Source organism: Elaeis guineensis, chromosome 7 (genome assembly GCF_000442705.2).
Source record: "Elaeis guineensis isolate ETL-2024a chromosome 7, EG11, whole genome shotgun sequence".
Classification (NCBI taxonomy): domain Eukaryota; kingdom Viridiplantae; phylum Streptophyta; class Magnoliopsida; order Arecales; family Arecaceae; genus Elaeis; species Elaeis guineensis.
In genome coordinates this window covers 90,065,415-90,131,365 of record NC_025999.2, presented here as the reverse complement: position 1 = coordinate 90,131,365, position 65,951 = coordinate 90,065,415, and the positions used below count along the sequence as shown (strand labels likewise).

At 37.7% G+C, this 65,951-nt stretch overlaps 3 protein-coding genes and 1 long non-coding RNA gene across 6 annotated transcripts; 2 read left to right on the top strand and 2 right to left on the bottom strand.

Annotated features, from left to right (window-relative positions):
- Positions 1 to 9,770: 9,770 nt before the first annotated feature.
- LOC105048435 (NAC domain-containing protein 100) lies at positions 9,771 to 11,519 on the bottom strand. Its single transcript, XM_010927737.4, has 3 exons — positions 11,188 to 11,519; positions 10,690 to 10,955; positions 9,771 to 10,589 (listed from the first exon to the last, which is right to left on the bottom strand). Exons 1-3 carry the CDS (start codon positions 11,339 to 11,341, stop codon positions 10,065 to 10,067), a joined length of 945 nt encoding a protein of 314 aa, XP_010926039.1. The 5' UTR covers positions 11,342 to 11,519; the 3' UTR covers positions 9,771 to 10,064.
- A 10,812-nt stretch (positions 11,520 to 22,331) lies between these two features.
- On the top strand, positions 22,332 to 24,781 carry LOC105048434 (uncharacterized). Of its 2 annotated transcripts, none has more exons than XM_073261481.1 (6): positions 22,332 to 22,681; positions 22,768 to 23,126; positions 23,202 to 23,558; positions 23,674 to 24,048; positions 24,163 to 24,359; positions 24,454 to 24,781. In XM_073261481.1, the coding sequence occupies exons 1-6, from the start codon at positions 22,434 to 22,436 to the stop codon at positions 24,697 to 24,699; spliced, it is 1,782 nt and encodes a 593-aa protein (XP_073117582.1). In that variant the 5' UTR covers positions 22,332 to 22,433; the 3' UTR covers positions 24,700 to 24,781. The 2 variants fall into 2 exon arrangements, with proteins under 2 accessions (XP_073117582.1, XP_010926038.1); XM_010927736.4 differs by having other exon boundaries at positions 22,350 to 22,681; positions 24,157 to 24,359.
- Positions 24,782 to 35,457: 10,676 nt separating this feature from the next.
- On the top strand, positions 35,458 to 41,838 carry LOC140859165 (uncharacterized). Of its 2 annotated transcripts, XR_012142639.1 has the most exons (3): positions 35,505 to 36,235; positions 40,007 to 40,203; positions 41,499 to 41,838. It is a non-coding gene; the product is annotated as an uncharacterized lncRNA (long non-coding RNA). The 2 variants fall into 2 exon arrangements; XR_012142638.1 differs by lacking the exon at positions 41,499 to 41,838 and having other exon boundaries at positions 35,458 to 36,235; positions 40,007 to 40,388.
- Positions 41,839 to 46,619: 4,781 nt separating this feature from the next.
- LOC105048557 (zinc finger protein STAMENLESS 1-like) lies at positions 46,620 to 48,791 on the bottom strand. Its single transcript, XM_019851782.3, has 5 exons — positions 48,644 to 48,791; positions 48,433 to 48,539; positions 48,128 to 48,250; positions 47,879 to 47,960; positions 46,620 to 47,517 (listed from the first exon to the last, which is right to left on the bottom strand). Coding segments are annotated over exons 1-5 (774 nt in total). The 5' UTR covers positions 48,646 to 48,791; the 3' UTR covers positions 46,620 to 47,057.
- Positions 48,792 to 65,951: the final 17,160 nt, after the last annotated feature.

The following is a 65,951-nucleotide window of genomic DNA, read 5'->3' as shown; positions in this document are numbered from 1 at the left end:
AAGAACTTATTTTATGTATAATATATAATAAAAATTAATATTTTTATAAAATATTTAGAAAAAAAAGATAATGAGCAGATAATATACCTGTGCCCTCTCGGAGAACCAATAATAAACCAACTCCATCCACTGATGAGGGGGTACATCAGGAGGACAATTCCTAGCAACCTCCTCCTCTGTCATACCCTGTCTCATATAGTCCTTCTTCAATTGTGCTCTATATTCTTTCCATTTGCGGTTGAGAGACTTCATTACAAAATCATGAGTGGATGAAGGGAGAACAAATTTGCTCTATAAAAAAAAAATTAAATGAAATAAATTATATAAGTGATTAACAATTAATATACAGTATGAACATCAATTCATTACCTCTATAACTCGGAGGAGCTCAACTTTATACGTTGGAAGCATTTCATTCCATTTTGCATAGCCCAACGGACATAGCTGAGGCCTCCGAGCAACAGTCCCCAAAAATGAAGTCAATAAGCAGGCAGCTTTCTTAATTGGCTGACCTAGCTGATTGCACTCCACAACAATTCTCTCGCCCTCACGCATCTGCCACACATCTCGTACTACTGTGGGTCCGCTCTGGGGCGTACTCTCCCGGATCCATCTGCAAAAAATACATAAAAGTAACTATATCATAAATATACATAAAATGAAATAAAAAAAATTACATGAAAGACAATATATACCCTGCACGTGTATCTCATCATCTGGCTGATGAACAGGAGGATCGTGCTGTGCTGATGATGAAGAACAGGGCTCAGAATGCTGTGCAGCTGAACTGGCCTCAGGCTGCTGTGCTAAAGAAGACGTACCGGCCTCTGTCTGTGAAAACTGAAACTACACACCAGCATATCATCCCCTGCGACGCATGATGTCACCTAGCATTTATATAAATAAAAGGTAGAATCAGTTAATATATGGAATAAAATAACACAATAATTAATGCAAAATATATATATCATAAATAATTATTACCAGTAACAATCAAGCAGTAGTGTTTCCTTCAAATTCTGTTCTAACCAACGTCGTCGTAGCATTTAAATCATCAGCTGGCACAAAATTGTAGGGCATACATTGTGTATAAGTGTCATCGTCATCATCCTCCACTTGGTTTTTCATATCATATAAGTCTCTAGGTTTTGTTTTAATGACAGTAAATCAATCCTTATCTTTTGCGTCTTGTACATAAAATACTTGACGAGCTTTAGATGAAAAAATGAATGGGTCATCCTTCAATAACACACCAGTGTGTATCAATCTTGAAAAATTTACAAGTGTAAATCTATTTGCATCTTGTTTCAAACCCCTTGGTGAGTTTATGTCTATCCAATCACATCTAAACAATACTACTTTAAATTTTTCATAATAATCCAACTCATAGATATTTTTAAGTGCACCATAATAGGATTTTCCATCCGCTTCTACCATAACACCGCTATTCTGTATTTTTTTAAATTTCTTCCGTTCTCTAGTATGAAATTTAAAGCTATTAATTATGAAACCGTTATATCTATTCACAATCTTGTTAGGTCCTCGAACAAGAGCTATTAGTTCATCTGAATTATTTGTCTCCATCATCTTTGATACCTAAAAAAAATGATATGATGAAGTACTGTTGAGTTATCTGATATTAAATATGTATCAAAAATTAATGTATCTCATAATTAAATATAAATCATACCTGATTCGAAAGCCACATAGGAAATAACTCGATCAACCATCGTTGTTCAATCCTTGCATTAGGACGAATGTTATGATTGGCTCGTCTCTGATAAATTAAAAATTCACTGCATAAAATATAAATATATCATTTAGAATATTAAATCTAATATAAAATTTAAATTTTGATGTCATACCTTAAATATACTAACCTGCGATGGTCAGATATTATGTCACTATGAAGTAACACATAACGATGTGCTTGTGCTAAGGATTTTTGATCAAGTACAATACTTTCAGCTCTTCCCAAGAATTTTTCAACAGTTAAGAACTTATACAGTTCTGCATTCTCTACAAAGTCATTATGCCGTTGAGGTCGACTAAAAATAGTCTCTACACCTTAAAGATATCTTGAACAAAATGTCAAACATTCATCCGCAATATATGCTTCAGCAATCGAGCCTTCGGGATAGGCTCTATTTCGCACATAATCTTTAAGACGCACAAGATACCTTCAAGAATTAAATATTTATTAAAATATCAGTATGCTGTTGTTTCTAATAAAATTATCAAAAGATTTAAGGTTTGCAATAATACCTCTCAATAGGATACATCCATCTATAATGTACCGGTCCACCAACTTTAACTTCTGAAGCTAGGTGAATGAGTAGATGTACCATAATAGTAAAAAATTCAGGAAGAAAAATCTTTTCCATCTGGCAAAGTGTAATTGCAATATCGGATTCTAACTGATCAAGTTCTCGAGGATCAATAACTTTTGAACATAATGCCTTAAAGAATGACGATAATCAAAGTACAATTGTAACAACTTATTTCGGCAATGACGATCTTAAAGCTATTGAAAAAATATCTTGCATCAATATGTGACCATCATGACTTTTAAGATTTGAAAGTTTTCGATCCTTTAGATGCACACATCGTGAAATATTTGATGCATATCTATCAGGTACCTTGATACTTTTCAGAACTCCCAAAAAATTATCCTTTTCTTGAGCAGACATTGTGTAACATGCAGGAGGCACATACATTCTATCATTAGCAAGCATTTTAGGATGAAGTTCCTGTCGGATACCCATTTCTTTTAAATCAAGACGTGCCTTCATGTTATCTTTGCTCTTTCCATCAAGGTTTAAAAATGTTCCAAGTAAATTATCGCAAACATTCTTCTCTATATGCATGACATCAAGATTGTGCCGAATAAGATTATGTTTCCAATAAGGTAAGTCAAAAAAGATACTTCATTTTTTCCATAAATGTTTACTGAGCTGTTGTGTAGATGCTATCTATGTGTCTTCCTCATTTTTATCCTCAAAATAATTGTCTGGATCTTGAAATACCTCTGCATCTATAGTACTGATACTGACTTCCTCTGGTAACCCTTCGTGCACTGAGCTTTCAACATCATCCGTTCCTCTTTTTTTAGAGGACTTTGAGTGCTTACCATAGCTGTAATTGATGCCATCCATTTGTCTATGAACATCAGTTCCAGAAGGTGGAATAGGAGCACATCCCAATTCTATAGTACCATCAAACAAATCTTTCTGAAATCGAAATGGATGATTTGCTTCCAACCATCAACGATGTCCCATGTAACAAAATTTACCTCCATGTTTTAACCAAATTGAATGTGTTGAATCTCCACAACAAGGACATGCGACCCGTCCCTTTGTACTCCAGCCAGATAAATTGGCATATGCTGGAAAATCATTAATAGTCCATAACAAAGCTGCCCGTAGTTTAAATGTTTGGCCGTTGAAAGCATCAAATGCATCAACACCCTCCCACAACTGTTTCAATTCCTCTATTAAAGGCTGTAGGAAAATATCAATATCATTGCCTGGACCCTTATCTCCTGGAATAACCATTGACAAGATAAGTGATGATTGTTTCATGCACATCCACGGTGGCAAATTGTAAGGTATCAAAACGACTGGCCAAGTGCTGTAGGTAGAACTCAGAGTCCGAAATAGATTGAAGCCATCAGAAGCTAAACCAAACCTAACACTGCGAACATCAGAGGCAAATTCAGGATGCCTATCATCAAATGCTTTCCATTGAAGACTATCTGCTGGATGTCTCAACATTCCATCCTTTGTACGTCCTTCATCATGCCATCTCATTGATGAAGCTGTTTTTGATGATGCATAAATCTTTTTCAATCTAGGTATAAGAGGAAAGTAACGCAATACCTTGGCCGATTTCTTTTTACTCCGCGTTGCATCCAATTCATTCAGTACATCATCTCGATCTTCTTTTTGTGTTATCCATCTTGAAGATCCACATACATTGCATGACTCTTGATTAGTATTTTCACTCCGATATAACATACAATCTTTTGGACAACTATGAATCTTTTCATATCCAAGATCCAATTCCTTTACTACTTTCTTGGCTTCATAATACGATGGTGGTAAACGAGTGCTTTCTGAAAATGCATCCTTTAATAACTTGAGCAGCATAGTAAAACTCTTTCCAGACCATCCATTCAAATATTTTATATGAAATAAATGTACAAGAAAAAAAATCTTAGAAAATTTCATACAACCCGGATATAATTCTTCATCTGCATCTTTCATTAAGGTGTGATAACGAGCTGTCTCATCATTAGATGTATGTATAGGCTCCTCAACATGCATACGTTCCGTATGCGTACATTCATCAAACATCCCAACTGTTTCTTGTATACTACTGAATTCTCCTAAATTTTGAACACCAAATCCAAAAGCATCTGTGATCAAACCCCTTATATCATCATCTCTTGCAGAATTGTCTTGTAGGCTAGTGGATCCAAAATGAGTCAGAGGTTGGTTACATGATGATGGCAACATACATTCTCTATGAAAAATCCAGTCGGTATAACCTCTTAAAAAATCATTACATACCAAATGTTCTTCAACAATTTGTGGATCTAAAGAAGAACTATTTACACATTTCCGACATGGACATAAAATCTTTCCATTCAAACTACTTTTCTCCATACCAAATTTAATGAAGTCATGAACTCCATCTAAATATTCTTTACTATTTCTTGATTTATTTATCTAACTTTTATCCATTGTAGGATAAAAATGATCGAACTTGCAATTTATCTAAAAATAAAAAAAATTATACAATCTATATTAATGCAATGAGTAAAAAATATCAGTCATTTCATAAAATCCAAAAAAATAACAGCTAGATAAAGTTTACATAGTAAATGCTTGCTATCATCAACTAATAGGTAAAGAAGGTCCTATCCCATTCAGAAAATACATTAATTCTATAGATCAATTACAGAAATCAAATGATATGCAACAAGAGCCGAAAAAAATTTCGATAGTATTTTTCCTTAGTTCTCCCGTATAGGGAGAACAAAAGAAAAATACCATCCGAAATTTTTTTCGAACCCTCAGCATACCATTTGATTATGGTAATGACCTATAGAATTACTCACATTTTTCAAACTGTCCATACTGGACAATCAATTGATCAATGTACATAATTCTTTTATCCGTACAAAAATAAATAAATGTACGGATACAATAGAATATGTACATTAATCAAAAGATGGGTCTATGTTTCTATGCAATGTAATTTTTTTTAAAATTAATTTATAATTAACTTGATTTAATACCTGATATTAACTTGGGGAGTAACGGATAAAGAAACTTGGCCCAGCTTAATCCAGATGCTTAGTCTTCATCAGCCACGAAGATAAGGATAACGTAGGCCACACGATATCAGGGTCTAGCCACATAATGAGCGCCACATGTCAGATAAGCAATCAATCAGGATTCATGAAACTATGAAATTATCCATTCATCAACCATGTATCACAACCTTAATTAATTGTACTATATATTTTCAGGTGAACCTCATAGAGAGATACTAAGAGGGTATGGTTGTAAATTGATCTAGCTCTATATCATTTATTTTATGCTATACATGTTTACCATATTTGATAATTTAGGAGAGGTGTGGATGAAGATGATCATAATATTATTCTGGTTATATGCTATCATGTGCTGGTTTTCTATTCTTTTTCACCCCTCTTTTTAGATCATGAAAAACTTATTACACCAACCAGATAGTGACCGACTCAGTGTTTTATGTAGTTAAGCCAGTTTTTATAATTAATTTTTCAAATCATGTTGAAACAATCTTTAAAGTAACTGTTGCATTAATCTTTAAAGAATCTTTAAAGAAATTGAAAATATAGAATATTAAGAAAAGTTTGGTACATTGATCTTTAAAGTAAGATCAACAAAACTAACACTACAAAACAAAGGTTAGGAAGGTCTGGTGCGTTTATCATAACACAATGCATGCTCAGCACACACCAATATAGAAAGGTACACAACATTGTTACAAGCTACACCACCAGAATGCCAAAAATGCTACTGAAAATATTTTTTTTTTCTTTGTGCACAGGCCACTTTTAATTGCTTCCTAAAAGGAAATACACAGGATCTGACTAACCAGGCATGATTCTTAAACCATCTAATTAATTTAATACATTAAACCATGCTAAGAACATGTGTTCAATACTTATAAATGGGGCATGCACATGCAGAATACACTACACAACAAAGCCTTCGATACAGATTAATATATTAGCAATGCATTGGAAATACCGCAGCAGGCTCTTCTCTTACTAAATTTTGCCGTAAGAATAGAATGTTGCATTGTAGGTTTTGTGATGCTTCTAGCTTAAAGAGCTTCAGTGACATAATACATGATATATTTGGGCTATTGCAAGAATTTAAAGACCGTCAATCCCAGAAAGGTATTATGAACGGTGTAATTAGACAATGTCACCTATCTACCCACATAGATTTAAGTTTTACACATTGCAAAAAATATATTGCTGGTAGTTGCATATGCTGCAGATGATGCTGATTTGTCGATGTGCTCTATAATAAGCATTGCTGCCCTTTATAAATTTAAGAAAATACATACATGTTAATGATAAAGAAATGATAATATAAACCATTCAATAAATAGATCAATATATATAATTAGATTCTTAGACTCTTCTAATACAAAGCTGCCGTCTCGATTGGTATGAGTCATCCTATATAACTCAACCTCACCAGACTGCCTCCCATGCTCTTCTATCTATAGAAAAAAGTGTATGTTACATGATATGTGGTCCATATATTATATATGATACAAGATATAACGTTATACAAGATCGACAGAAAAAAAATATATACATTGCAGCATATTAATGTATTATATTCTTATATTATTAATTATGTAAAAATATCATTCAGCTAATATCCTGCAAACACTATCTTCATGGAAATGTCCTTAAATAATTAATAGTTGAAAGCATAACTATAAAATAAGATATAAGAAAACTAGGTCTTTGTATTCTTTCTGACAGGTAATGTCATATAGTTCAGTTACATCCATGTTATTTGTTATACAACACTTATTAGATCATGTTCTCAAAAGTTAAAGAAGTAAAAGACAGATGCATATTAGATAGTTATTTCATATTACCGTATGCTAAGAAATTGCAAACCATACCGTAATACTAGGTGGTCAATCAGAATGGAGCTTTTTCAGACAAACAGAAATATGTTTAGACACTCAAGAGGATGAGAAGCTGGCTAAACTAGCTGGAAAGACTAAACATTTGGTACAGTCCTGGACAATAACTGATGCTATATAAGGTTCAAAAACAACATGACTAAAGGAGTGTGTGGGCAATGAAACTCCTTAAACAAACAAGACCAAGTTTGTGCTATATATGATTGAAACCAAAAGCATATTGTCACTGTCAGACTGCACACGTTTTCAGTTATCAAGACTTGTCAACAGCATTCTTCTCAGTCATGGCAATCTCCATCATATTCTAGACTACTGCAACCTCCATTTAGATTTTCCAAGTTGTCTCCTCTCTTTGAAAATGCTCAACTTAGATATAAAAAAAGAAGAAGTAAATTTCTTCACACATTCATGCTCCAATGTGATAAATGCAAATCCATGTATTTGGATTATCTCTTCTGAATATCATGAAATTGAATCCTTTTCTAGATCTCCAATCATGGTGTGAGAACCATTTATCAACCATATTTAGTCTATTAATTTTAAAAAGTTCTTCTCTGTAGGTATCCTCCAGAACAAATAACAATCGCAGCAGCACCCGGGCCAAGTGTGAATACTTACATGCCAGGATGGCTTGCATGCCATGGACTACATTGGAGAGGCCATGACCCAGCAGCGAGGCATGGGAGCTCATGGATGAAATGAACACAAGCTTGTCAGGGCACGGCTCTAAGATGAGAAGATCGAGACGCAGCCAATTAAATCAAGGTTTGGTACTTCACGTAGAGATAAGCCTAGGGGTTGAACTGGCCAGTGTCATGAGCCATGGTTTGGGGGATTACAGCGGAGCGGTGGCGGCAGCAGCTGTGCTAACGGACGGGAAGGGGCCGGGGGCGGAGATGATGGGGAAAGAAGGATGGCAGAGCGGTGTGAGTCCATAGTTCTAAAAGCTCCTAAGAAGAAGAGAAGAGGAGGAGGAAGAGATCTCACCTGACCACGGGAGCGAAGGAGACAAGGGCGAAAAGGCGGCTTGGGAGCGCACGGGAAGATTGGGGCGGTAGGGCTGCTCTGAACCAGTGAACCGGGCACTGAATCTGGAAGCCCGTTCGATCGCCGGGAGGGGGGAGGAGAGGAGGGCCGGTGCGGCGTGGACGGCGGGTGCGCTGCCGGCCGCGGAGACGGGGTCGACGGAGGAATGGATGGAAAGGGACGGCAGTAGATAGATTAGGGCACGGGAGATTGGAGCTATTAAACGAACCTAACGACGCTTTTTAGCGTCGTTAAATAATAACGTAAAAAAGCGTCGGTATTTCTTTTATTTAACGACGCTTTTGCTAAAAGCGTCGGCGTTGACAGTGCTCAAATTTTACGATGCTTTTAAGCGTCGTTAATAAACGACGCTTTTTAAAAGCGTCGGCAGGTCAGCGCAACCTGCCGACGCTTCCCAAAAGCGTCGGCAAAAAAAGGTCGGTAATATAAAGTTTTCTTGTAGTGACCGATTCATAAGCTTTTGCCAACCAGAGGGAGCTTAAATTTTTTTAAGGGCATGTTTTTTGAGGATAAAAATCTTATCCAAGAATTTATATTTTTCTGTGTAAATATTTTTTAGACAATATTTAGATAGAAAAATAGTTTATCAAATTTTTTTATGTATTAAAAAATGGATCAAGAATCTGATATTCATGTTCTTTTGCATTACTAATTTTCTAAATAAGTTGTTAAGATCTATCTATATTTTTTATAATATTTTAATTTTATCATATATAATAATACAGTATAATATTTTATATTTTATATATTATAATATATAATTATATCGTATTAAATAGTAAAATAATTATAATAATTATATTTTATTAAATAATAATAAATAATTATATTATATTATATTATATTATATTATATTATATTATATTATATTATATTATATTATATTATATAATAATTATATTATATATAAGATAGTATTATATATTATAATATTATTATGATGGGGTTAGGAGTACTATATTAGGAATGAAATAAAAATATTATTTTTCGATTGATAAGAAAATGATTTACCCACCTTCTAAGTGGACAAGACTTTACCCCAATTCTATAGATAATTGGATAAATATTATTTATAAAAAAATAATTTATTCATCTAGAGAAGCATGAAAATATAGATAAGTTGGTCAATGAAAAAGTTTATAAATTTTTCTTTGATATTTATATATAAAAGAATGAGTTCTAAAGAGAACGAGATTTCTATGCCTCGGCCTAATTAGTGGTGTCATCTTCAATATTAAAAATTTCTATTCTTCATTGTATTTTGCTCTGATTTTTTACATTGCACCCACGGTTATTATTTTTCTCAAGTGCAATAGATCCTGTTTAGATTGGGCTGGGCCAAATTTGATCCAGGTGCTGGTGCTTGCCCAACCTATTTGACTCCTCTACCCAATCTTTGGAAAGCATGTCACAGAGACCTAACATTGGCACTGTGACTGCCACCGTATAATATGCCACTTTGCATGCATTGGAAGAAGTTGAAAACGCAAATAATTCATTACCAAATTAAAAAACGGCACGGAATACAGAAACATTCTTTTCTCACGGGCCACGAAATTAACCAATGCAGCTTCATTTGATACATATTCATAACTTGGACAAACTTTGTTCCCAAGTATACATTTGCTTTCCAACAATACCTACTTAGCAATTGATGAACATTGTATTCTTAACCGGCTGTCTAATTTAATTCTGCACTTCAAGAGTTTGATCCCATTTAACCAAACTTAATAAATACCGAATACTAAGAGGAACTTAACAACTGATGAATAGTTTGTCTTTTCACACAATCAATACCCTCTCCAAATTGATTCTTGATCCAATGGCTGCTCTTGTTGTGTGATCTCCGTACCTTTAAAGGAAGAGGGAGGGAAGCTCAATTTTGATTCATTTCCAAGGATCGGATCTCCATGTACTGTGAAAGAACTTGAGCTTGTGAGATTGGTGGCTTCTTGTGGTTGATAACCATTGAATGGCATTGCCTTCAGTATTGCTGGACTTGGTGAGTAGCCCATGCTTAACAAGCCTGATGACCATGGAAGCGAGGGTTGGCTTGTGGCTTCTCTACCTAAGACCCAATTCATGTACATGTTCATATCCACTTTGTTGTTGATGTTGTCAGCAGTTAGCATTCCATCTGGACCGTTCGAGGTGTAGACGAGATTGCTTAAGGTTGGCACGTCAAGTTCTCCAAGCTCACTTAAGGAGGTTGCACTGCATGGAGACTCGAGCAACGGAGGCAATGGTGAGGTGTTCGGTTGCGTCTTCTTAATATCGGAGTTCTTTTTGAAAACCCTGCACACAACCCATTCCTCCTGTGGAACAGAAGCCAATGTTAAGCTAAATCCATTATTGTTGCAAAGGTCTTGGATAGAAAATAATAACGATGCTTTTTCACAGTTTCTTTCGTAAGACCTTTGTGGTTCTGTAGGGGAACTTGGTGTGGAGCCTGTACTCATGCATCACCCAGTTGGTCTTCTCCCCCTTGGGAGCTCTTCCTTTGTAGAACACCAAGGTTTTCTTCATCCCAACCAAGACTGCACAGTGGAAGATCTCCTTGTCTTTGCCTGTTGTCTTCCAGTAACCGGCGTCGGTTGCCCGGTTGGTACGCATCCCTGTGGGGTACTTGCGATCCCTCAAGCTGAAGAAGTACCACTCTTTCTCCCCCATGCTTGCCTTCCCTACATTAATCATTTAACCAATCCAGGTTCTCTTCAAGTAATATTGGCAAGATCAAGTAAGACTAGCCCTAGCAAAATACTTCGTGATCACGTCCTATAACTAATTCTTGGTTTTAAACAAGATATATATCTTCATGAATCGAATTAAAACTGTGATTCAATGCCATACAAAAGGACTGGTGTGGAGGCAAAGATTAACAGGTGACTGAAGTTGAACACGAAACTTGTGTACCTGGGAGGTCCCAAGGCTCGTACTTGTTGAGATCAACATCGGCAATGGCTTTAGCGGTGAATCTGAAGTCCGAGACCTTGCGGATTAGGTAGTAAGTGATGAGCTCTTCGTCCGTGGGGTGGAATCTAAAGCCAGGAGGAAGGTTCTCCTCCATTTTTAGGCTAAATGTGACTAACTCACATGGTCTCTGGATCTAGGAAGGAGTTCTCCTTTTGGCGTCTGTTTCAGAAGAACAAGAGCCGCACTAATAGCAGAGGAGCATGGAAAGATAGATATTTATAAGGTTGGAGTGTGTCCCCTCCTACTATAGAGATTGCTCCTCTAGATCTTTTTCAACTATCGTCCAACTCTGAAAAAGATAACAGGGCTAGTGTTACGTTTGGACTGCTAGAAATCACGTAGTGGGTACTTATTTCAATAGCGCCATTGAAGTACTTAGTAGGAAGAGAAGGCAGGATAGGTTCAAGTGTTTCTCTGGTGGTCTTGCGGTAAAAAAGAGCGAGGAATGGAGGGCATTTGAGGAAGGAGCATGGGTCACGCTACTCCGGATCTCCTCATCCTCCATTCCAACCAACCCCAACCATTTCTATCCACCCAGACTGACCCACACAGCCCCACGTTTAGACACATGTCCTTAGATGTCGTGCACGTGATAAAGGCTCTATCTGTAATCTGAATTGTCGTCAAGCGATGTAACAAGACTCGAGGATATGTGACTTCATGTATATGGTCATTTTAGCAGGGCTTCGTATATTTACTACAGTAAATTTATGAGATCTAACTTTTAATGATCAAAGACATGGGGGCAAAATTTGGTAAACTATACATATATATATATATATATATATATATATATGAAAAACATCCGCAATCCAAAATGTCATAATTAAGACTAATGCCCATCGATCTTTGGAAATTTTGGACGGCGAGTTCAGAAAACACAGCAACTAAGCGACTTCTTCAAACCCTTGACGCACTCTATGAATAAATTGGAATCATGTTCCTGCCCTCACTCCTACTTTTGAACATCCGTGGGTTTTCACTCTCAATTTCGGTGTTTTCTCAAACCTCCTTACTCACTGTCGAGACAACCACTTAAAGCCTCTTGACATATTAGAGAGCAAGCGTGATCAGCTTGTCTCCAGATATTTACTTCTTCGAGTCCTTAGAGATCAATGGAAGTTGGTAGAAAGGAAAAGAAAGCCTGGGAGTGCCTTATATTCACAGATGTAGCTGGAAAGAATGCATAAAAATTAATATTTCGCTGTTTATCATCCAGTCGAGAATGATATTTCATCGGCAGCATCATGCTCAACATGACACCTGCTCGAACTTTTAGACACTTCAGCAGCATTACCCATTTTTCTCAGATGGATGACATCATGAGTTTCATCAGAAAATCATTTTCCATCAAAACCTAAAAGAGTCATCGTTTCCATTCTGTAGTTGATAAGAAAGCTGCTTGCGCTTGCTAAACTTTATGTAGCCTTCCCTGTAAAATCTCTTCCCAACATGGACGTACGCTATAGTAAATCTTCGATTTCACCATCCATTGTAAATACTCCATTAATTTAAATTATCAATGATGGGAGCTTCTTACTCCCCTCATTTTATCTCAAAAAAGACTGATGCCTGCCAGACTATGCTAGCTTTGGATCGGATCATGGGCTAGGCTCGAGGTAGCTCTAGTCATATGGATTATTAAAATATTTGTATGTTAGCAATCACTTCTTAATTTTTCAAGATTAAAGGGATCAAAGGATGCGATGACAATATAATCAAACTTGACCACTCAAGAACTTGACAATTAATGTTGGAATATCACTTAATAAAGTCACACTACAGCGATTTTCATACCAGTTGGTGAACACGGACGTGTATACCACACAAAAATAGATACATTTAGCCTTGTTGGTTGCACATTGGATACCTTGTCAGTCAATTTAGTAGCCCTATCCAAACATCTCATTATGCAGTGCAGGATACGCAAGGTCTGATGGACCAGAAACAAACGGAGAGGCTATGTACCCAGAAAAGAAAGGACGGAAGAAAAAAAAAAAGGACAACGAGGCTACAATGGTCAACGAGTACTCACACCAAACGATTAGACCCCTATCTTGTCCGGATGCGCGCTTTCCCATTGGTTGTTTTGAAACCTTGGATTCACGTAGCTTCTCTGCTGCTCCCGTTATCGCAGGGAAAATGTAAACCCAAGGTCGAGGGCTCTCTGGGGGCCGTGTCCTCGGTTCACGCCTACAGCCTCCGGGTGTTCGTTCCTAATTCCTAACAAGAAGATTACGTTGGGTGAAAGCAATAGCTTCTCCAAATCCCCCTCCGTGGTACTACCGACCAATTCCTTTATATATCCTTACCAAACTGCATCTAAAAAATTGATGAAGGGAAACAGCTAAGCTTCTTGCACCACTCTGTGCTTCTAGACGTCGCTACTTTTCAATAGGAAGAGGTCTCAGCTAGTGGTTGAATTGTTTCTGTTCTTGTACAAGCGTTTGTGTCTGGTTGAGTCAATATTTACCTAGCTTGGTAGGAATTGGGTTGGAACATGTCGGCAGCTTTACTTCAGGTTAGGTTACATACAGTTGAGAGCATATGCAACCTGAATCCAACATAGATTTCTGCATTAAGGCTCTAAACCAACTTAATCCGAAGTTACACACACACACGGAGTAGGGGTTCCCATTCTTCGAAAGAAGCACATATGATGGGACTCCCGGTCCAAAGTAAACTTATCCCTAGTTTGGACTCGGATTGGACCCCAATGGTGACATTCCCACATTTAATTATTAAACTAATAATATTCAAACTACAATACCAATGTTGCAACATATAATATGATTTAATGTGCTGCTATAATATATAATTAATCATATTATTATAGTATATTAGTACAATTTTCTGATAATATAAGATAATTTGATATTGCCATAATATATTATATGTTATGTTATTTATATGATATATGTGAACAATTTCTCATAATAAAAATTAGCATGTGCCAATTATATTATTACTATTAATTTTTTTAAAAATAATTTTTGTATTTTATAAGATTAATAATTTTGCTGTCAAAATTATAATTGGTCTGTCTAAGTAATTTTAAATATAAATTGTCTGGACCTACCGACGGATATTCATGTATGTTTTTCTATGATTATCCAAGAATCCTATTTAATAGTTGCAAAATATATATAATATATCCGAGATATTTTTTATATTAGATGGATAATGATATTGGATTTTCGTAGCATACTAAACAAGTTACTCATAGATAATCGAAAATCTTGGATCTGAAACATAAATCGTTGGAGATTAGATTATCTAGGAACAAAGATCACTGGTAATTTAAGATCGCTATAATGATCCGGCTCATTTAGGTCACCAAACATCATCCTAGTGTTGATATCTTTTTGCTATAGGCTTGCAATCATGCATGTATACGCTGACATGTGAGATTCCTTGATTTATTGGAATGGAGATCATGGGACAAGTACCCTTTATTTTGAGACCTGTCCACGTTTAGGTCTTATGGATGCACGTCAGATGGCACAATATATATCGCGCTCATCTCTTCCCTAACCTTCATGCCCAAGTCTTTCTTTCTAAAGCGTGATGCATATACTATCCAAAAATGTTTGATGCATCAAAAGTGGCATTTGGGATAGGGTAGCTCATGTGGACATTTGTAGAATGATCCTAGCTCTTTCCTGAGTGACAATCTCAATCATCACTGTTTGGGGGTTGTGAAGCAAAGGGCAGACCAGCTGGACCATGGCTTCCATATGTACAGGTGTTTCGTCAGCAGTTTACTTGTACTCTACTCTTTTAAATGTACAGTGGGACTGTAAACCGATTTTTGAGCGATATAATTTTCACGCTTATGCGATTATGCTTGCAGATCTGTGACCATCAACTGGAAGTGCATGATTAAAATATTTTTCAGAGTGGGGGGCATTTCATCGTTTTGTTTCGAAAATGGAGTAACGATAATATGATCCCATGAAACCTGATGGAGCTTCATTAAAGAACTTCTTTAAAAAGTAGATATTAAAATTTGACGTCTCGAGATTCAGCCCACATTGAGCCCATAGCGAGGTTCGCAATGAAAAATGGAGTCCAACGAGATCAAGATCACCTAAAACGGAGTACGGACGGAAAAGATACGGACTTTTGAAGATTGCACGTAAGTCGAGGTGGCAGAGGACGGCCGGCGATTGGCGGCAGGCCGGCGGAGCGGCGGCGGCACGGCCGTAGGCGGCGGAGCGTGGCCTAGGCAGGGCCAACACGCGGGACGCGCGGCCCAGGCAGGGCCAACACGCGGGATGCGCGGCCCAGGTGGGCGCGCGGCCCAAGCGGACATGCGGCCCAGCCCATGCACGGGCCCGCGCACGCAGGCCGAGCCCCTATACCCCGATCCACTGTGGATCGAGCGGTCCATGGTGGACCGCATGGACATTTCTCATGCGTTTCTCATTGTCCATGGTACTATTCTGTAGAACTATCGCGATCAGACGGCTCAGGGAGTTTTTGATCTTGATCCGACGGTTCAGGGGTTTGATTTGGCTTGTTTAGGAGACCTAAACCTAATCTAATTAGGTTTAAACCTTTGTTTAAGGCCTTTAAAAGGCCTGTGCCTCAACAAAGAAGGGTGGTGGTCTGGTTTTTGCCGTGGACGCCATACGAAATCCGTGAGGAGAGAAACAAAAGCGTGCGTTGCTGAGAGAGAAGGAGCAGGAGGCTCCTGGACAGTAGACGCCGATCGCTTTAGGGGTTCAGAAAAATCTTCCAAGAGAGAGAGCTTTTGTGAGGGAAACTTCTAGTGAGAGAGAAATTGAGTGTACGAGAGTTGAGGGTGAGATCTCCTTTTGTAAAAATTTTTTTTCATAGTGAAGTTTGCATGTCCCGTGGAGGCGAGCCCTTTTGTGGCTGATCCACGTATCTTGATTATTTTTTGTTTTATTTCTTCTTTCTTTCTGCTGCATCGCATGGTACTAAAAAGGTCCTGGGAAGTGGTGTCCTGGCCAGACATCCACCCAACAAGTGGTATCAAAGCAAGGCGGTACAAAAATGCAGATTGCAGTAGTGGTGAGTAAGACTGAAGATGGAGAAGACAGGATCAATCAAGATGGAGATCAACAAGTTTGATGGTAAGAACAATTTCTCCTTGTGGCAGGCAAGGGTGAAGGACGTGCTCATCCAACAGGGGTTGATCGATGCTCGCTTGTGCGATGAAAAGTTGACCACCATAGAGGTGCGGGATTGGAAACGACTACAGATGCAGGCGGTGAGTACCATCCACATGTACCTAGCGGATGAGGTGGTGATCCATATGCTGAGCGAGACTTCTCCGATGATGCTATGGTCGAAGTTTGAGGAATTGTACATGACGAATCTCTCACCAATACTCTTTTTCTCTTGAGGCAGTTTTACTAACTATGGATGACTGAAGGACAGAGCGTGCAGGAGCATCTCAACTACTTCTAGAAGATCCTCACCGACCTCCTCAGCATTGGCAAGAATGTTAAGGAGAAGACCAGGGCACTAATTTTGCTGGCGTCGCTTCTCCCTTCGTACGAGTCCTTGGTGACTGCCTTTTTAGTGGGGAAGAGCACCATTAAGATGGACGAGATCACCGCGGCGATACTCCAGAATGAGATTCTCAGGAGGGAGAATCCGGCTTCGAACTCAGATGGCGGTAGCTCAGCTTTGGTGGCTTCTGGAGGAGCAAAAGATGGTAGACGGAGCGACAGGAGATCACGACGAGGGCGGTCCAAGTCCAGGAGGGACTTGAGCAAAGCCAGGTGTTACTGATATGAGGAGTTGGGGCATCTAGCCAGAGATTGCCCTCAACTCAAAAATCGGACAATGGCTGCTATAGTGACGACCGGCAGCGATTCAGATGAAGATGTCCTAGAGATATCTGACGAAGTATCTACTTCTTTCTAGCAGTGGATATTAGATTCTGCATGCCCTTATCATGTATGTTACAGAGAGGAGCAGTTTGACTCCCTGAAGAATAGTGAGGGTATTGTATATCTGTCGGATGGATCGATCTGTGCGATCAGAGGCATCGGGATGGTCAGTTGGAGGACACATGACGGTGCAGTGAGGAGATTGGGGGAGGTCCGATACATATCCGATTTCAGGCGAAATCTTATCTCACTTAGCATACTGGATTCGAGAGGCTACAGAACGGTAGCTGGTGGAAGAATCTTGAGGGTGCTACGCGTTGATAGGATTGTGCTGGAGAGGAAGAAGGGGAGCAAAGAACATTATTACCTAGCGGGGAGCCCAATGCGAGGTGGAGCTTCGGGAGCCAAACGGAGTCCAGAGTGAGGTGGAGCTCCAGGAGGTGGATCGGGCATGAGACAGGAGACTCGGGAGGACGAGAGGCAACGTCGCAAGGTGAGATTCCTATTGCCGCAAGATGATGCCCCGAGCAGATCTCAGATCAAGAGAAGCACAGCGTATGATAGAGATGGGATCGAGCGGCCTGGCTTGACTCCCATATTTGTCTATCCATGATCAGCAGGCGATTGCCCCAGAGCATGGGGATGAGGAGATCCAGAAGCTCTCGAAGTTAAGAGAAAGCCGAATATCGAGTCGAGATGGAGATTGTTAGAATTTGACACCTCAAGATTCAACCCATATTGAGCCTACAGCGAGGTTCGCGATGAAAAACGGAGTCCAACGAGACTAAGATCACCTAAAATGGAGCTCGGACGGAGAAGATATGGACTTTTGAAGATTGCACATAAGCCGAGGTGGCGGAGGATGGCCGGCAAAGCGGCAGCGGCACGGCCGTAGGCTACGGAGTGCGGCCCAGGCGGGGCCAACGCGCAGGACGCGCGACCCAGACTCGCGGCCCGGGCCCGAGCGCATGGACCGACCCAGGCCCAGGTGCCTTGCTTGGGCTCTGTACCCCAATCCACCGTGGACCGAGTGGTCCATGACGAACCGCGTGGGCATTTTCTACACATTTCTCACGATCCACGGTACTATTCGATGTACCGATCACGATCGGACAGTCCAGGGAGTTTCCGGTCTTGATCCGACGGTTCAGGAGCTTGATTTGGCTTGTTTAGGAGACCTAAACCTAATCTAATTAGGTTTAAACCTTTGTTTAAGGCTTTTAAAAGGCCTGTGCCTCAACAGAGAAGGGTGGTGGTCTGGTTTTTGCCGTGGATGCCGTACGGAATCCGTGAGGAGAGAAACAAGAACGTGCATTGCTGAGAGAGAAGGAGCAGGAGGCTCCTGGACAATGGACGTCGATCGCTTCAGGGGTTCAGGGGGTCTTCCAAAAGAAAGAGCTTTTGTGAGGGAAACTTCTAGTGAGAGAGAAATTGAGTGTATGAGGATTGAGGGTGAGATCTCCTTTTCTAAAATTTTTTTTTCATAGTGAAGTTTGATGCTCTGTGGAAACGAGTCTTTTTATGACTGATCTATGTATTTTGATTATTTTTTATTTTATTTTTTTTTTCTTACTATATTGTATGATACTGAAAAGATTTTGAAAGGTGATATTCTGATAAGATATCTACCCAACAGCAGAATTATTATTTGAGATTTGAGTTAGTCTAGATACAAGTGACACACGGAGATACACAGAGGGTGCATGTCAGAACAAGTGCTAACAATAGTTAGAGAAAATTGAAATTTTTTGGCCAATGCTACTTTTATCTGGACGTGTGATGATCTGCGAGGATATGCATAGAATATTCCATAAATTTCTATAGCACAATACTTTTCATATTTATCGCCATTTGCACAAAATGTACCAGACTTGTTTACAAATTTTATTAATTAACACTTCGAATGAAATATACATGAATGTGCATGGTAAATTATACGCTAGCAAGTCAACCATTTCCACTAGTGCTATGGGGCCAAATCCTCGCAGTGAAAAGCCTCTTTACAGCTACGACACCATGAAGCATTAAAAGATTAGCACAACATGAAGATTGGTATGAGTTAAAGTATCAATCCTCTGCCATGTGGCATGCTAATTGTCAGGAAAAATTCTAGCACTAGATTTGGACTCCACGGCATTTCCTATCTGAGTCAACGAGTATATCCATAACCATGTCTAGCTAACAAAGCACATAGTGCTCAACTTACAATATAAAGTGGTCTTAGCACATAAAATTTAACTCTTTCCACTTTCCTTTTCGGTCGTGACAGTAACTATGGTAGCAAGTTTAATATGGCAGACAGGCAACAAGATTAAAGTGGAGGTCATATGAATAGAGCGTGGGCCGAGTTTTCTAAAGCCAAAAGGCAAGGGAGGCATCACCATAAAGAAGTAGATTTTTTCTTTCTGATGCAACTCTTGCACTCATGCTCAACCTCATGATCGCTTAAGCTCGAACTACAAGGCCGCTCGGAAGCAGATGCGCATGGGGCAAAGGGAGAGGAAAGGAGGGGCGGAGACGTTCTTTTAAAGATGATCAAAGCTTTAAATGATGATCCCAGATATGCATCATCTTACGCACTTTTTTGTTCTAAATTAATGCAAGCTCACAGAACGATCCGGAAGTCTTACCGACAACAAAAGTAGGAAATGAAACTAAACCAAAAAAGAAAAAGATAGAGCTTCAATACACCACAACTATAAACCTTATGAGCAAAAAAAAAAAAAAAGGAAAGAAAGGAAGAAAGAAAAAATCAAGCTAATTGAAGGCAGAGGCAATGGTTTAGGATCTTCAGGTGATACGCTGCAAAGCAGAACTGAGTGTGATAGGAGCTGGTCTGTAGTATTTATGTTTTCTATCAACTGTTCGCCACTGATGAGTTGATCACCAAGTATTCTGTTAATTTCAATCTTTGACGTGCAGTAGATGAGGGCTCATTGTGACAATTTCGCTTGGGAATGGAGCTAAACTGCAGACAAAAGCAAGTAGGAAAATCTTTATAACAATCTTCTAATATTGTAGTTTTTGCTTTTCAGTGTTTGTTTTAAAATAAATATTTACTTTGCATTATAATAACCCTTTTTATACAAAGAAGAATCCAAGCATAATTAGAGTAGCAATTAGTACACCATGTTTGGAGTTTTGTCAATTTTTTTATTTTATTTGAAGTTAAATATAATTATATTGGGTTAGCACAAACAACTCAACTTGATATTGTTTTAGCCAACCCTAAAGGCTAAGCAAGCAGTGGAGGATAGGGATGGCAAAATTAATCCGACCCGATGGGTATACACCCTATCCGAACCCGGTCAAACCCGAAAAATAGGGTTTGACTGGGTTTGGGTTCGGGTTTGGATAAAACCCGAAAACTATAGTACAGGTATGGGTAGGGTATGGGTAGTGCTATTTTCTACCCGAACCCGACCCGAACCTATGGATATGGATAATACCCGAACTCATATCCGACTATATATATATATATATATATATATATATATATATACATATATATATATATATACATATCCGAATATATATATACATATACATATACATATATACATATCCGAATATACATATACATATACATATACATATATATATATATATATATATATATACATATACATATATATATATATACACACACACACATATACACACACATATATACGATCTCTCTCTCTTTCTCTCTCTCTCTCTCTCTATACGTATATATAATTATATATATGTATGTATGTATATGTATGCATGTATGTATGTGTGTGTGTTAGAAGTGTGTATGTGCATATGTATGTATGTATATATATATATATAATTGGTAATTCTATTTTTGATTGATAATATGCATAAAATTATTTTATTTTTTTTTTTTGCTATAGAATGGATGGGCATGAGTTGGGTATGGGGCGGGTATGCATTGGGTATGGGAAAATGGGTTACCCACGGGTATCCCCGAACCCGTTGGGTATGGGGATGGGTATCTCTTTTCTTATCCGATTGGGTATCGGGTAGGGTTTGGGTATAGGGTATTAAGTTTGGGTTTGGGGATGGGTAGTATACTATCCGACCCAAACCCTACCCATTGCCATCCATAGTGGAGGAGCAGCTAATTAGGCTTTATCTTACCCACACTACAAAAATAATGGCATTTCCATTTACTAAATAGGACTAGATATGCATTTTCACCTTCTTTTTTGTTTTACAAAAATGAACATATGTGATGAGAACGTCATATTCTTCTACGACAACGAGAGATGCATGTCCTTAATTATCTCAGTCAATACATAAGAAGGTAATGATTCAAGGACATTCTGTAGCTATATGCATGCCCATATTCATTTTCACATGGCAAGAAGTCAAATAATCTTTTTTTTTTTTAGAAAATCAATCATATGATTTCCTAAAAAAAAAAAAAAAAACTAGTGCATATTCAAAATAAAATTGTGATATATTCTTAATGCCGTAGAGCTGCGCAGTCATAATTGTTGCAGGATGTTTGCCTATGCACTCTAACTGGTGCAAGAAATATTGTATAAATAAGAAACCACTTTAAATTAACCAATTTAGTTTAAGATCAAGTGGGTTTACAATTTAATATTCATTCTTTAAAAAGATGATACTATAAAATTTATGGAGGAATTAGATTATATAATATTTCTCGAAAGGATGAGAATACATTATATAAAGAAAAGGTGAAAAGATATGATTTTCATTATCATAATAAAAATATGTTAGATCTAGTATCTAACTATTTCTAAGAAAAAAGCTACAAGCCTGATTGCATCATTAGATTATATAATATCTAACAAAAAAATTTACCTTTTCAATATTTATTATCAGATTTCATGCAAACACTATTTCTTATACTTGAAATGTATCCAAAGTGAAAAAAAAAAACAACAAAGCCGTGATCATTACTTATGATCATAACATTAATCCCCCACACAAAAATGAGGCCCAATCCCCACTAAACCTACCCAAAGTGAACCCTACCCGTTATAAAGCTTATATATCGCTAAAATCTCGATTCTTTTGCCAAACCGGGCCCAGAGCATATGAAACAAACATCCTTTATATCCGAGGCGTACCAACTTGCTTTCGGGTGAAGTCACTTGATCCGGACTCCGAGTTCGATCGGTTTTTAGCTTGCTTCAATCAAACTGGGTCCCATGGGCGTCCCCAATCCGTGCTTTGGAGGCCATTTTTGTTATCCCGGTTTGAGAGCCGGTTGATGTCACCCAGCTTTGCTTAAATAAAGAAGTCATCGTGATCTCTAGCAAGTGATCAAAAGCAAAACCACTTCCTCCTCCATCATAAATGCATGATAGAAGTTGTCCCCCAGCCCTTCTCGCGGTGCTTGGCCTGGAGACTCCCAGTGAGCCAATCTACTGCCTTCATTGCCATGGCCACACCACCTTCCCCTGCCAGAAGGAAGAGGGTGTGATGTTTCTCCAAAATGCCTCCATCTCTCTCAGCTTCTTCCTTCTTCTTATCCACCTCTCCTCCTACCTCCTCACCAAGCTCTTCACCTTTCTCCTTCATAGAGTCATCTCCAAAGGCCAAGGGTAACTCCTCCCTCCCTCCCTCTGTGTGTGCGTGCGTGCGCGTGTGTGTGTGTGTGTCACTGACCAACCAACCACTTCTAATGCAGGGATGTTCAGCTCAGTGCTCTTCAACACGAGAACGAGCCCGTATCGACCTCCGATGAGCACTTAGAGAAGGATGGCTTGGTCGCCGACGCGGTTTGCAGAGAAGACCTGCTTTTCTTCTACAGCGAAAGCAGTGGCGAGGATTCCCTGCTTACCGAGCAAGGAAAAGATTCCAATGAGAAGCATTCCTTGGAACTAGAGGATGCCTTTGTTTCGGAATCTCTGCACGGTTCCCCTCCAGAGAATCTCGACAATGAGAATCTTGGAACCGAGTCCAGTAATGATCTGATAACCGACGTGCCAACGCCATCGGATTGTCCAAGTCCAATCATATTGGCATCGGAGAATGTTACCTGCGAAGGTAATCACCCAAGTCTAAGTCGTGAATCTTACGATTTGACTCTCTTGTCCTGACATCGCTTGTGCTGTTTAACAGACACGAGTCATGAAAAAGAAACTCACCAGAATCACGAAGAGAAGAATTTTTGGGAGCACGAGAAATTCCTTGCCGTCAACAACTCTGACACAGAGAGCAAAACGTCGTTCCGGGTTGAGGAAGTCCATGTTGATCTCAAGGAAAATTTTGGTGGATCCCTCACCGGCGAGTCTACGTCGAAGAGCTCCATCGAATGGAGAAGCTCTGCAATCCTCAGGGATTCGGAGACGGAATATCCCTTCTCGTCTTCATCCCGGAGGAGCTCCTCCAACTGGGAGTCATACACACTGTTCCGCAAGTACGACGAGGAGATGATGTTCTTCGACCGAGTCAGTGCACAAAAACTCAGTGAAGCAGGTTCTTCAATAGATCCTTCCCAATAATTCCCTCAACGTTTTTTTTTTTTTTTTTTTTTGGGGTTTCCTTTGTGCCGTCAGTTACCAACTGGTTTCGTGTAAATACTTGCTTTCAGAGTCACTGAGGTCTATAAAGTTCCAACCAAGATCAATTTCTGAGAGGATAGTTCACAAATTAGTGACAAAAAATAAGAACTCATCAAGGGGAGGCAGGGATCCGTATTTGGAATTGGAGAGTGCTTATGTGGCTCAGATTTGTTTGACATGGGAAGCTCTCAATTGGAATCATACCAATTTCCGGCGAGTGCATTCCAACCGAGACATGGAAGGTTACTGCTGCCCTGCGCGAATCGCTCAGCAGTTCCAGCAGTTTGATGTCCTGTTGCAACGTTTCATAGAAAATGAGCCTTATGAGCGCGGTCGAAGGCCTGAAGTCTACGCCCGGGTGAGGATTTCCTCTCCAAAGTTGCTCCAAGTTCCCGAATTCAAAGGTACCATGGTTTTCGGAGTGCTACTTGACAACCACAGTGCCTTTCTTTCCTAGTAAATTATGTTTAATCTTACCTTTTTGGTGCTGTTTTCAATTGTTCGATGAAAAGATTCAGAGGCTGATGGAGATAAGGAAGAAATGATTTCATCTACTGAATTTTTAAAGATATTGGAAGATGCAATCCGGACCTTCATGAATTTTCTCAAGGCCGATAAGCAAAGCTACCGCCAAATGTTGAAATCTCTCATAAAGAAGAAATCAAGCTCGGTAGATCCAACTCTTCTTCATTTGCTCAAGAAAGCCAACAAAAAGGTAGGTTGCACTGCCTTAGATAAGGTCTACCATCCTTTTTCCCCCTTGCACTTTATTGGTAGTCTTATGTTGTTCTTAACATAATATGTTTCAGAAGAAGAGGAGGCTCAAAGACCTCGGGAGGCAGCGGAAATGTCTGAAGAAGAGGAGGATAAAAGAGGAACAGGAGATGGAGATACTGATAAGCCTAATAGACATGAAGGTTGTTTCAAGGGTTTTGAGGATGCCTGACATCAGTTCGGAGCAGCTGCATTGGTGTGAAGAGAAGATGAGCAAAGTGAGAGTTGGGAATGGGAAAATAGAAAGAGATTCCTCCCCCCTCTTTTTCCCCGTTCACTGACCCCACCCTTGTATAATCTACTTTACTTTAGGTTGCTTGATGACTAGATAAAGTACTTAGATATGAGAATATGCATTTCCAACCTTCTCTATAAAAGCAAATCAATGTAAAGATATGGAAAACTAAGAGGCCATATCTCAACATGGCTGCATGTGATGACATGGATTTTGAGGATTTGGAAGGCATGTTGTTCAGAAAAAGGTGAAAGGTGTAGGATTTCTTCATCAGCATTGAAAGACAAAGTTAAGAAAAAGTGAGAGGCATGAGGGTGGGACGAGAGGAGGGATAGAGACAAGCGCAACTTTAGCTTTCTTTTGCTTTACGAGGGGGATTGGTACGTAATAGTGGGTGGGTAGAACATGGGTTTTAGGTTAAAAGAAGATGAGGGCAAACTACAAATCAGACGTCCATGTAGAGCATGGAATGACTTTGTTAATATTTTGGAGATTGTGGCTCATGCGTCATCCAATGTATGTGACTACACAACTTTTGTGCGAGTCAGAGCAAAGTTTATGGCCCTCAAGTCTTAATCAAACATATCCATGGGACAGCATATTTGGAGGAAAGAAAAGAAAAGAAATAGTTTAAGTTCTCTTTGTGCCACAACTATTTGATGTCCCTTATTTCAAACCTGGTTGTAGGTCAGCAAGGTGCAGTGCACGTGCTAAGTTATTTGATTATGGTATTTTATTCAACCATTTCAGACAAAGATTCTTGGGGGCGGGTAAAGATAACTTTTAAAGAATTTGAGATCATTAGCAACTAAATTAAGTCGCTAGCAACATTACTAGAAGAAGTGGGGGATCCAAGTTAGCAAGACCAGTCACAGTCCTAATTAGTCAATCAGGGGAACTAAACTTGTAGCAAGTAATAAAAGTAAATGCATAAAAAAAGAAAAAAACCATTATGATGTTAGATTTAATTGCTTTCTTCACTTAATCATCGGCTTCTCCCCTTCTATTCAGTATACCCTAATACGTCCTAAGGTGCTATTAGTGGCTCAAATTAAAATATCACGTCTCCTATTATCAAGAAGAACCGAAGAACAACATGGGCATCATTAATTTGAAGCCTAACATAACATATTATCATTTTTCTTCTGCATAAAGGATAACATTTGTGTCACTATATATCTTTTTGAGGAATGCGTGTCACCATGTATTCACCAACCAAGAAGAATCCACACCAGATCGGCGAGAAAGAGTATTCCAAGTTTGCAGAAAAAAATGCAATGGCAAATCCCAGTCACTCAATATGGTATTCTTGCCTTAAAAAATATAGGCCTGTTCATTTGTGGGTTCGGGCTTGGCGAATCTAACTTCGTGAGCAGGTCCGAGTCATGTCCAACACAAGTTAGTCTCAGTTTGTAAGTGGCAATGGTGTCTTAAAGCACCTTGCTAGTCTAGCTAGTCTACCAAAAAAAATAAAACAGAGGGATAATCTTGCAAGCCGCAATAAGTGATCTTCGGATATTTTTCATCATATTCCAACAAATTGCATATGGGAGTATGAAAATCCTATCTTAGACCATCAATACATGGGCAAAATCGATTTCAGATCCAGTCAAAGTTATAAAGCCATAGGAAACAAGCAAAGTCATTTTCCAGGAAACAAAATGATCCCTACTCAAATGAAACATTGGGTGCAAACGAAGTGAGCATGAATATGTGTGTTAGATTAGCCTTGGTGTATGCGGCGTCAAGGTGCCCCCATTTTGCAAACAACCTTATGTTTTCGTAGTTCATTTTTTTGGAGGCATCTCATAATCATTATCTTGTATATGTATACATATACATACATACAATATACGCTTAGTATTATACCAAAATTTAGCACACTATCCATTAAATGCAAGCCGTTCTTGCACCTATATAGAGTTGTGGGAGTTGGTAAATGTACTCCCTTATTTATTTCATGCCAAAATTTAGCTCGACTTTCAACTGCTTGGATTGAAGTTGCATTCAACTTTGAATAAACCTAATAATACCTTGTACCAAAAAAATAAACCTAATACAACTTGTTTGCATTATTAGAATTGATATCTAGATCCTAACTAGGTTATAACCCACTGATTATATTACTTCTCCAAATAGAGGAGGTAACATGCTCAAGTTTTGAAGATGATTTCTTAAGGATTTGACACAGACAATTTCCAACTATTTCTTTGAAATGATTAGCAGTACTCTCGTCATCAGTATAAAGACGAAAAACGATACATAGATCGTATGTAATTTTTTATATATATATTTGCTATCCATCAAATAAGAAAACACACGCGGCGACAAATAGGGTTGTGTCGGAAGATGATATGGCATCGCACAAATGCTAAGTGTCGGAAGATGACATGGCATCGCACAAATGCTAATTCTTTGGTTCCTGCAATTCGAGTCCATGAACGATCAGCTAAGGAACAGGGTGGATTACACAATAGAGCTGATCAAACATTGGGCTAGCCGGGCTCTACAGTATAATTAGACCCAATGTTTATATCGAGAGAAATTCTTTGTGCACCGTGTGTAACACCCGGCCCAATTAGGCCCAAAATCAGCCCACGGTTCAAAAAAAAAAAAAAAGAACGGTCTTCTTCTCCGATGAATCCCGATCGGAGAAGAGTTCTAGGACTCTTAAAACTCTAGGATCCTCTATAAATAAGCCTCCCCTCTCCCTCTCAAACCTCCACCGGCGATCTTCAAGCCTGATTCCTCCTCTTTTTCCCTTGTAAGCCACGGCACCCTCTTCTTATGTTCGTCGAAAATCGAAGGTCGAAGAGACCACCGGAGTTCAGGTGAGGGTTCAATCTTTCTTTCTCTCCCTCTTCTCTTTCTTCCCAAGGTTTTAGACTCCTCGCCGGCCGTCGGGATCGCCGAAAATTCCATGAAACAGGAAACCCCTGTTCGGCCGGAACCCTTTCCTCTCTTTTTTAGCCACTAGCGCCGCCGGTTGCGGTGTCTCATCCCCGAGACCGGACCCTCATCTCTCTATCCCTCTTCCCTGAAGGTCTTGACCGCCGGTGACCGGCCAATGACCGAAAAATAAAAAGAAAAGGGGCGGATCCCCTGTTTTTCAAATTCTTTAAATCTCCTGCCGGTCGAACCTCATCGCCGGCCATCCTTGGCTCCACCACCGTCTCCACCTGCTGCCGGACATTCAGCCATGCTGCCATCCCTCGCCGGAGCCAAGCTGGAGCCCCCTCGTCCGTCCCCTGTTCAGCCCAAAGGAGGCCGTGGGAAGAAGAAGAAAAAGAAAAAAGAAAAGGAAAAAGAAAAAGAAAAAGAAAAAGAAAAGGAAAAAGAGAAAAAGAAAAAGAAAAAGAAAACAAAACAAAACAAAAATAGAAAAAAAAAAAAAAAAAGGAAAGAGAGAATTTTCTCTCTCTCCTCTCCCTCCTTTCTCTTCCTCTTTCCTCTCTCCTCTCTCTACCTTCTCTCTCCAATTTCTCTCTCTAGATTCTCTCTCTAGACCTTTTTCTCTCTCTTTATGGATTTTATCTCTCTAGTATCTTTCTCTCTTTGATTTCATCACGGATCTTAGGATAAACTTGAGATGAAAATAAGATGATCTGAGATTGCTCCGAAATTCGTACAGTAGATTAGATCCCGATCCGATTTTTATTCGAAATTGATAACATCAATCATGATTAATCCATATTGAGTCGCCCTGATATGATCTTTGATGATCTCGATCATGATTGCCTCGTCTGAAGGATACAAAATTTTTTCTCTCTATTTTCTCTCTTCACTTTCTCTCTCTACTTTCTCTCTCTAAATTTTTTTCTCTCTTCATGAATTTTCTCTCTCTAGAAGTCTTATGGATCAGTGGAGGATCCAGATACTTAGATAAATCCTAATTTTGATTAATCCTAAGAGAGGTCCTCGATTTGTGTTATTAGGATCGATTATCGGTAATTTCTCTATATATGATTTTTATATTGATCAGGATCATGAAGAGATGATTGTCTGCATATGATATCGAGTGAAATATTTTGTTAAAGATTCATAAATCAAAGAAGAACATTGATTTCTGTGCTTAGATCAGTCACCGGTAAAGATAAGAATCCCTATACATGATCACTATTATATATATGTTATTTTACTGTTGGTCTTGCATCATTGGTTTTGCATCGTCAGATTTGAGATCGATGAATTTATTATATCTGAGATGCTGTTATTTGATTTTGAGCATGAGTATGTTATGTCAATATATATGTATCAGAGATTGATGGCATGATTATATGAATATGATATATCTGAATTGATCATAATGTAAGTCGAAATTGATTTGATGAAATCAACACATAATGATTAAATGAAAAGAAAGAGATATATGGTATGGACTAGCCTTGTCATGTAGAACAACCGGCCAGGAGCTTATGTTTGGGACAGCCCGCCAGGAGCTTATGCCTGGGACAGCTTCCACTGGCTTACAGATGGATCAGTCGGTCAGGAGCTCATGCCTGGGACAGCCTGTCAGGAGCTTATACCTAGGACAGTCTCTCACGGGCTTTCGTACGTGGGACAGCTAGTTAGGAGCTCATCCTGGGACAGCCTTGAAAGGCTTTTCAAGTGGATTCGATCCGGATGATGACTGAGGTATAGACTTAGATAGTCCAGAGTCAGAAAGAAAATGTTAAAAATCATGTGATTATGAAAAAAAAAATGAAAGATAAGACATAAAATAATTGTTGAATAAAAGTGTTTTACCTGTTAACATATGATGATGCATCTGTTTTAACAAGACAGAAAATTTATGGATATTTGCATTATTCTGAACATTGAACATCGGATTTTATATTTTATTGTTTATCTTTATTTTTAGATTATATTATTATATCAGTGTGATATGAAAATTTTTATTGGACTGTAAAGCTCACACCTCTTCATCTTTCTTTTTCTTCTCAGAGTTACAGGACGTTCATGATTGGCTATTGCTTAGATTTATGGGTGAGCGGATGCATAGATAGAGTACCGTTGATACCTGATCAAAGGATTGAAGGAATGTTAATTGTAATTATGCAAGTTTTATAAATTATTATTGAAATTAAATATTATGGTTGATAAGGTTGTAATGATTTAATTTGGCCTTGCATATTCTTTAGGGCTTGCTCTAAGGAGTGTGCAGCCATCACGTATCCGATCCGAATGTTGGGTTCGGGACGTGACAAAATGGTATCAGAGCTTAGGTTTAAGATCATCAGAGATTATGAAGAGATATTAAAAACTTTATGTAAGATCAATAGGATATGATAAAGTAGTATCAGAGCTCAAGTTATGATCATTAAGAATTATAATATAAGTGATTTAAATATTACAGAGTAATAACAGAGTTTAAGTTATGATCATTGGGGATTATGATATAAGTGATTAAGATTTGATAAAATGATATTAGAGCTTAGGTTTAAGTCACTAGGGATTATGAACTGATATCAAAACTTTATGCATGATCAATAGGATGTGACAGAGTGATATCAGAGAATATGATAGAACAGTATTAGAGCTCAGGTTTAAGGTCACTAGGGATTGTCAAATAAGTGATATCAAAACTTTGAGATAATTAATCAATAGAGTATGATAGATAATATCAGAGTTTAAGGTTATAATCATTAAGGATATAATAGAATGATATTATAGTTTAGGTTATGATCATTAGAGAATATGATTTAAGTGGTATTTGAGCTTAAGATTATAATTATTTGAAATTATAACTTTAATGATATTTAAACTTAGGTTATGATCATAAGGAACATGATAGACATAAAACAAATGATTCAGTAATTAGATTTCGAATCAATAGATATTAAGATGAAATTTATGCATAAATGGCATGTGATATCTATAATAGAATTGATGAGTTATATCTTAGATTTCAATTAGTAAGGTTGACCTAAGTATGAAAAGAGTTGACCTTGGAATGAAGTGGGAGGTATTGATAAGTTATGTTGAGTATACTAGATGATTTTAGAATATAAAACTTATATGATTGAAGATCATGATATTTTTTTTTTAATTTCGATGATAATTATCTGAGCATTATGAATTTTGGACTTATCAAAGAAAGTTAATTAGGGTATGGTCTAAGAAAAAATTACATCATATAAGAAAGAAATATTTTTGAACACTGAACCTATAAGAGGTCATATATAAAACTCAATCTTAGATGAAAAATATACTTGAATTTTATTATGAGAATATGAGATACACATCTTGGTAAAATCTTTGGTTACTCAAAATATCATATTCTGAATATGATTCCTTGACCTTTCAAGTTGCATTGAATTTCAAGTCAAAAGTTTACTTTTCTAAGTGAATTAAAAGTATTTTGATATTGTTGTTAAATTAAAGAAGAAAATTTATTTTGTCAGAATATGATATACAGGTTATGATGAAATCTTTAATAATTTGTATTACTATCTTTGGATTAGATTTTTTTAATTTTTTCTTGTGATTGTTGAAGATGGTGAAGTGTATTAATTATTCAAGTCAAAGTTTGAATTTTTTTTAAATTAAACTAAGACATCTTGTTAGTGTTAAATTTTGAATGACTTATACAAGGGACAAGATTTTTGTATGAATTTATTGATTAATATTAAGGGTTGTGATGAAGGGAGCTCTATAAGAAATAATCAAGTTGATTCTACTTAAGGATGTTGGCTTGAGTTCTTCTAGTTTGTCAAGTTAGAATTAATTCTTTTAAAAAAAATTGATTTAAAAATCATCTAAATGATTGTAAGGTAAATCTAAGATTAACTCTAATTAATTTCAAATATGTTAGATTTTTGAAGAGTGATGAAGCTTATACAATGATTTCAAACATAAGAAATGGATCAAGATTTAATTTTAATGTGCTATGCCCAACAGATAGTAAAGATAAAGAAACTTAAAGTTTTGCTCTAAATTTTATATAAAATTTAAAAGTTGGATCTACCTTTGATTGATCTAACATACAAGGATATTTTATCTTTGATAGACCTATAAATACGCAGTAAAAGCATGGTGGATTAAATTAATTAAAAATATTAATCTTTTAAATCAAAAGATATTATGATGAAATATATTAGTTGTAAATAAGGAAGGATTTTATTGATAATGAAAGGATGCTATAAATTTTGATCTAATCTGATCATAGTCAGATAATTTTTGTCAGTAGGTTGCTTCATTGTAGATAATACCAAGAAATTCTAGATATCTCAAGTTTATTAACAGCTTGATAGTTCTGATATTAGTTCAAACTTAGAATGTCCTGACATAGATCTCATATTTTTTTTAAAATTTAATATTGTTACTTGGACTGATATAGAAGATTGAGGTTTTCTTAAGATGAAAGTCTACATATAAAATTTGTTGGAAGGTCAACAGAAGAAAGAAATCGATGATTGTGAAGAGTGCCCGATGTTTGACTTTTATTTATTTTCTATCAAGGATAGTCTGAGATAATTATGAATTTCGAGTGGAATGTATTAGACAAATAACGGTGGTATATTAATACAAGTCTAAAATGTTACAGTTCTTCAAAAAATTGAGAAATCAATAAGAAGGGATGAGTTTGAGATTTCAAATAATTTTTGTTATAACAAGATCATGAGAAATAAATAATATGTAAAACATTATTGGAAGCGTGAGAATGACATGATACATGTATATATATATATATTTAGAATATATCTCAAACAACATAAGTTAATTTTGAGGACAAAATTATTTGAAAGGGGGGAGAATGTAACACCCGGCCCAATTGGGCCCAGAATCAGCCCACAGTTCAAAAAAAAAAAAAGGAACAGAAGAAGACTCCTCCGATGAATCCCAATCGAAAAAAAGTTCTAAGACTCTTAAAACTCTAGGATCTTCTATAAATAAGTCTCTCTTCTCCCTCTCAAACCTCCACCGACGATCTTCAAGCTTGATTCCTCCTCTTTTTCCCTTGGAAGCCACGGCACCCTCTTCTTGTGTTCGTCGGAAATCGAAGGTCGAAGAGACCACCGGAGTTCAGGTGAGGGTTCAATCTTTCTTCCTCTCCCTCTTCTCTTTCTTCTCATGGTTTTAGACTCCTCGCCGGCCGTCGGGATCGCCAAAAATTCCATGAAACAGGAAACCCCTATTCGGTCGGAATCCTTTCCTCTCTTTTTCGGCCACCGGTGCCGCCGGTTGTGGCGTCTCATCTCCGAGACCGAATCCTCATCTCTCTATTCCTCTTCTCTGAAGGTCTTGACCGCCGGTGACCGGCCAATGACCAAAAAATAAAAAGAAAAGGGGCGGATCCCCTGTTTTTCAAATTCTTTAAATCTCCTACCGGCCGAACCTCATCGCCGGCCATCCTTGGCTCCACCACCGTCTCCACCTGCTGCCGGACATTCGGCCATGCTGTCATCCCTCGCTGGAGCCAAACTGGAGCCCCCTCGTCCGTCTCCTGTTCGGCCCAACGGAGGCCGTGGGAAGAAGAAGGAAAAAAAAGAAAAAAAAGAAAAGAAAAAGAAAAGAAAAAAGAGAAAAAGAAAAAGAAAAAGAAAACAAAACAAAACAAAACAAAAATAGAAAAAAAAAGAAGGAAAGAGAGAATTTTCTCTCTCTCCTCTCCCTCCTTTCTCTTCTTCTTTCCTCTCTCCTTTCTTTACCTTCTCTCTTCAATTTCTCTCTCTAGATTTTTTTCTCTCTTTATGGATTTTATCTCTCTAGTATCTTTCTCTCTTTGATTTCATCACGGATCTTAGGATAAACTTGAGATAAAAATAAGATGATCTGAGATTGCTCCAAAATTCATGCAGTAGATTAGATTCCGATCCGATCTTTATTCAAAATTGATAACATCAATCATGGTTAATCCATATTGAGTCATCCTGATATGATCTTTGATGATCTCGATCATGATTGCCTTGTCTGAAAGATACGAAAATTTTCTCTCTCTATTTTCTCTCTTCACTTTCTCTCTCTAAAATTTTCTCTCTCTTCATGAATTTTCTCTCTTTTTAGCCGGTCAGGAGTTCATGCCTGGGACAGTCCGTCAGGAGCTTATGCCTGGGACAGCCTCTCACGGACTTTCGTACGTGGGACAGCCGGCCAGGAGCTCATCCTGGGACAGTCTTGAAAGGCTTTTTAAGTGGATTCGATCCGGATGATGACTGAGGTATAGACTTGGATAGTCCAGAGCCAGAAAGAAAATGTTAAAAATCATGTGATTATGAAAAGAGAAATGAAAGATAAGACATGAAATAATTGTTGAATAAAAGTGTTTCATCTGTTAACATATGATAATGCATCTATTTTAATAAGACAGAAAATTTATGGATATTTGTATTATTCTAAACATTGAATATCAGATTTTATATTTTATTATTTATCTTTATTTTTAGATTATATTATTATATCAGTGTGATATGAAAATTCTTACTGGGCTGTAAAGCTCACACATCTTCATCTTTCTTTTTCTTCTCAGAGTTACAGGACGTTCATGATTGGTTATGGCTTAGATTTATGGGTGAACGGATGCATAGATAGAGTACCGTTAATACCTGATCAAAGGATTGAAGGAATGTTAATTGTAATTATGCAAGTTTTATGAATTATTATTGAAATTAAATATTATGGTTGATAAGGTTGTAATGATTTAATTTGGCCTTGCATATTCTTTAGGGCTTACTCTAAGAAGTGTGCGGCCATCACGTATCCGATCCGGATATTGGATTCGGGACGTGACACCGTGTGTGGTGTACGAACCGGTGCACGTGGTGATTGGCTCATGCACGGATCTGATAAAAAAAAATTCACACCGCTGTCCGATCTCAAATGTGAGTCAATCATCACATATGGTGCGTGCATTCTGCACCATGCATGGTGCACAAAGAATTTCTCTTATATCCGGAATCGATCTGGCTCTATTTTTGTCCTATTCTTAAAAGGCTTATATCAAATTTTTTTTTTTTGTTACAAGCGCCCCATTAAATCATTCTAGCATAAGTATAGCCTAAGAAATCAGAATATAAGATATCTCACAGGGCTCACAATTATTATCTTGATGCCAAGTTCAATCGTATGCTCGGCAACAAAAGATGCAATCTAATCTGCGGTGCTGTTTGTCTTCTAAAAGATGTGTCGGACAAACGTTACGATGGCATGATGAACAGACTTCTAATATCACGGAACAACAAATGATGCTTGAACTCATCCCGGATCCAGCCAATAACTATGGCTGAGTCACCCTCAACAAAAATTCTCTCCGTTCATAGCTCCTGTCTTGTACACATGATGCTCGTCTATGCGGTATGCAGCTTCACTTCAAGAACAAATGGCTCGAAAAGATATGAGTCTTTAACAGCCAATAGTCTGATATTCGGATCTCAGATAATATAGTCTGTACCACTTCTATCATCTCTAATACTGCCGTTAATATTAATCTTGATAAACTCAGGGGTGGGAGTGGGGGTCTTTTCAAGCCATATAGTCCGAGCACCATTCCTTCCCGAATAATAAAATATTTTTTTTCAACTCAAAATCAAATTTATTACTGTGCAATATCCTAATATTTTGAAAAAATTTTGAAGACAATACTAAAAAGAAGTGTCAAATATTAAAAAAATCACTTACGAAACCTTTAGAAATATATCTACCATACCAAAAAAAAAAAAAAAAAAAGAAGGCATGAGAGAACAAATATTAGTAGCAAAAAATGAATAATAAAAGAACAAATATTATTCAAACAACTAATTTACTTTAAGAGATTAAAAAAAAAAACACATAGGGTTCAAAGCAACCATGAGAAATAGTTTTGGTGGAAAAGATTCAGATATTGTACAAGGGTCTAAGCTGTGTTCATCACTTACAACCAGAGAATTAGCAGTGCAAATTCTACATATTATGTTGTTAGAAACCAATATTTTTTTTCATTATATATTTATTCGATCCTGCTTAATATTCCATTAATTTTCTTCCCATGGGCTGCCGGACCACAGACGTTGCCCTGTTCACCAGGGAGGAGGAAGGAGAAGTGAGACGGCTCCCTTACTTTTTGGCTCCAAATTTCCTCTCAATCGAAGACTCCTCTCCCTGCTCGCCCCCAGATCAAATCTTGGGTCAAGATTAAGAATCACCAACGACCTCCGCTAAGAAGTCCAATCTCTCCCTAACCTTTTCTAATTTAATTATGTCAATAAATCCCGGACATTTTCGCTTTAATGGCGTTAAACCCTGCTGCCGTCGCCGACCTCTTTCGTCCTCCTACTGCGCAAGATTTTCTTCTCATCGATTCTTTTCCCCTTTCCTTCGATCGTTGGAGTATTCTTGGGTGTGAATAATAATTTTCATTAGGGTTGGGATCTGCTTCGACCAACACTAGAAGAAGAAGAAGCCGGCCAAGGAGGAGGAGGAGAAGTGGCGGGGAGGAGAATCGCCGCCGCCGATCCTTCCATGGCGGCCGTTACCAGGTGGGAGGGCGTCCACGAGAGGGTCGCCAAGACGGTTTCCGAGGACATCCTCGACCAGGCCCCGCGCGCCGGAGGCTCCGGGAGGCCTTCAAGGACGTCCAGCTCGGCATCCACCGCTGCTTGTTCGAGGTATCTTGTAAATATCTTTTCTTGATTGTTCATATAATTGAATCTCTAACTTGTCACTCTATTCATGTTTCTGTTTCATGGTTTTGATTCATATAGCTTCAGGAATATCAGTTCTTGCTCTTCTTTTACTGCCACCGGTGTGATTTTATAACAATTTAGAGGTATAAAATTTCATCTTGGAGTTTCTTTTCCCTTGGAAAAGAATTCAGTATGGACGTGTGTGGGGTGTCATACTTGCCTACGGGAATTCTTGGAATAAGGGGTATGGAAATGATTATTGTTAAGCAAAATTTTCAGAATGAACAAAGCATGGTGTTATAGCTGGTTGGAGTGCTTATTACCTATTTTTACCAGTTGGCTCTATCAAAAAAGTTGCTGCATATTGAATGGGTGTGTACTTCTGACTGTTATGGTCTTTTTCACATGTAATGGTGGAACATCAATAGAATGGTGCAAATGGTACTATTTGTTGGCCATTCATGAGTTGGAGTTTAGCGTGATTAGCATAAAACATGCTGTCATATTCTTGACGCAAGTTGGATGTTTAGCAGCAAAATGCCAGAGGGTTTACTGTTTTTGTTAGTGGATATGAGTAAGAAATGGGAGAGGAATTGTTGTCAATACATGTATCCGATTATTTGTCTTGCATAGCCAAATGTCGATGAAACTATGCAAAACCACATTTTGTGTCAGAAAATCACAAGTTTCTGAGAGCAACATACACTACACTTGTCCAATTTCCTCAGTAGGTGGGATGCTGAATTTTATCCATCATATATGACAATAACAAAGTTTCTAAGAAGAACATGAAAAAGGCCAACTTGATTTAAGTGGATATTGTTCTGTGGTTCTAGGAAATAAGCCAGTATTAGTCGTCTGATAGAGAATTGTTGAATTATTAGCTCTTTGGAATGGTAAAGATGTCTATCAGTATTGCCTGTCATAGTCTGATTGAGTTTCTAAATTCAGTTTCAATTGTGTGGTTGGATGTGAGGGTGAAAAGACCGGGAAATGGGGAGGGATCACTGAATCTCTACAAGCATGTTCTGATGGAAATGATGAAACCTGGATTTTGTTCTTATTACTAAATGGACCACTTTTGAAATCCAGTGGAATATAAGACAGCCTTTTTTGAATAAAAATTTAAAAGATGTAATTTTTTGATGGGTGGAGTGCTTAGGCTTAATTTTTTTTTCCATCTATGAAGCATGCAACATAGAAGATTAAACCTGAAGACTTTCAAGAAAAGTGTAGAAGCTGTCTCACATTTTTTGGAGATAAAAGAAATCAGCCAACAAGTTGATTAGCCTTGTAAATAGGACTAGATGCAGGCTGGGTCAGGTTGGGCTTCCCTCTGGCCTAAGTGCCCCCCATCCAAATAAAATGGAGCTTCGGGACTGAGATTTTTTCTCATAGTCCAAGGCAAGGTTGATCCAAGCATGTACCTAAACCTAGCTTGAAGTCTAATTCAATCTGAATCAAGCCCATTGGCTGGCCTACTGTCTACCTTTGTCCATGATCAACTTGGGATAAAGAGAGAGCATCGGGAAGGAAGGGGAAGAGAGTGAGATAAATCAGAGAGAGAGAGAGATGTGCCTCAGAGGGAGGAGGGGAAGAGAGGGAAAGAGAGACGGGTGCTGAGAGGAGATAAATAAAAGAGAGGGGCCCCAAGAGAGAGAGGTGGGTACATAGAGGGGAGGAGGGTGATAGAGGGGTGAGAGAGAGGGGCATTGAGAGGGGAAGAGAGATTAAAGAGAAATAGAGATAGGGGCGCCAACTCATCTTCTGCCATCTATCATGGCCATGCTGCAAGCTATGCACCATCATTGTGATTGGGAGAGTTGGAGAGGAGAGAAGGGGTGATGTGAAGGGGGGCAAGGGGCGGAGAGGAGCAGATAGAATGGGGAGAGTTGGAGGCAATATTTTAGGGTCTAGTCAAGCTCATTAACTGGCCTGAGCTTCAAGCCAGGTCAAGACCAGACCCAAACCTGATCTGAGACTTAATTGGGCCTTGGTCTCCATGCCCAATCCTGATCATACCTTCTCAGGCCAGCCTAAAGCCTGAGAAAAAACTTTCCTGGCCTAACCCATTTCTAGCACTACTTGTAAAGTTTCCACAGTATTGTGGAATTTATTATTTCTTTTGGTTCCTTATGATGTTGCTTTTGATCCTTGAGTATTAATAAAGTGACTTGAACGAAGAGTATATTTATTGAAGAGACTATAGGAGTTAATGTTTAACGACCAAAGAAGTTTTTTAGGAATCTTATTATTGCATGTAGTGTCTGCACACATCTATCTATATTATCACACACATACACATGCATCTTGAAAAATATGTCTGCATATAGACAAACTTATGATTTATGCTAGGCTATTAAAAGCTCAGTTGGACTTCTAGTAATGAATGAATGAAAGTTATTTCTCAGGGAGTTGTTACCTAGGGTAAAGCACATCACCATCGACTTCTGATATTTCTTCATACTGAAAATGTTATTCTTTACCTCAATTTTTTGTCTGCTGCAGTTGTCACAGCCACAGATTTTAGAAATCAAGGGGATGGTCAATAAAACCCTCTTAGTGTGTGATTAATCATGAGACATGGTACACTTTAGACTTCTCACATGCGTGAATTTCCATCTCCATTGTAGAAAGCAGTTAAAATTCTGTCAGATAGGGCTATCTTTAACAGTGAAACATAGGCCAACCCATATAATTTATAGAGCAACCTGTAATGGTTTTTATGATCTTCTTCACAACCTGCAGAGTATCTAAGATTTTAATATACCTAGTTGTGCTTCATATACAGGAATTATTAACCCATGGTGATAATGTTTGCTTATTTTTTTGCAACAACTACTAATTTACCAGTTTCTTTCTTGAGGAAACATTATGTTTTGGTTGTTTACTCAATATAGGAAAGTTAATTTTGCAAAAACATCACATGCAAAAGTTGCATTGTTGATTAATATACTGCTTTAAATCAATTTGGCAAAAGAAGTACAGTATTTAAGATTTTGATATACCTAGTTGTGCTTCATATACAGGAATAATTAACCCATAGTGATAATGTTTGCTTATTTGTTGCAACAACTGCTAATTTACTAGTTTTTTTTTAAGGAAACATTATGTTTTGGTTGTTTACTCAATATAGAAAAGTTAATTTTGCAAAAACATCACATGCAAAACTTGCATTGTGTGATTAATATACTGCTTTAAATCAATTTGGCAAAATAAGTACAGTATTTAAGATTTTGATATACCTAGTTGTGCTTCATATACAGGAATAATTAACCCCTAGTGATAATGTTTGCTTATTTTTTGCAACAACTACTAATTTACTAGTTTCTTTTTTAAGGAAACATTATGTTTTGGTTGTTTACTCAATATAGAAAAGTTAATTTTGCAAAAACATCACATGCAAAACTTGCATTGTGTGATTAATATACTGCTTTAAATCAAGTTGACAAAATAAGTACATTATCTTCTTTTTCATGATCTCAACCATGAACATACCAGCTAAAACACCCTTCCCACCCCCACTCATCTCTGTTATTGGCCCCTGTTCTCCTTTCCTATAATAACAAGCAGCCACCAACAACCCCATGTTATCTATCTAAAGAGTGACCAGCCAGCATAATCGCCTCCCATTTCAATGTGTCTTTATGTCGAGCAATAAACCTTACTATTTTAGACCATTTTGTAGCAGTAGAACTATTTTTTGAAGATTATATGGCAGTAGAGTATAATAGCTCTTCTTTGCCTCTTCAGGTTTCCCTGCCACTGATAATTCTGCATGGTCAGCCTTTGTATGAGAAGGCAAGTAGCTCAGACAAGAAGCTGTGTCTTTACAAAGATGCATATCATTCTGTCGTTGAAGGTGAATCTGATAAGATGGTATAAAGTCCTCGACAACATTTTCTCATGGTTGGATGAACACTATGTCAAAAGAGCTCCTGCATGATCAGGTGATACTAAAAAATGTTCCTCTGTATAATAGTCCTGGCACAGTATGTTTATTGTATTGGTTTGCTAAAATTCTTAAAAGATAAGGATGCTAATTTTTTAGGCTGCAGCATATTGCTGTTCCATACTCAATCGTTCTGTGTATTAAATATTATGTCATTGTTATTAAATTAAATTTTGTGGACTATTTCCTGATTTCCTTTCACAGATAAGTAGTTTTTTTTTCTTGTTTTTGCTTTCCATTTGGCTTCTGAAATGAGGATAAAATATTGGAGTAAACTAAAATAGATCTCTAGTTTTGCTTCTGTTTCTGTGATCTAGGGCCATCTGATCTGCTCAGGAAAAAATGTGTTAGGTGAGTTGCATCATTTCTTGAAAATTTCAGGGAATATATTTTCAAAATGTCATGCGGTAGTTTTAAATGCTGTGGTGTATGTATATATTGCTTTAGTCTATCCAGTGCACAGGTTATTGTTACTTTTATGGGAAGATTGGAATGATCCTAGTTGAAACCATGATTGAAAAATATTGAAGATATGCCTCAGTCATTTCCCATTACTCTATGACAGGATTAGCTGGTAGCTTATGCTCAATTATTCAATTATTTGATATCTATCTGAAGACATATTCTGTGTAATTTTTTTTCATCCAATTTAATTAAAAAAAAGGTCTATTGCCAAAGTTTTAGAATATGCGAGTGGATGTTTTCTCAGTCTATAGATACACTGGAGAAACCAATCCTTTGCCTACGAAGAACTACTATATCTTGGTTGTCACTTTCATGGAACGCAACCATGACCTTTTTTATCTAGGACGCCTGGTGGTGCTCAATTAGCACATACTTCCAGTACATTGAAAGCCATTCACTTCAAACTTGCTTCATTTCTTGATGAAATTTTACCTCAAAAGCCAAGCAATCATAAAAAGGCAAGGCTTTTATATTATTCACAGGTAAGATGATTTTTTGTTTCTTAAAGGATCATTACGTCAGTCTTGCAAGAACCTCCAAGGCCCTTACTAATGTATTTATGTTGGTTGTGGCATGGAGGGTGCTGGCAATTTTGGGCTTTCTAGACGGTTGGGCTTTCACTCCCCTGGAAAGATTCTCTTGTCATTTTATGCACAGACTTTTCTAGTTCTTATAAGCCAAAATTTTGATTGACAAAACTGAATACTTGAGTTAACTGAAGTAACTTGAACAACTTTTTACTATTATTGGTTTAATCATGTCTAAAATATTATGCATCTTTTTAGCTCGTTAAGTTTGTGGATCTAAATATTTCCCTTTATTTATCAGATTCCAAGACCGAAAATGCTGATGCAGTCATAGAAAATCTCATAAAAAAGGATACTTACATCATGTTGCCAATAAAAAGAAATATGCACGTTGAACATGGTGATCCTGACTACTGATAAGGGGGCATCATTTTGGTCTGAAGTCCCAGCTCTTGCTGCTTGATCTCACTAAGATGCATACATTATTCGTGTGGCTATTTTATGTTCGCTCACTGTTTTTTCTCTTTCACAGAACTAGAGAAGAACAATCAGTATATTTATAGCAGCATAACAAACCATTTGACCAGCAAAGATGTAACAAAGCTCATACAAACTTATCAAGGTAAAAATGGTTCATTAGGAGTAAGAATTTTTCTTCATCCATCTTATGAGCACTACCAAGACGTTTAGTAGAAGAAACTATCTAGCAAGACAAAACTCATAATGAACTCCAAGTAAGTTGACCTTGTATAGTTCTCCTAAAACAATTTCTTGCCTCCTCATGATGACCTTCTCCTCTGATGCTGCTCTTGAAGTATAGGCTATAACTATTATTATCAGGGAAGTACCAAATATTTCACAGATTCCAGCTTGTTCAGGACTGACATACGCACATATGAGCCAAAATGCCAATACTCGTGACTGAGGACCATATTTTCACGTAGTTTACGATATTGATAGAGACTGAAGTACACCCTGCACATGCCTAGCTATACTACTACTGATGATCGCTATTCCAACCAGGAACTTCGGGATGTAGAAAATTCGGGGACCAAGGAGTCCAGTCACGAAACTCTTGACAAATCCTGGACAAGTAGTTTTTCAGGTTTAAAAGGCCCAACTGGACTTGGGCTAGTTTTTTTCCTTAAAAATCTATGTAGGCGTTAAATTCGCCATGAGTCAAAACCCTTGAACTTATGGGAATAGGTTTCATTCGAGTCTTATAGGGCTAGTTTGGGTTGAGCCATGCCCTCAGGATATGGATCTTAAGAGTGGTTGATGTGTTTTCTAATGCCACTTGTTCGTCACTTTAGAATTAAGTCATCAACAGTTGTAATAGTTGAGTTAAATATTTTTATTCTCTCTTTCTTAATTGAATAATACGGCCGTAATATGCCATCATCTCTTGAATTGAAGGGCATCAGGAGTAAAATGGACTACTGGTCAAACTGGTTGAGTCTGGTCATGAGGGTGGGTTGACCCTGGACAAGTATGGGTTGAGGAGTCCTAAATCAATGTCAGGTTGGATCGGGAATGAGTTAAGGTTTCAGGTCTTATCATCCTATCTAAACCCTATTTAAGTATGACTTGGCCTGATCGGTCTATCGCCGCTCCATCCTTCACCACTTTCTCTGTTGCCCGTTTCCTTGGTTTCCATTTGTGATCTATCGGCCTATGCTTCTTGTTGCTCACTTGTTTCCATCCAAATTCTCATAGAGTAGGAAAGGACCCTTACTAGGGGTGTGTAGACCAAGATAGCCTGGAACCTGTGGACATCTGGGGATGAGATCCAGATTGTCCCTTCAAACCAGCCAAGGGCGGAGAAATCTAAAGAGCAAGTGGTCCATCCTCCTAATCCGTAGCGGAAATCTCTGTTTGAATTGGATTTAGCTATTCCTAGATATTAGGGATTGCAGGATCCACAAGCATATCGGACCCTTGGATTTCTATTTCTACTGGACATGTTGCCACTTCACTAGTCCTCTTCTGGCACTTATGTTCCTCATGGAGCTTGATTTAGTTGTTTGGTTGGCTTCGTCAATATCATAACTTCTTTATAAGTAATTTACTCACGCTCTTTAGGAGATAAAGGTACGATTACGACCTAATAATAGGAAAGACAAGAAGTTATAACTACGTGTTTTTCGAAATAACTAAGATTTTGCGCACAACAGTTCATGGGTTGTTTCTTTTTTCACTTCAAGAATTGAAATAGGGTGCACTCCACTTTCTTCTTAAGGACCAGGAGCAAGAAAAAGGATTTGTTGCCCGAGTTAGTTGCTCAAAAAGCGAGTGTTTAGAGATTCTTGTGAACGCATGATTTATAGACAGGGCTATGCTCAACTGGATTCACCTCCACCGCTTGGAGGACATCCAAGTTCAATGATCAAATTTTGATGATGATGATGATGATGATGACGACGATAAGACATAATTTAACCATTAATGTGAGGCAAAGTTAACCATCTATGGTAATTCTCTCTTTCTTTATCATATTTAACTGTGACAAACCATCTTTGGTAATGAAGTCTGAGCACTGTGATAGCTACAAGAGACATCTTATATTTAGTATTCATTTGCTTAAAATGATTTTGCAAACTACTCAGGAAAAAAAAAAAAATACTGGTTGAAGAACTAATTATCAAGATGATACCTTTTGATATTTTCAAGAAAGAATGATACTTAAAGAATAGACGAGACCCACTATCCAATGGGGTTTGGGATTTAGCCCTGCTTGAAGTAACCCATGACTTTCCAGACCCCGGAAACAAATACTTGTTACCTCCCAAATATCGATAGAGGTGGAATTTGAACCCAAGCTGCGGTTGTAATTGCTAAGAAATTTTACCGGTGTTAGTAACTTTCTAATTATGGATGAAGTTGACGACGTCAGACATGTGAACTTGGATTCTTTATCTTATAACAGATTATAATATGACATACACGTCTAAATTCAAAGACAATGATAGCGATAAAACAATTACAAATAAATCTGATCAAATTCAGGCTAGCTTTTTCCCCCGAAATAAGGTGCACAATTGTTATCTTGTTTTATCATTTTCTCTTATTACGAGGATCCACAGGTTTGCCTGTTTGTATCCATGTTTTCTTCCACCTAAATAAAAATATACGAAAAGAAAATGGTGCAAAGATAATTGAAAGCAAGCAAGACCACACCAAAAGAATTAACTTGATGGAATAGATATAAAGTATTAACTTGATCGTAATATATATATAAAGACAGGATAAAATCGATCGGATCTTGGCTCAAATCCGATCAGATCAAAAAATAGATAATGATGGTCCTATATTGATAATTCAAATTGCTAAACGTGATCTACTATCTCAAAAATTATATAATCTAAAAATCTTCATTGTATGCATCAAGTGATCAAAAAATATATCTAATTCAATTTCATTTACTATTTGATGTATAAGTTAAGAATTTTTAAATCATATGATTTTGTGTGTAGGTAGTTTTAAAATAATAGATCACGTTCTACTTTTTAGATCATTGGTGTAAGATTCTGATTATAAAATTTTGATCTGTTCGGATCTAAATTCAAATCTGATCGATTTAATTTTATTTTGATTATATATATATATAGAAAAAGAGAGGTTGGGCTTAGATCAATAAAATTTGAGTCTATATTTATCCGACCGCTGTGGATCTCGATTTTTTTACTTTTAATTCATGGAGGCGGTCCAGCAGCTGTTTGGATGACATGATATTAATTTAAAAAAAAAAATAAATGTTAATGGGCAGAGAGAGAGAGGAGAGAGAAAGCAGAGAGGAGGGGGGAGGGGGGCCGCAAGGGGTTGAGGTGGGCAATGAAGAGAGAGAGAGAGAGAGGATCAGAGATTTTTGATACAAGAGGAAAAAAAAAAAAAAAAAGGATAAGAGGGCTGACAAGACCGAGAGAGAGGAAACGACTTTAACGTTTAAAACAAGAGAGTCCCTATGCGTGTGGGCGTCCGATGTCCGTTCCGTCCTCATTAATATTTATTTTTTCTTTTCAAATGCCATGTCGTCGAAATGGCCGTTAGACTCTCTCCGTTAGCCAAAAATGGAGGCATTGAGATCCATGCCGATCTGATTTAATTGGATTTGATATCCCCCATCCCTCCCCCACTTCTGTGTGTGTGTGGGGGGGGGGGGGGAGATTATTCATAGTGCAAATAGCACCTCTAGACTCTTTATTGTGAACATTGCTTGGTAGTGTGTGTGTGTGTGAGAGAGAGAGAGATTCTTCAAAGTGCAAAAAGCACCTCTAGGCTCTTTTTTGTGAACATTGCTTGGTACTGCTCCCAACCTCTCTTGCCATTGACCTCTAGGCTCTTTATTGTGAACATTGCTTGGTAGTGCTCCCAACCTCTCTTACCATTGTGTTCCATGTAAACCACCATAGGTCCATAGACCATCTCCCATAGGCCCGCCGTAAAACCCGAACAGTCACTGCACATTGAGAAACTCCGGGTTGAACCAGGATTACAGCCATTTTTACCTTGTTCTTACTCCAAACAAAAGCCAGCTATACCATGTACAGGGACAGAAAGTGAACAGCTGGTCACCTGCAAATACCAAAAAGAATTTCCAGATCGAGAGGTATAGAACAACAGAGGACCGAATTTGGAAGTGCAGTAGAAGAACATGGAATGTTAAACTCAAGGTCAGTGACATATGACATCACCTGTGATGTTTGCCATCTCCCAAGACGTCTCAAGCTGGTTAAAGTTGAAGTCTGGCTTTAGATTAGTAACTTCAACATATCAGATCCATGCATTTAGTAATTGCTAATGTTGGAATATGGGAATCTCTCACTATAATTTCCATTCTTAGAACTCAGGCATCTTGCTGAACCATTCGAATTGCTTGTGTCTTGCGTTTCTCTGCAACTGTTCATCGAGTTGGATTTGCTCTGAAAGAGACTGGTATATCTTTGTTAGGATTGTCAGGAAAAAAAAGAATGCTACGTGTCCCTTCGGCATCTTCCTTTATTTCTCAAAGGACTTCCTCACCGACTTCTCGTGATTACCACAACGGGATCCCACCATACCGGAGCTCTAATGTACTCTTGGCATCTTAACACACCACCTGCCCCACCAATGCAGCTTCACGACTTCCATTCAGGAATTAGTAGTCCAATCCACAATCATAATGTTGCTCGAAAAGTAGATGTGAGTCTATTCCTGAATCATATTTGTTATATTACCTGAATTCCAGTGGTCTCATGCATTCCAATCATAGAACACAGAATGGAAGCACAACAAAAAGATGGTGAACCTGGGCTACAGTATAAATATCCGTTCTTTTTCGTTTCGCTTTGTTTTGTTTCTTTCCATTGTGGTTTGTGTGCCAAAGTTAGGATTAAAGTGAACATAGACTGGTCAGGCTACATCTTAGCTGGCTAGCTTTTGAGTAACACTTAATTGGAAAAAACTTTTATTCGGTCTCAGACTTGCTGATTAAAGTGTTCGGTAGCATCCAGAGCTCCAAGAACATTAGCTTTGACAACTCATGCTCGGGAAACTAGAAATATTGAAGGTGGGTTTGAAACCCTTGCCACCTTCATTCTCTAGGCTTTTTTCTCCTATTGTCCCAGCAATGCTTCAACCAAGAAGTGCCCAGTTTTTAAGGTGCCCAATTTGGAGAGAGAGAGACTAAGTAATGTAACATTTCTCAGTTGATATGCATTTCTCTATCTTTCACTTCACTATCAAAGCCACAGAGTTGAGCGGAAAAAAAACATGAAGAAAGGAAAATAAAGGTTTGTTCCAGTAACTGATCATTTGGATGGCCAATTCCATCTTTTCTATTTCCTTCAGAACGAGCCAGTGGTCGATGTTCGTTTACTCATCCTCAGAAGTTATCCCGAAATCGATCGATGGTAGAGGAGGAGGAATCCATGTGCGGGCCGTGTCCATAGCTCCAGTTCATCCCGTCTGCTTGATTACCAGAACTCTCTCTACCCATAGGCGCCCGCACCCCTTCCATGGGCAAGCCGTGAGCAAGAGGAGCTCCAAAGCAAGTGTAGCTCGAATCAGGTTCATAACTGGGGCGATGTACTTGGTGCTGGGAGCTGCTGTTGAGGACGTGGCCTATGAAGTAATCGCCCATAGAAGGATGGGGAGATGGGTAGGGGATGGGGTGTGAGGAAGTCGTAGGGTAAACATATGGTTGCAGAGGTGGTGATGGTGTCGTTAGCCTCGGATAGACTGGCCGGTATTGAAGACATGGGTCTCCGATGCCGCCACCTCTGTGCTGGAAGCCTCCTGGAGGGATAGGTTGCGTGCCCCCAAGGTTTAGATCTCTCAAGCTTCTGTTTTGATCAAAGAGTTCATATCATTAAGGTCTGAATTGATTGTTGAATAACTTTCGAAAAAAAAAAAAAGGCTATGACGAAGAAGAAAAGGAAAGCCATGGATCCATGATGCAACATCACTGTGTCATCTCTAAGACAGCTCACAAGTTACAAAGTAGTCGTGTTGCAAGAGGAAATGAAAGATCAAGAAGTGCTTGGCCTTGAAATGGAAGCAAATATATATATATATATATATATTAGAGTTGAACATGTATGAGAAACGTTTCAAAGGGAAATTTACTAACAACAGAGAGAGTACAGAGAAATATTTGAAAGTGGGATAGATTGAGCAAAGCCTCTTTGGTCTGACTGCACTTACCCCATATGAGCGCCGGCTCCGGCCAGACCTTCATTGCTGAACACGAGTTGACGAGCTCGGTTAAGAGTCTCAGTCTCTCTCTCTAATAAAAAATCAAAAGAAATCAACATGAATTCGCAAACACCACTTGCTAAAATGTAGTGGTACATATGAAGGAATAGTTTAAAATAGTCCTTATATATTTTATCGAGAACATCAAACCAGTGGTTCTAATGTGCCAGTGCAACTTCTATATAGCAGTGTTCTTGCCTTGGCGATGCCGGTTCATGTGGCCACCCAAGGCTTGAGACTTGCAGAACTTTAGGGAGCAAAACCGGCACTCGTAAACCTTTGCACTGTCGTCCTTTCCTTCGCTCTTCTTTTTCTTAAACCCTGTACCAGTTTATTCTATTCGATAAATAACTAATTAACAAAGTGAAACACGCACGACAAAAACTATAACCAGAAATAATAAACGAGTAACTTTACTGTTCCTCTCTTTTTTCTTTAGAACTCTAGATCATTGTCTAAATTTTAATATATTTCCTAATTGTTTCATATCCTTTCCAACATACTCGTAGTATCGGTGGATGCAGCAGTTGTCGTCGAGCTCTCTTCCAAAGCCTGCTTGCCATATTCCTCGGGCAAGTTGTTGAGGTCTAATGGGTTCCCCTCTGGCCTCCTGCAACCAAAACAAACACACTATTTGGTAAGTTTCCAAAAATAGAGCTTGATATAAGGTGAGAGGAAAACCGCAAGAAGAGGATCAATGAACAGGGGTAATACATGGAAGTGCAGTCAAGGAGAAGACAAGGCAAAGAAAAATAGAAAGAGATGGAAGAAAGGTTGTGGAGACTGGAGAGCAAAGACTGCAGTTTTGGACTGCAATGTAGGGAACGCTGTTTTAAAGTGAGGGTGGAGAGAGAGAAGGGAGGAGGGCGGGGGGGGGGAGAGAGAGAGAGGAGGCTTGAAAGTTCTCTATCAGTTTTCCACTGCCCAGCCGTCGCTTTCTCTCTCCTCACCGCCCCTATTGCTCTCTCTCTCTCTCTCTCTCCCTCCCTGCCTCCCTCTTCTTATACCGCGAAAGGGGCAAAGGGCCTTGGTTTCCGTGACTGTTAGACGACGAGGGGCTTGGGGGAAAGTAGTGTTTTCTTTTCTTTTTGGTTGGGATGAGGGAAGTGTGAGAGGGACGTGGCCTTCGCTCCTCCCCACCCCCTACAAACCCTACTCTACTCCCCTCCCTCTCTCACTGCTTCATATCCTGCGCCCAGTGATAGATAAACTGATAAACTGTGCCCCTGCATGTATAATTACCATGGGGAGGCATCCATGTGAGCCTCACACCCTTCTCTCCCTGTATAACCTGGCTCACCACCCTGGACCCTTGGTGAGAGAGATATGGCCCAGAGAGTAGGGTACACCGTAAGATACATTAGTGAGGAGTGTCCTCTAGCTCCACCGGGCAGTAGTAAAGACAAGAGCACCTCTTACAAAATGCTGCCCGAATATTTAGTTCAAAAGGGTATGCTAGGCTCATAGTCTGGTAGAGGGCCTGCCTGTATGAGGACCATCACAGGTTATCTTAGCTTGTGGTGGAGCAATTGTCAACTGCACTTGGCCGTAGGGGAGACTCGAGAGTACCCTTGGGATTTATTTAATTGGGACAGTACCGTGTTAAAGCCTGTCCAGAAATTGGAACAACGTCTATAAAGTTTAAGAGACTTGGGGTGGCATAGATACAACGTTACAGTCTGCGTCACCATTGGTTCTCCATCGGTCCCAAACAGATCTATTATGTGCTATGTACATACAAACTGCCATGGAAAAATTTGCACTTGCTAGCTTACTACGTACTCTATTATGTGCTATTTGGCACTAGCTTGCACTAACTAGTTGGCTAGGTTACAACCACTTACATAGATACATCATTGTCTTGCCTAGGAATGTGTTTACCTGGGACTTAGCTTACATCAACATCACAGACTGGGTTCGGGTCTTTTTAATTTCTTGTATGCCCCACAATCCAACTCTCGGCTATCAGACACTAGTCAATTAATGTTTTCCACTGCTTCTCACATAGCTAAAATAAGAATTTAATGTTCACAATGCTGGCTTTCTTGTGATTCCATTCACATTGCTAGTTACCTCCTTCCCAAATGTACATTTACGGAATCCGCAATCTCTCCGATGGGCAAACATCCTGTGCTCGTTGTTTGATGCCCATCTGTTGCCCAAATATAGAGCCCAAGAGGGGAGGATGAATTAGATCTCTTAAAATTTTTAGTGATTAGTGCTCACAAAAAATGTACTCAACTTGATGAGTGAGGTGAGTTAATTAACAATGATAAAAGATCAAACACAATTAACAAGTGAACAAGTATAGAGCACAACAAAGAAGAAAAAATATGCAAGCACAGTAAACACTAAGGATTTATAGTGGTTCGATACTAACCTTACACCTACATCCACTCCCCAAATCCCAGCTTGAGAATTTAATCCACTAAAAAGATTTTCAATTACAACACGTCGGATTACACCGACCCTTGCTGTCCAAGTAAGAACGCTTGTTTTTTGGGTACAAGCCAACCCACAAACCCTCCAATTACAGGTTCGGATCAATCTATCTGAATTTTGGAACATCCCAAAACTCAAAACTTAAAGTACAACAGTAAATGAATAGAGTACAAAATTTTCAGCACAAAAGAGCTCCTTAAATGAGCACGATAAAACAATAAAAGCACAATACTTAAGAAGTAGAAGCTTTTGTTGGACATCTCCAGATGATTTGAATACTTGAATGCAGCTGGAGAGTGGTTGGTGAGCTGATTGAATGCTTCTTTTTCTCTTTCTAGGATTTTCTTTCTCTTTCTCGAATTTGAGCTTAAATACCTCAGTTGTTCTATTGATTTTCCACCTCTAGAAAGCATTTATAGTCTTCATTAAGTATTGAGAGTGTCTTAGAATTGGTTAAAAGTCGTTGGAGTATGTTTAATACGCATTAAATACATCAAAAATTGACTGAAAACTAGTCGGTACGTACATCTGCGCCGCAGTGGGTCGACCTAATTGGCCAGATAGAGAACCATGCTCTCTGTCTTGATCTCAAGCTCTCAAGGGTCGACCCATGGGTCACCCCACTGCATGCCAAAGGTCAAGACAGGTGTGTGCTGGCTCTCTTTTGCAAGGGGATGACCTAATGGGTCGCCCCATTCTATTTTAATCCAGTTTTTCATATATTTAAGTATCGAAACTTACTAAAACACTGTCAAACACTCTTAAATAGATTTGAATGAGCTTGACACTCTCAAAAGGCTTCAAAATCATCTCCAACTTGTAAAATCTTCAACTTTGGCATCCTTGAAGAAGCTTTTCAAACTCAACATTTTTGGACTACTTGAAACCACACCAAAGTATTCTTCAAGAACAAAAAACTCATTAGTAGTCTCCTCAAATAGTTTGTAACCATCAAAATTAATTCTTGAGATAACAATCTCCCTCTTTTTGATGATGACAAAATATTTGAGTATTCACAAAGAGAAATCAATAAAGCACAAAAAGTTGAATTTCTAAAATACTTGAAAGTTAAGAAAATATGCCAAAGGTTAAACACAAGTTATAGAGAATCATGAGTTCCACACTATCAGTAAGTTATGATGTTTTAAACCATACTTTTGCATTTTTGCTGAAAATTACTTGTTAAATATCAAAGTTTTGCCAAAAATTATTTCTAAAAGCAAAATTCTTCCCCTTTCTTATATGAAAAGACAAAATAACCATTTTGCAAAAATACTTACCTTCTTTCTCTCTCCCTTTCTAGTCACATAACCAACTTGTAAAAATACTTACTTTCTTTCTCTCTCCCTTTCTAGTCGCATAACCAACTTGTAAAAACTGTAAAAACTTTCTCTTTCTTTCTTTCTTATTTCTCCTCCTTTTTGACATCATCAAAAATGATTAAAGAGAGTTTATAAACAGTAAAATTTTTAATAAGTGAGAGAAGTAGGTTATGGGCTACGATACTACAGCAGGTGTCAAAGTAACTTTTAATTGAATAGAAATTCACTCACAAATCTCTAAGAAGTCATAATCATAAGTTAACAACATAAAAGATGATAATAGATAACCTCATTTAAATACAATAAAATAGGAGGTTATAAAAGTCAAGTACATGATCAAATCATAATACATCCATATATTACCATACATATCTATAAGGTTTTCATATAGCTAGTAGTATGAGACCTAAAGCAGCTAATACAAAATAGCATAATCATGATCAGCGAGACTAGGCATCAGGCTTGTGATCAGAAAAAACAAAATGAGGGAATGACTCCAAAGTAAAATCACCACCACATCTGCCTCGGCCTCTATTGGATGATCTGATTCAAGTAGAAGAGGTCGGGGGACGGAAGGCGATAGGTTGAACAAGGGTAAGCTTAGTGGATACAGAGGGTCTGGACTGAAGCTGAGTCCTAATGGTATCTAGCGGAGATAAGACACCTCTCACTGAAATACTGAGCCCCTTAAGATCAGATGAAATAAAATCCCTCAAGTTTCTAATATCAATCCGGATCAACTCAAGTGTCGATCTGAGCAGACCATGAAGTCTCTCTACCTCCTGAGCAAGATTAGCTAACTAAGATGAAGAACTGCTCGAGGTGCTTGCTCTTGCTGACAGTAAAGTTAAGACTAGTCTGATCTCCCTCTCTATATCGAAAAGTCTGTCACTGAATCTGAGCATAGAGCTCTCCATGCTCTCCAATCTGGAGCTCAGGTCAGTCAACAACTGTACTCAGGAAGAGATATGTGGTACAATTAAAAAATTTGATGAGGAAGTAGAGAATAAGCTCGACTGAAGAGGCTAATATCGCTGCTGCTGCATCTGCTGAATGATCTGCTGCTAAAACTGCTGGAATTGCTGAAGGAGCTGCTCCTGGAACTACTGCTGCTGGATGAAAAAAATACCTGCTATCCACTCAGCTAGTAGTCCCATCTCGTCCTCCCCCAATCTAGATGATGATGGCACGACACAACTCGTAGATAGGGGTGCACTAACTGAAAGATCTGCCTCAGATTCTGACACAAAATGAATATCAGGACTCGACCTGGGCTCAAGTGGTGATGAGAGACCCTCCCCCTCAGCACACTCCTCCTCCACAACTACAATACCTCGACCTTTAGTCCAACGACCATCCACTCTAATAAAACCCATACATCAAAAAGAATGATCGTTGTAAGTGTCAGTGTTCAGCAACCTGCACACAGCCTCCCCCTCAAAACTCACACCAAACTGTCTAAAAACAACTGTCATGGCCATTCCAAAAGGTAAAGGAGCCTTGGATTTATTCAAGGCCCCCTTATGGTATCAATCATTAGAAACGAAAGATTCAGTGGAGACCCAGATATAACATGATGCATCAAACATATATCCCATCCAATCATTGGGTCATATCTTCTCCCTCTGGGGAAGAAGATCCTAGACATCATGTGGTGGAGTATTCTAATCTCCACACTCTAGTCTTTTACCTCTACCTTCATAAAACCTTCAACATCATCTCTCCTTAGGATGGACCTGAGTCCATCCTTTTTCCTAGGAAGCTCATCAAGACAGCTTCCCACACAAAGTATTTGAAGCAATCTACCCAACCTTACAGCATTCAGGACAATCTCAACGTCCTTTACAATAGATCTTAAAACTCCATCATTAAATACTAGGTTTGAGTAAAATTCTTTAACTAAATCTATATACACTGGCTCAGACAAACAACAGAAGAACCTCCATCTTTGTTTAACTATCTTCTCTCCAATTGAAAAACTATCTCTTCTTAAGAAATTAAAATCTATATTCCTTTCTAAAGCAACTTTTCTGACAGAAAGAAAAATCTTACTTGGAGTCCTGAGAGGAGAGGCTTGAGCTGGGATCTGAGCCACCCACTTTCTTCTTCTTCTGCCTCTGGTGGCCTCATAGATTTTCTTCTTTGGGGTAGTCACATCTTGGGAGCCATTTGGTACAGTGACGGCCAAAAAATCGATCAAGAGAGGAATAGAGGGTGAAATGATAATGGAGATGAAGAGAAATGAGAGATTTAGAGATGGATAGTTTATGTTTAAGATTCTTGAAAGGAGGATTTCAGAGGTTCAGTTAAGATCAAAAAATAATGGATTTTGATCATGGATCGGCCAAGAGAAAGTGTCTACCCAAGTTTTTATGGTAGATTCTAGAGATTTTTTGATCGATTGAAGATTGGATTTAGGGATTTATGACTGATAGGAAGCTTGAAGAGGGGCTTTAATTTGGGACAAAGATGAAGGAAGATGAACAGTAGATGAGACGGTCATTTTGGAATTTTAAGAAAAAGTTAAACAGATCGATCCACAATCATACCTTACGAACCCATTTACCTAGCAATTGGGACATCCCATGGGTCGTCCCATTCAGAGTTGGTTCAGATGATGCAGAAAAAATTCAAAAAAAAAATCAAAGAAAAAAAATTGGAAGAGACTTGAATCGACTTAGGATAATCTTGTAAGCCTCAGATAAATTTTGATATGATTTTTCGATAAAAAATTTCAATGGAGAAAAATCTGAGATCATATCTGAATAACTCTGATGATTTTTAATTGGCTTGAAACAAATCTCAAATAAAAGTAGATACCATCTAAATTTAAGATGATGAAGTAAAAGAATTTTGGAAAGATTTTAAGAGAAGAACCATGATGAGAGATCAAGCAAAAAGATCTAAGATGCCTAATTTTTTTTTAATTTCATAAAATCTATCTTCATTTAATACTTTAGTAAATATGCCAGCTAATTATTTCTCAGTATTTATATATTCAAGCATTACATCATTATTTTGAACATGTTCTCTTATAAAGTGATGTCTAATCTCAATATATTTTGATCTAGAATATTGGATTGGGTTCTTAGTCAAACTAATGGCACTAGTATTGTCATATCTTATGAAAATATCTTTAAGTTTAATCTCAAAATCTATGAGTTGTTGCTTAATCCATAAGATTTGAGCACAGCAACTTCCGGCTGCAATGTACTCAGCCTTGACCGTAGACAATGCCATCGAATTTTGCTTCTTACTGAACCAAGAGATTAAGTTGACTCCTAAAAATTGATAAATTCGACTAGTACTTTTTCTATCTAATCTATATTCAGCAAAATCAGCATCTGAGTAACTTATTGAATCTATAGAAGATTGCTTAAAAAATCAGAGTCCTAAGTTTTATGTTCCTTTTATATATTTGAATATTCTTTTAACAGTATTCAAGTGTGATTCCTTAAGGTTAGACTGAAATCTAACACACATACATATGCTGAATATTATATCAGGTCTACTGGTAGTAAGATGTAACAAAGAACCTATCATACCTTTATAAAGCTTTGAATCAACAGACTTATCATGTTCATCCTTATCTAATTTACAGGAAGGGGTCATAGGAGTACTTACACTCTTAGAGCTCTCCATCCCAAATTTCTTTTATAATTCTCTTGTGTACTTGCTTTGGATGATGGAGATCTCTTCCTTCATTGGCTTGATTTGAAGTCTGAGGAAGAAGATGAGTTCTCCCATCATGTTCATCTCAAACTCCCTCTGCATAAGCTTGGTAAATTCTTGACACAAAGCTTCATTAGTAGATTCAAATATAATATTATCAATATATATTTGTATAACTAGTATCTCTTCATCTTTTCTTTTTATAAAAAGAGTTGTATCTATTTTTTCTCTTGAAAAATTATTTTTTAATAAAAATTTATTTAGTCTTTCATACCAAGTCCTAGGAGCTTGTTTCAAACTATACATAGCTTTGTTTAATTTAAATATATGGTTTGGATATTTATGATTTTTAAAACTTGGAGGTTGCTCTACATATACCTCTTCAGCAATATAACTATTTAGAAAGAAACTTTTAACATCTATTTAAAATAATTTAAAATTCATGAAATATGCATAAGCAAACAATATTCTTATAGCTTTTAATCTAGCAACATGTGCAAATATCTCATCAAAATCAATTTTTTTTATTGATTATATCCTTTAGCAATTAGTCTTGCCTTATTTCTAATTATATTACCATCTTCATCTAGTTTATTCCTATATATCCATTTTGTTTCAATTATTGGATGATTTTTAAGTCTAGCAATAAGAGTCCATACATTATTTCTTTCAAACTGGTTTAATTCTTCTTGCATAGCATTAATCTAGTTATGATCTTGTTCAGCTTCTTCTATTATTTTAGGTTCTCAGTAAGAAATAAAAGCTACATAATTATATACATCTCTAAAAGAAGATCGAATTCTTACCCTTTGTGCCGGATTACCAATGATTAATTCTTTGAGGTGATTATGAACATACCTCTATTTTTTTGGAAGATCACTTGTACCTTGAGGTTGTTTTTGAACATTTTGATCATTAATGCTCTCATCCTCATACTTTTCTTCCAGTTGATTTTTGTTTTGCTCATTTGAATCTTTGATGGTGAGCTCTTTCATTTCTTCTTGTATGATACCTGCATCATCAGTATCCTCTCTCTTTCTTGATGGAAGATCATTAGCCTCATCAAAAATTATATGGATTGACTCTTCCACTGCTAGAGTTTTTTTATTGAAAACTCTAAAAGCTCTACAAAAGTAGAATAGCCAAGAAAGATAGCTTCATCAGATTTAGCATCAAATTTTTCTAAGCTATATTTATCATTATTTAAAACAAAGCAATGGCAACCAAAAATATGAGAATACCCTATGTTAGATTTTTTATCTTTTCATAATTCAGAAGGGTTTTCTTTAAAATTGATCTTATTAAAGCATGGTTTAGGATATAATATATTGTGTTGATAGCTTCTGTCCAAAAATATTTTAGAAGATTGCTCTCACATAATATGGTACGGGCTATTTTTTCAAGAATTTTATTTTTTCTTTCTACTATCCCATTTTGTTGGGATGTCCTAGGTGCAAAAAAATTATGATCTATATCTTTTTCATCATAAAATTTTTCAAAAATTTTATTTTCAAATTCGATACCATGGTCACTACGAATTAAAACAATTGATAAATCTTTTTCATTTGAGATTTTTCGACAAAACTTAAAAAAAATTGAAAATACTTCATCTTTAGATGCTAAAAATAAGATTCAAGTAAAACGCAAGAAATCAACGATAATCATAAAATCATATCTTTTACCTCCTAAGCTAGTTATCCTTGTAGGATCAAACAAATCCATATGTAAAAGTTCTAAAGATTTAGAAATTGAAACTATGTTTTTAGATTTAAAAGAAACTCTTGTTTGCTTACTTAATTGGTATGCATCACAAATTTTATCTTTTTCAAAATTTATCTTTGGCAAACCAAAAATCAAATCTTTTTTAATAATTTTAGATAGTATGTGCATACTAATATGTGCAAGCCTACGGTGTCAAAGTCAACTAGTCTCATTGATTTTAGCGTCCATGGTCATAAGACATTGTATGTTTTGTATGGAAAAATTATCCAAATCTACCATGTAAACATTGCCATGCTTATGTCCAATGAACCTAATGCTATCATCAAAAGGACTAGTTACAATACACATGGATTATTCAAAAATTACTTTATAACCTCTATCACATAATTGACTAATGCTTAATAGGTTATGTTTAAAATCATCTATAAGTAAAATATTTTCAATAAAATAGAGGAAATGATACAAATGTTACTTATGTCGATGATCTTTTTTTTATCATTATCTCCAAAGGTGACTATGCCTCCATTTTTGGCCTCCAAGGTGATGAATTGAGACTCATCATCGATCATGTGTCTTGAGCACCTGCTATCAAGATATCACTTTCGCTTCGTTACTTGGGATGCAAGATACACCTACACACATAAAATCAAGTTTTAACTTTAGATACGCAAGCTAACTTTGGTCCTTTGGGGTTAGCCACAATGATTCCTTTTGGAATCCATATTTTCTTAACATTTGTACTAACAAATTTGTTTGACAAGCACGCAGAAGCTTTATGTCCTACCTTGCCATATTTAAAACATGTAATGTTTGGCAATTTGTTCATGGATGCATTTACAAAGATATTTTTCAGAAATTTCTATGTTCTAAGAGTATTATAACCAAGGCCAGCTTTATCATACACTGCTCTTTAATTATCAATAATTATTTGAAGTTTATTTGAGCTTAGGGCAAATCTATCAACTATTGGTTTTAATTTGGTTACTTCTTTCTTTAGGTTCTGATTTTTCTTCACAAAGTCTTGTTTATACTTGAAATTTTTTTCTTTTTCTTTAATAGAGTTTGATATGTCATTTCTAATTCTTTATTTTTGTTGAAGATCTCTTCTTTTTCTTTAGATAAAGTTTGATTTTTTAATTTTAGATGTTTATTTTTCAGTCCTAATTTCTTTAAATCATTCAAAAGCTTATGAAATACTTCTTGTAGTTCATCATAAGAAAATTAATTTTGAGTTTCAGTGATTCCCTCATTTTCATGTGCCATAAGGCACAGGTTGGCTTCTTCATGAAATTCATCATCTAAGGTAGAGTCATTACTGTCGCTCCATGTAGCCATCATTATCCTTTTCTTCTTGAACTTCTTCAGATCCTTCTTGAGCTAGGGACAGTCCGATCTAAAATGACCCGACTTTACACTCATAACAAATGACGGACTGTTCTTTCTCTTTTTCTTTACTTGGCTCCCCCTTAACTAGTGGTCTTCTCATAGTCTCTTGTCTTCTTTTCTTCGTAAACCGTCTGAATTTTTTTGTGATCAATACCAAATCCTCATCATCTACACTGTTTTCTTCTTTTTCTTAAGCCGTTGATTTGAGGGCACTTGTCTTCTTTCTTTTGGTTTCTTCTTCAAAATGCTGCTTCATGGTCAGCTCGTGGGTTATGAGAGATCCAAACAGCTCCTCCAAAGATAGGATGTTTAAGTCCTTGGCTTCTTGAATCGTCATGACTTTTGCCTTCCACGATCTTGTTAAAGATCTAAGAACTTTTCTCACAAGGTCACTATTAGAATCACACTTTTCAAGACTCTTCAGATTATTTATGATATCAGTAAAACGAGTAAATATTTGTATTATAAACTCATCAGGTTTCAGTTTAAATAATTCATAATTATGCACAAGCATGTTAATTTTTGACTCTTTTACTTAGTTTGTGCCCTCATGTGTAACTTCTAACCTATCTCAAATTTCTTTAGCTGAATTATATATGAAAATATGGTTAAATTTATTTGCATCTAAGGCACAGTACAGAATATTCATGGTTTTAGCATTGAGCTGAGTCATTTTCTTATCAAACTCATCCCATTCACCTTCCAGTTTAGAGAGGGACACACCATCAATCAACTTAGTAGGTGTGTGAGATCCATTCACTATGATACTCTACATATCATAGTCAAGTACTTGGATAAATATTCTTATCCGAGCTTTTCAATAGGTGTAGTTAGACCCATTGAAAAGTGAAGGTCGAATGGTGGATTGCCCCTCGACTAGAGATGTGCCAAATTGGGTTGCCATAGATCTTTATCTCTTGATGGTTAAATCAAGCAAGGACCAGAGCACCGGACTCTAATACCACTTGTTGCCCAGATATGAAGCCTAAGAGGAGGGGTGAATTGAGTCTCTTAAAATTTTTAGTGATTAGTGCTCACAAGGAATGTGCTCAACTTGATGAGTGAGGTGAGTTAATTAACAATGACAAAAGATCAAACACAATTAATTAGTGAACAAGTATAGAGCACAACAAGAAAGAGAAAATATGCAAGCACAGCAAACACTAAAAATTTATAGTGGTTCGGTGCTAATTTTGCACCTACATCTACTCTCCAAGTCCCAATTTAAAAATTCAATCCACTAAAAAGATTTTCAATTACAACACGTCAGATTACACTGACCCTTACTGTCTAAGCAAGAATGCTTATTTTTTGGATACAAGCCAACCCACAAACCCTCCGATTACAGGTTCGAATCAACCTATCTAAGTTTTGAAACCCCTCAAAATTTAAAACTCAAAGTACAACAACAAATGAATAGAGTATAGAATTTTCAGCATAAAAGAGCTCCTTAAATAAGCATAATAAAATAATAAAAGCACAATACTCAAGGAGTAGAAGCTTTTGTTGGATACCCCCAAATAATCTGAACACTTAAATGCAGCTGGAGAGTGGTTGGTGAGCTGATTGAATGCTTCTTTTTCTCTTTCTAGGATTTTCTTTCTCTTTTTCAGATTTGAGCTTGAATACCTCAGTTGTTTTATTGATTTTCCACCTCTAAAAAGTATTTATAGTTTTCAATAAGTCTTGAGAGTATCTTAGAATCGGTTAAGAATTGTTGGAGTATATTTAATGCGCATTAAATATATCAAAAATAGATTAAAAACTAACCGTTACGCATGTCTGCACCGCAGTGGGTCGACCCCGTCGCAGTCATGGGTCGACCCAATTGACCAGACAGAGAACCATGCTCTCTGTCTTGATCTCAGGCTCTCAGGGGTCGACCCATGGGTCATCTCACTGCGTACCAAAGGCCAAGACAAGTGCGTGCCGGCTCCCCTTTGCAAGGGAATGACCTAATGGGTCATCCCATTCTGTTTCAACCCAGTTTTTCATATATTTAAGTACCGAAACTTACCAAAACACTACCAAACACTCTTAAATGGATTTGAATGAGCTTGACACTCCCAAAAGACTTTAAAATCATTTTCAACTTATAAAATCTTCAACTTTGGCATCCTTGAAGAAGCTTTTCAAACTCAATATTTTTAGACTACCTGAAACTACACCAAAGTATTTTTCAAAGACAAAAAACTCATTAGTAGTCCCCTCAAATTGTTTATGACCATCAAAATTAATTTTTGGGGCAACACCATCTATCTTCTAATGGTGGCCATCCATAAGTGCACCGCTTTCTGCAGTGCCATGTATACACCACAAAAAATATGCACTCCTCCAGAATAATTATTCAGGAGGAAATACGTGCAACAGTGCCAATAAGCATAGGCAATAAGCAAGCTGGTTCTCTTTCATCATGGTCAAGGGCTCATATTACACATTGGTATTACTGAAGAATATTATTCAAACAATTATCTTATGCGTCTTATAATTGTTATAACTTTATTGTCAAAGGATAGGGACCTTGTGATGGAGATTTTCTAAGTTTCTTCTAGCTCGTCGTTGACATCCTTGAATTGAGTGTAACTTTTAGCTTAGTTTACCCTTTGAGGCTTTTCTGCCTATCTGTCTCCGTTACTTAGCACCTCTAATTAAAGGAACATATAAAAGTCCAGGCACGCACTAAATTGTTTGTATCATATTCTTCATGAGTTCAGCTTCTTTGATGCTTGATAACAATTTGTTATAGCTTCATTACCCAACACATTTTTTATGACATATCAGTATCATTTATTAACATTCTATCGCAAGGAAAAAGACCATTCCTTGACATCCACCGTAATGGAACGTAGAGCCCGGTCCTTTGTTGGACTGCCCTATGATTTGCTGCTTGTTAAATACACTCAGAATAATAGGTAGCTAGGTGTCCAAATTCAAGCCTCAATTATTCCCTTTTGTTTTACACATACATAGGTCATGCTCAAGTACACCCATTTGTTTCTTGGATATGAGCTCTATCTAGGTTTTAAACCAAAAAATAGAAGGTAGTCTCAATTTAAAGACATGTCTGATTAGAGGTTGGTAAGAGGCCCAAATCGGGAGTTGCAAAGGTTCGCCCCTAAGTGCCAAGCTCAAATACTAACATTCTCATAAAGACTCTAAAGTGTTCAAATTCCTATTCTCAATCCAAGAAAAAAGTTGAACCTTTCTCTGTCTCAGGGAGCTCCGAAACTAAGTTATATTTTTTCGACCGAGATCTCACTGTTTTGCCCCAAAACAAAATAAATTATATTTTATTGTGCAAGGCACTTAATTCTACTTTGATACTCTCAAGTCCCTCACCCTTGTATAAATAGATTGTTTAAGCTAAGTATAAATAATTAAAACTAAAAATATTTAATAATCATTTTGATGTTCAAAAAGTATTTTTGTTTTGCATCAACTTCAATAAATAACAGAATCGAAATTCACAAGCATTAACACTTTTGTGGAGATAAACAAACTCAAAGTTAAGAAGTAGCTTATAATGATATTTAATTGATTCAATCGGAAAGAATAAAAAATTTTCTCAACTCAAATTTTTTTAAAAAAATTAGAAAAAGATCAAAAATTACAAAAATAAGATTTGCATCTCCCTTTCATTCATTGATGATGCGTACACAGTAAACTAAGATATACAACCAATACTAGTGAGCTCCTTTCTTACACAATTTAAGTAGCTAGGATTCCTCTCATATTTCAAATAGGACTACGTCTCCAACAATAAATATGTCTAATAAAATAATCATGAAAAAAAAATTAAAATTCTACAAAAGATAATTAAATCTCGATTTTCACATCAATTTTGTCTTATATTGGTCCACCTAATTCTTCATGGATTGAAAAATACGCTCTATCAAAATCTTTCCCAAAAGGAAACTTTTATTTTGATAGGTCTATTTCAAGATTCAAATGATAGAATTTTTGCCTATTTTAACCTCTTAGTGGGTTAGCTCTAAGCTGCAGATATTAGAAAGCTACTTGTCTTAAAAAAAAATAAAAGATAATCTCAATTGGACATCATATGATTTATTTGTGGTATCTAGAAGTTTGGCTCAAGATCCGGTTTCTCCATATGATAAATTTTGCTCCTGAATTTTATCATGTTCTACCTATAATGATCAAAGTAATCTATATCAAATCCTATCTATAGTGGCCAAAGTGATCTATATATATTAAATTTAATAATTTTTTTGAATCATTAATACTCTTAAACCTATCCTTATCAATCAACCTTCTCTTGAACAAGTCAAAAGTTAGTCTTTCGGTGAGAAATATTGTAGTCCATCGAATTCAGGAAAAAAACTCAAGTTTCAGCGAGCTTGACTTCCATATACTGCAACTCTAGCCAAATATGAATATTGTAAGACACTAGTATTCACAAAAAGATAAAATTGTGGTTAAAATATTAGAAGAAATGCTTGTAACCGTGTTACCCTAAACGCAACAAAGCAAAGTGATATTACAAATAATTAACCGGTAATTTCTTTTTTCCATCAGAAGCCAATAAGTGAAGAAATGGCCTTTCAAACACAATATCATGAATTTAGTCTTCACCAGCACCCCTCAAGTCAACATTTTGTTCCGAAATAAAATAAACATGAGGCCTAGAATAAATCTTGTGCTTGCTTAATCTTGCCTACCTAGACCAAAATTCACCTACACGTGCATCGACCATTGGTCCAACCATTCGAGATTGCAGCCCAAACCCCATCCTCTAATGACAGGGATACTGTGAAATTGGAGCTAGCCAATCTGATGGGATCCGAATGGAGCCTATTAGATTTAACAAAAATTTCTTGGTGCAGAACCTTTAGCTTAGAGTTAAACCTAGATCTAAATCCTAGACCTACAGCTAGTTCAGATCTAATCCCCTAAACCTGTCCACTTAAAGCCCTAGTTAATCACGTATTGTAACTAGATTAAACCATCTATTTTGTCTTTTGTTCCCTAGACGAGGAAACCTAGACAATATTAGAACAGGAAGCATAAATGTACTTCGTCACTTCCTAGTCATGGTTGCGTCCTCTCTCTCTCTCATAACGCACGCACGCACGCACACACACATACGGTCGATGAATAGAAAAAGGGTAGCGGGGCAACCATATATCAAACAAAACTCCCTTGACTAGGGTTCGCATGGGCCAAACCATCCATTTTACGTTTGAAGTAAGACAAGAAAGGAAGAAGTGACGCTTGATAGACAAGATATCATAGATTTCTAAGAGCAGGCCTTCTGCCGACCACTGACAGTTGTGTCTGGGAGGATGCCTGTAGTCGGGGATAATGAGAGGGACCCTTTACGCTGACCCCTTTCACATGATTTGACATCTTTCCTTCCCCATCCTCTCCTTGTCTTTCGTTGCCGGATGTTTGTCGAGCAGCTGTCTCTGTTAGTCTGTACCTCTCTCGGATATCTCGGCCCTTTGTCAAGCTCCTGTCCTCCAAACTCCATTGCCCTTCTTCCACCATGTAATACATACGACGACCTCTCATAGCCATATCAGCAAACAGGAATAAGATATAGTGCAAGAAGTTGAGCAGCCGGGAAGCTTTTGGCTATGCTAATTAATTAAGAGATAGATCTTGTCTTGATCGAGAGTATACATGAGATTGTCAATTGATTTTAGATGAACGGCCAGCATTTGTTTTTGGAGGATGGCAGGGTCATCTAGCTCGCAAAATGGAACCCGATCGAGCCACTTTCATACGCTGAGATGACAACGCTTGGTCAGCTGCTGGTTCACCCAGCAGCACCGTACGAGTGAAACGGTTAAGTGCCATAGCTGGGTGCTACTGCTAGCTACCATATCTTATCAAAAAGAATACCGAAATATTTATTATATTGTTGCAAGCGTAGGATATTGTAATATTATATTGCAACCCGTACTCAAATCATGACACTTGCCCTTTCGATGGCCCCGGTGTGACATGCATGTGATTCCAGGTTGAAGATGCGGTGACTACCTTGCTAACTTTTGATGGACTGCCACGAATCCTCTGTGGCCACAGGATTGCAGCCACGTCCTGTGCCTGCGCCTCATGGTTCCCAAGTCACGCTGATCACCTTGCAACTATAAAGAGGGCCGCAGGCTCCCGAACATAGAGGATCTGCAGTCCTATTGAAGACTTTCTCCATATACATTTCAGCTATGTATAGTTGAAGTACATATTCCAGATTCGCTGGCTAAGCGATGGCAATTAGATCTACAGAGCACAGCACTGCTGCTACAACATTAACAATTATATATCAAAAACTGTAGACAGGGCAATTTGTTAGGATGCTAAATGACATAGTTCGTTGGTATACGCATTTTTTGCTTATAGAATCAGCTACATTGTGTTATCCATTGTGTAATGAGAGAGAAACGATTAGCCAATCCCCTAAAAGTTGCGCTCAGTTGTCTTCTTTTAGGTGTTTGAAATTACACGCGTGATATAAAGTGGAAGGCTATCACTCAACCTAGCTAGGCATCTAACCTTGGGATACCACATCAAAAATAATAATATTGAGAAGAAGAAAGAAAAACAGGGGGAAAGGTTTTCAAAAAGAAAAAGAAAAAAAAAAAAAAAACGAGAAGAAGAAGAAGCCATATTACACATGTGCATGGAAAGTTGGAAGGATATCCAACCCTTTGCATGAGAAAAGAGTACGTACCCTAGTCTCCTTTATGTTTCCCACGCCTTTCCATTTCTAAACCACATAGCCCCTTCCCCATTTGGTTCTAGCAAGTATCTCAATAATCCAAACCATCTAAAGCCATGGGCTGCCTTCCCTTCCCTCCCATATATCCCCACTAAAAGCCGTGTAGTCTTTTGGATTAACTCTCCTCCTCTTGGCACTATATAGCATAGCGTACGATTCAGTGCTTTTTGGCGTACGGCCTCAAAAAGGAGCCGCTTCTTCTGTTGCCCTGGTTCACTTGCACCTGGTGCATGCAATAATTTCTCCAATACAAGACTTAAAGAGGCATTTACGACCGCTGGGCCTGTTTCCTTGCCAAATGCATAGAAATTTCTGTGCGGACGCAGGATCCGACGTCCACTTATGCATGCTGTCACGCCGAGGCGTTTCTCTTCATTTGACGTGGATTTGGAGTACCGCATCGGATTTCTCTGCACGCATCCGGACGATTAAAAGGTCGGAGAGGGACGAAAAGGCCGAGGCGTCGCGTGTCGGTACGCTGTCCGCGTGGGCAAGACGGAGAAAGAGAGGGGAGAGGGGAATCATTCCGACAGCGCTCTCAAGTCGCCATCTCTCCCTGGGATACGGCCATCCGGGGGTGGACGGGCTCAAATGGGAACACTGCCACGCCGTGGTGGAAAGCACATGGAGGAAATCCAGCAACAGGAGCTCCAGGGCTAGCTCTAGATTTTGGTGTTCTTGTTTGTACTCTCCTATCTTGTGCAGTGGAACTAGGACTAGAAATAAGCAAATTAAG

What these genes read in the sequence shown, in the direction of transcription:
- LOC105048435 (XM_010927737.4), bottom strand. Translation starts at nt 11,341, where the DNA reads ATGGAGGAGAACCTTCCTCCTGGCTTTAGATTCCACCCCACGGACGAA. An exon ending in CGAGCCTTGGGACCTCCCAG is followed by an intron (nt 10,956 to 11,187) that starts GTACACAAGTTT and finishes TGATTAATGTAG; the next exon opens with GGAAGGCAAGCATGGGGGAG. An exon ending in TCCCCTACAGAACCACAAAG is followed by an intron (nt 10,590 to 10,689) that starts GTCTTACGAAAG and finishes TCTGTTCCACAG; the next exon opens with GAGGAATGGGTTGTGTGCAG.
- LOC105048557 (XM_019851782.3), bottom strand. An exon ending in TGCATCCACCGATACTACGA is followed by an intron (nt 48,251 to 48,432) that starts GTATGTTGGAAA and finishes AAACTGGTACAG; the next exon opens with GGTTTAAGAAAAAGAAGAGC. An exon ending in CATGAACCGGCATCGCCAAG is followed by an intron (nt 47,961 to 48,127) that starts GCAAGAACACTG and finishes ATTTTTTATTAG; the next exon opens with AGAGAGAGACTGAGACTCTT.
- LOC105048434 (XM_010927736.4), top strand. Translation starts at nt 22,434, where the DNA reads ATGCATGATAGAAGTTGTCCCCCAGCCCTTCTCGCGGTGCTTGGCCTG. An exon ending in GGAGAATGTTACCTGCGAAG is followed by an intron (nt 23,127 to 23,201) that starts GTAATCACCCAA and finishes GCTGTTTAACAG; the next exon opens with ACACGAGTCATGAAAAAGAA. An exon ending in ACAAAAACTCAGTGAAGCAG is followed by an intron (nt 23,559 to 23,673) that starts GTTCTTCAATAG and finishes ACTTGCTTTCAG; the next exon opens with AGTCACTGAGGTCTATAAAG.